This window comes from Gopherus evgoodei, chromosome 6, assembly GCF_007399415.2.
Source record: "Gopherus evgoodei ecotype Sinaloan lineage chromosome 6, rGopEvg1_v1.p, whole genome shotgun sequence".
NCBI lineage: Eukaryota > Metazoa > Chordata > Testudines > Testudinidae > Gopherus > Gopherus evgoodei.
This window is the reverse complement of record NC_044327.1, coordinates 39,216,189-39,288,277: the sequence shown is the minus strand read 5'-3', so window position 1 is coordinate 39,288,277 and position 72,089 is coordinate 39,216,189. Positions and strand designations below refer to the sequence as shown.

At 42.8% G+C, this 72,089-nt stretch overlaps 1 protein-coding gene across 2 annotated transcripts; it reads left to right on the top strand.

Moving 5' to 3' along the window:
• The first annotated feature begins 18,955 nt into the window (after positions 1 to 18,955).
• GDA (guanine deaminase) lies at positions 18,956 to 70,628 on the top strand. 2 transcript variants are annotated; one of them, XM_030566136.1, is made up of 14 exons: positions 18,972 to 19,507; positions 33,786 to 33,874; positions 35,416 to 35,587; positions 37,912 to 37,999; positions 45,882 to 45,987; positions 48,941 to 48,968; positions 50,955 to 51,062; positions 57,677 to 57,784; positions 59,866 to 59,963; positions 62,792 to 62,859; positions 63,330 to 63,476; positions 67,727 to 67,845; positions 68,595 to 68,622; positions 69,409 to 70,628. In XM_030566136.1, the coding sequence occupies exons 1-14, from the start codon at positions 19,385 to 19,387 to the stop codon at positions 69,477 to 69,479; spliced, it is 1,353 nt and encodes a 450-aa protein (XP_030421996.1). In that variant the 5' UTR covers positions 18,972 to 19,384; the 3' UTR covers positions 69,480 to 70,628. The 2 variants fall into 2 exon arrangements, with proteins under 2 accessions (XP_030421997.1, XP_030421996.1); XM_030566137.1 differs by lacking the exon at positions 50,955 to 51,062 and having other exon boundaries at positions 18,956 to 19,507.
• The last annotated feature ends 1,461 nt before the right edge of the window (positions 70,629 to 72,089 follow it).

Here is a 72,089-nt window from a genome sequence, read left to right as displayed (position 1 = left end):
ACCACTATTTTCAAATGCACAACCTTAGGCCTTGGCTACACTTGCATGTTATAGCGCAATAAAGCCGCCAAGAGCACTCTACCTCACTCCCCGTCCACACTGGCAAGGCACGTTGAGTGTTCTGACTCCAGGACTGGAGCGCTCCTGGTACTCTACCTCCCCGAGAAGAATAACGTTTGTTGTACTCTCGTTGGAGCACCACGGCGCCCATGTGGACACCTAATGCACTCTGATTGGCTCTGATTGGCTTCCGGAGGTGTCCCACAATGTCTGTTCTAGCCACTCTGGTCATCACTTTTGAACTCTGATGCCCTGTCCTCAGGTGACCAAGCGTCAGACCCGCCCTTTAAATTCCCTGGGAATTTTGAAAATTCCCTTCCTGTTTGTTCAGCCAGGCGTGGAGTGCTCTCAGCGCATCTTTCCAGGTGACCACGCCTCTACGCGCCAGGCGATCCCCAGTATGGAGCAATGGCGAGGTGCTGGACCTCATCAGTGTTTGTGGGGGAGGAAGCTGTCCAGTCCCAGCTGCGCTCCGGCCATAGGAATTACGATACCTTCGGGCACATATCAAGGGCCATGATGGACAGGGGCCATGACTGGGATGCGGTGCAGTGTTGGGTTAAAGTGAAGCAGCTGCGGAATGCCTACTGCAAAGCCTGCGAGGCAAACAGCCGCTCTGGTGCTGCCCTCACGACCTGCAAATTCTGCAAAGAGCTGGACATGATACTTGGGGGCAATCCCATCTCCACTGCAATGACCACCATGGACATTTCTGAGCCCAGCACAGCAAAAGGGGGGTGGGGAGGAGGAGGAGAAAAGCGTGAGCGATGGTGCTGAGGTAGGGGGAGACACCCCGGAATCCCTAGATGCATGCAGCCAGGAGCTCTTCTCAAGGCAAGAGAAAGGCAGCCAGTTGCAGCGTCCGGTGTTTCGGGAAGGACAAACAACGGAGGAGGTTCCTGGTAAGCAGCTTTCTTTTTGGGAAGAAGTTTTTAGGTACAGGCTCTTAAGGCGAGGAGGATAAGGGCTGCATGCGTGCCTAGATACGGAATAGCGCGTTGATGTGGTCTATCACATCGCGGTAACCGGCATTGGTAATCTCCTCAAAAGTCTCAGCCAGAACGTGGGCAAAGCGCCTGCGCAGGTTTATTGGGAAATCTAGCGTGGTTCTTGTCCCAGTCAGGCTAACATGTCCGTGCCACTGTGCCGTGAGGGGCAGGGGGACCATTGCTGCAGACAGGCAAGCTGTGTATGGGCCAGGGCAGAAGCCGCATTGTAGGGGAAGACCCTCTCCTGCTTCCCTGGTCACCCTCAGCAGTGAGATATCTTCCAGGACGAACTCCTGTGGAAAATGTTGAGACAGTATTCAGTGTAAGTGCCCCCTGCAGCTGTTGGCTCTCCCCAAGGCACAGAAACCCAGAGGACAGTACAGCCATGGAACAATCTGTCCCCATGGACCCTGTGCTTACTCGCCATTTCTGGGGCTCCCGTGGGTTACGTGCGCTCGCTTTGGGACAGGCAAAGTATGGTTTTTGTGATTGCCCTCCTTAAGTGCAGGAGAATCATTGCTCTGTCTGGTGTGTACAATGCTGCCTCTGTTAAGTGTTGCATTTTACCTGTCTCGGTGCAACCTTGAGATCTCAGTCATCATTCTTATCACCAGCCAACAGACTGAGAAGACTCCAGAAGAGGCCGCATAAAAGCAAAGAAGACATGCTGCATGAAGTCATGCAGCAGTCTGTAAATGAGAATCGAAAGGCACAGAAGTAGAGGGAGAGCGAAAGGAGGATCCACCAGGAAAATGCGACGCACCAGCAGCAAAGCATGGAATGGCTGATTAGCATAATGGAGCACCAAGCGGACTCTATACAGGCGCTTGTCATCATGCAGGCGGAGCTCTACTGTGCTTGCACCCCCCCCTGCAGCCCTTGTCCCAAAAATTCTTCGCCTTGTGCCCCCTTGTCCCCTCCAACCCACTTTCCGCAACATCCGGGTTCTTACCTCCCCCAGCTGCCTCCTACACCCATAGCTTTACCACCCACCCACGAAAACTATGACCCTTATCCACTGCACTCAACCCCCCTCAACATGCCTTACAGCCATCCTGAAGTGCAGCACTTAGTGTACAGCACTCCAGTCAGGATTCGAGAGTATGAAATCAGGACATACTCAAGCCTATGAGTGAACCAGTCCCACCCCAACACCTTGCCCTTTTGGTATTTCTGTGATACTTTGGTTTTTTTTTCAATAAATAAATTTCTTTTTCAATAAATGGAGTTTTTTTTTACTTTGAATACATACTTCATTAGTGCATAAAGCAAAATATATCTTAGCCCAGAAAAGCAACAAGCATTGCAAGTCAGTGTACCAAACACAGCCACTGCACTTAACTCCCGTGCAGAGCACCAGACGTTAGTGGTGGCTTTCAGTCTCAAATTGCTCCCTCAAGGCATCCCTAATCCTTATAGCCCCACACTGGGCCCCTCTAATAGCCCTTCTCTCTGGTTGTGCAAATTCAGCCTACAGGTGTTGAACCTCTGAGGCCCTAGCCTGAGTGAAGCTTTCACTCTTCCCTTCACGAATATTACGGAGGGTACAGCACGCAGATATAACCGCGGGAATGCTGTCTTCGGCCAAGTCCAGCTTCCCATAAAGAGAGCGACAGCGGCCCTTCAAACGGCCAAAAGCACACTCCACAGTCATTCAGCACTGGTTCAGCCTGTAGTTGAAGCATTCCTGGCTGCTGTCCAGGCTCCCTGTGTAGAGTTTCATGAGCCATGGCATTAAAGGGTAAGTGGGGTCTCCAAGGATCACAATGGGCATTTTGACTTCCCCTACAGTGATCCTCTGATCTGGGAGAAAAGTCCTGGCTTGCAGCTTCTTGAACAGGCCAGTGTTCCAAAAGATGCTTGCGTCATGCATCCTTCCGGGCCAGCCTGCGTTAATATCAATGAAACAAGGGGTATTTCTCCATGGTTCTCCACAAGCACCTGGAGAACCATGGAGAAATACCCCTTTCAGTTAATGTACTTGGAGGCTAGGTGGGCTGGTGCCAGAATAGGAATATGCGTCCCATCTATCGCCCCTCTGCAGTTAGGGAAACCCATTTGTTCAAAGCCAGCTGCAATGTCATGCATGTTACCTGGAGTCATGGTTCTTCTGTGATTAATTGCCCTGCAAACTTGCATCAACACAATTCCAGCCGTCGACTTCCCCACTCCAAACTGAATAGCAATGATCGGTAGCTGTCTGGAGTTGCCAGCTTCCAGACTGCAATAGCCACCCACTTCTCCACCGGCAGGGCAGCTCTCAATCTCGTGTCCTTGCGCCATAGGGTGGGGGCAAGCTAAGCACACAGTCCCATGAAAGTGGCTTTTCTCATCCGAAAGTTCTGCAGCCACTGCTCGTCATCCCAGACTTGCAGAATGATGTGATCCACCCTCAGTGCTTGTTTCCCGAGTCCAAAAGCGGTGTTCCACAGTGGAGAGCACGTCCATGAATGAGACAAGCAATTTCGTGTTGTATGCGTTACACGACTCATTATCATCGTCGGACTCCTCACTGTCACTTTGGATCTTAAGCAGTAACTCGATTGCCTAATGAAATGTGCTGGTGAGACTTGTCAGCATGTTCCGCAGCAGTTTGGGCTCCATTCTCGCAGACCGAAAGGGAAGACAAAGCACCCTCTGCACAGAAACCGTTGAAAGATGGTGCCAAACGTGGACAGAAACACAGGGATTGCTGGGATGTGAAGCGATGCATCACAGGGCATTGGGACATGATTCAGAATGCCATGCACCCCACGCCCCCTTCCCACAAGCCACAGTACCAGAATGGGAATAGGTGCTCCGTGAGATAGCTGCCCATAATGCACCGCTCCAAATGCCACTTTAAGTGCCGTGAATGTGGCCACACCAGTGCGCTTGCAGCTGTCAGTGTGGACAGACTGGAGTGCTTTCCCTGGTGCACTCTGTGAAGGCTGGTTTAACCCAAAGTGCTCTACATCTGCAAGTGTAGCCATGCCCTTAGTTACATCCAAAGGAGATATGTTGCTAACAGATATAGTTGTACAGTAAAAGTATATACAGTAATGTATTTATCACTCCAAGTCAGTATTTAAACTGGTACATCTGAATGTGATTTAAAGGAATTGGATGTCTGCAGTGTGGGTGGATGTACGTGGGCAGTGAATGGAAGTTTGTTATGGAGGTGAAGAGTCTGTGAATGCTTGTGGGTGCTGAGGCACGTGAATAGAAGTTCCTGTGAATATTAAGATAGCTTTAAACTGGTGATTTCCTTGATTTGTATCAATTATGCTGATTGGAAATGCAGCTGATAAACCTTAACTCTAAGTTAATTAAGTTTTTGTAAGGGAATAGAAATACAAGTTCACTCTTCAATAAATAAATCCTCTATACAAAATTATTCCATCATAAAGCCATCCATCATAATACATCACAACCTGGCACCATCTCCTCCTCCAGAAATCTCTGCAGCATACAAATAAAGAGATCTTGATCATCAAAATGTGTTACACTTCTGCTTTACACCCAGTTCCTCACCATCAGTGTGGCTGTGTGCATAAAGCATTTCTGATCTTTGCAGGCTACCAGCTGTATGAACAGATTCAGGTGAATCTGCCAGCTGTGTATAGATAGATGCCAGTCTGGTTTCCTGGGCAGTCCAGTCTGCACTGAAAACCTCACTTGTTGTTTTACATATGTTAAGCTGAATGCAGGAGGCATACATGAGAATCACTACCTTCATCACAAAACATTTATTGTGACTCAGAGTTCATCTTGCTTTAGGTCTCCCAAGTGTAAACTCTACTCATGTTCTACAGGTGAATGTACAATTGAATCTGCACATGTCTAGCAGTGTTTAATCATGAAGAGGTTTCATTAGGCATGGCCAAAGAGGCATACCAGGTCACCCAGAATCACAATGTGGACAGAAACACCACTGAGGTCATTGCTGTTCAGTGAGAATAGAATTCCCCCTTTAAAAGTCCAGAAGTTTCAGAAATTCTCACACCATGCACTTTTCCTGGCCATCTTACATACATGTCAGTGAACACTCCATGATGATCCACTAAGCCCTAGATAAACCCTTTCTGTGTAATATACTCCATACAGGGTATGTTGGTGAGAGGCACCATAGTGGGCACTTGGGCTTGATCAGTGGCTCACTTGACACCTTGTTCATATGCCACTACACCACACCATGCATTGTCCTCAAAACCTCTGTCACAACACAACAGTACTTACTGCAGATCTCCCAACCTCAAAATGTGACTAACAGGCTGTTAACTACTGGAGACAGCCAGCTCCCTTTGGGACATCTGCCATTCTCTTTTTCAGTCTGGTGGTGCCGTTTTGGGGCCAGCTAGCCAGAGCTACAAAAAACTCTGCATCTTCACCATGAATGGCTGCTCTTTCCAGATCTCAAGTACAGCTTGGTCCCACCAGTCTATAGTTGTGGTCTGAACCCAAAAGCAGCCCTCCAACCAACGAACATCATCTTTGAGTACATGCAGCTATCTACTTGGGAGGTGCAAGACAGTTGCAAATAGCTCTGTGAGATGCTCGCCTTGGTCTCTGGCTCTCCACAGGCACACCAGCTTCCACCGTCTGACTGCAGCTGCCTGCTTGTCCGAAGTTCCTGCAAAAACCTTTCCTGACGAGCAAGGAACAAACGCTGAGCATTCGCCCTGGCCTCCATTTTGAGAAAAGGACCAGGAAATGGTGCCAGCTTCAGGGGACTTATGGGCATTTCCTCTCTTCTTTCTCAATTCCCCTCTCCAAAATTACCTCAGAAGGTCTTCCCGCTACTTCAGGGAGCTGGGAATTGGGGAGAGATATTCAGAGGGCAGTTTAACAGCACCAGTGTAAAATGTGGGTCTCAGGGCAAAAATGCAATGGTCCTAAGCCTAAAGCAGCATGGGGATATGCTGCACTGTTGGTATTTACACTAGTGCTATCCCAGTGGTTCCGCATAGATGTGGCCATGGTGCAACAGCTTTAAGTATTGTTCATATGCTGTTCACTGCAACCCAAGCAATTATATTCATTATGAAGCATTCCCAGAGAACTCATGCAGGTGCAATGCTGGCTGTGCAAGTGACTGGGAAACAAGAGCTACATTCATTTTATTTGTATAAGATAATTCCTCTGTACATCCTTTGTATCTGATCCAAAACACACAAAGTACAGCACTTTCACACAGGGAGACTGTGAATGAGTGTGACATGCTTGAGAGTCGAGTTCTCAAACAGAATAAGCCAATTTCCTGCTTCTTCTGCCTTTCTGTTAGAGCTTAGTATTTAGAGCTCACAACCTACATATCAAAGAGCCTATGAGTCATGTCAATAACCGCAGCAAAGAATCCTGTGGCACCTTATAGACTAACAGACGTTTTGGAGCATGAGCTTTCGTGGGTGAATACCCACTTCCTCAGATGCATGTAATGGAAATTTCCAGGGGCAGGTATATATATGCTAGCAAGCAAGCTAGAAATAACGAGGTCAATTCAATCAGGGAGGATGAGGCCCTGTTCTAGCAGTTGAGGTGTGAAAACCAAGAGAGGAGAAACTGGTTCTGTAATTGGCAAGCCATTCACAGTCTTTGTTCAGTCCTGAGCTGATGGTGTCAAATTTGCAGATGAACTGAAGCTCAGCAGTTTCTCTTTGAAGTCTGGTCCTGAAGTTTTTTTGCTGCAGGATGGCCACCTTAAGGTCTGCTACAGTGTGGCCAGGGAGGTTGAAGTGTTCTCCTACAGGTTTTTGTATATTGCCATTCCTAATGTCTGATTTGTGTCCATTTATCCTTAACCTACCGACCGCTATGCCTACCTTCATGCCTCCAGCTTCCATCCCGGGCACATCACACGATCCATTGTCTACAGCCAAGCACTGAGGTACAACCGCATCTGCTCTAACCCCTCAGACAGAGACCAACACCTACAAAATCTCCACCAAGCATTCTCAAAACTACAATACCCGCACGAGGAAATAAGGAAACAGATCAACAGAGCCAGACGTGTACCCAGAAGCCTCCTACTGCAAGACAAACCCAAGAAAGAAACCAACAGGACTCCACTGGCCATCACATACAGCCCCCAGCTAAAACCCCTCCAACGCATCATCAAGGTTCTACAACCCATCCTGGACAATGATCCCACACTTTCACAGGCCTTGGGTGGCAGGCCAGTCCTTGCCCACAGACAACCTGCCAACCTGAAACATATTCTCACCAGTAACTGCACACCGCACCATAATAACTCTAGCTCAGGAACCAATCCATGCAACAAACCTCGATGCCAACTCTGCCCACATATCTACACCAGCGACACCATCACAGGACCTAACCAGATCAGCCACACCATCACTACATGCATCTGAGGAAGTGGGTATTCACCCACGAAAGCTCATGCTCCAAAACGTCTGTTAGTCTATAAGGTGCCACAGGATTCTTTGCTGCTTTTACAGATCCAGACTAACACGGCTACCCCTCTGATACATGTCAATAACCATGAGTCACAGAAACAACCTTCCTTAACAACTCTGTTCTGTAATTTTTTTAACCCAATACAGATGGCATGATTGAAGTAACATTTATGTATTAGCATGAGCTCACCGAGCTGGTGCAAGTGGGTGTTCTGAAGCAACAAGCACCACTGTTGTTCTCCACAAATACCGAAGGGAGTGGTGAGAGTAAAGGAATGAAGAGGTCTCATTTCCCCACCATTTTTAAAAACCGGGATTTCCACTGGTACGGTGAAATGAAATGTTTAAACAGGAGAAAGAAAAAAAAGCACCTCACTTCCACAGTGATGCCCAATGCCCAAACAAAATCCATTTGATACCAAGATGTAGTGGGGCAGATTCACTGTTGGGCAGCACAAAGGAAGCAGAGTCTGACGGCAACCTCCTGGCTGGGAACTCCCCTGCCATGCGGGAGTCCCCAGTGGCCTCAGAGCCAGCACCTGTGCCACTGTCCTTGCAGCTCTGAATGGGGGGGGGGGCATGTTGAGGGTGTGGTTAGAGTGCAATGTGCTCCAGCAATCCCCAGTTGATAGACAGTCTTTTGGGGATCATTGACACTTGGTGTAAGTGAAAGTAGCCCCATGGCTGTTCTAATCTGTGCCCGGGGTCTGGAAGTGAATCAGAAAGCCATATTCAGATCCCTGACAGTAAGCCCTTTGCCCCACAGCTGGACCCAGGAGATGCTGGATGCAGCAGAGACTCTGGCCCAACGTATGGCCCTAGTGGTTAGAGCAGGCGTTGCCCATCCTGGTGCACTATATAGCATACACCTCTGGCTGCCCCTTTCCCAGGTGTTATCAAAGTGCATACGTGATACAGAAATCATTCTCCCTCCTGAGGTCCAGTCTCCATTCCATGCAGATGGCCAGATTATCCAGGAAATATGGGATCTCAAATACTGCCAGATTAGTTACCCTGATACTGCCATTCCCAGTGAATTGGATAGTGAGGTGATGGGTATGGTACAAAAGCCTAGATGGAGATAGACAGAGACACATAAGTAGTAGCACGGCACACTTCACCTCCACTTTCTTGCCACAGCTGCTCACTGCAGTCTTATCTTTTAAAGCTTCACTTCTTCTGCTCCTAAATCTCCCTCCTTTCCTTTCTACTTTCTAATCAACAAAGGGTTTTTATAATGGAGAATTTCTGGTATAACATTTCTGGCAAAATCTAATTTGTATCTAAGTTTTCAAAACTTCTGTCATCTGTTAATGTTGTTATAAATGAATCAATAGTCATACAAATAGTGGCAAAAAAATAAATAGGACCACCCCAGCAACAGTGAGCTGAACCCAAATGTTCTCACCTTTTAAAATAACTGTTCGCACTGCTCTAGCTGGGTGTGTGAAGGGAACAGCATAGACATGCCTTTTAGTCAGAGCACTGTAAGCCCCTTGAGCAGGGTGTGTTTTAGCTTAAAGCAGGAACCATTGATGACATCTCTAAATGTCATTATTCTAGTAAACTGAGAAGTATAGCTCCTCTAAAGGTGAAGTTCAGCATTCTTAGCAAGGTTTTAAGAGCATCAGAGCAAGACATTATATGAGCCATAACATCCCTAAATGCTGCAATGCCACTTTTCTGAAATATCAAACAACTTTGGAAGCAAACCTAAAGCAGAATCCAACACAATCTGCAGAAAAGCTGTAATATAAATAGATGCTAGACAAAAATAGAACTGAAATAACACATGAAAGAAAGCAGTTAGTTACCTCTCTAACTGAAAAACAAAGATGAAGGAAAAAACAACAAAGCAGTCACCACACAAGGAACCAGTGTCCTTGGCAGTACAGGACAATACTCAGCTGCAAAGACCACTGCTCCAATGCCACCAGTCTGACAGCTTCCTAGCTAACTATGCATTTGTAGTGCACCTGCCAAAATGGTGTCTGGGCACCTTCGCTGGTGGTGTTTCCAGCAAAGTAAACAGAGATACTTAGCCTCTGGCACTGACTTTGGAACCTGCCTTCCCTTTCAGTAATGTCCATCAGCCTACTCTCCTGCAAGCTTCAACAGCAGCACCTACCATACGTTAGTCTCACATGACTATCACTTTGAGCTCTACAGACAGAAAGCACTATATAAAAGTGCAAAGTATTAGTGTTATTATTTTTATCTCAGCAAAGAATCCTGTGGCACCTTATAGACTAACAGACGTTTTGGAGCATGAGCTTTCGTGGGTGAATACCCACATCTGACGAAGTGGGTATTCACCCATGAAAACTCATGCTCCAAAACGTGTGTTAGTCTATAAGGTGCCAAAGGATTCTTTGCTGCTTTTACAGATCCAGACTAACACGGCTACCCCTCTGATATTTTTATCTCAGTAGATAAGGAATGGCCTCCACGTACCTTGGAAATAGTTTAATAATCTACAGTGTGTTCCGACGCCGCATAGATCTATGGTACCCAATGATGCTTCACAGGACTATCACTGCCTGAGCATCAACAAGCAAAATGAAAATAGCAACACTAGGAAAAACAAACAAATGACAAACAAGTTGCTAGTAACTAGAAATAAGAAAAAGGACACGGGAAAGACCTAGGTCCACCAGTGCCCACCCTTTTGCAATTACAAGAAATCCACCATGTTTTTGATATACCCTCATGATGCTGTCAGATGATGCATGACCAATATTCTAGATTAGCATTACTCAACCAGTGGGTTGCTTACCCTGGGAGGGGTGGGGAGTCAGGAAAAGCAATCAGGAAGGTCATGAGGTATTAACAATCTAAAGTGAAAAATATGTGGTTCTCCCCTACTCTCCATGTATCTTTACCTTTACAGGTCAAGTTTGCCCTGTCAACCTCTCAAAACACACACACAAATTCTATAGTCTTATAATCGACACATTTTTTATTCTTACCTTTACTGCAAATGTTAGGGGGTCATGAAAATTTTCGACTTTGAGTAAGGTGCTGCCAACCTGAAAAGGTTGAGAAACACTGCTCCAGATGAGAAAACAAGCCTGCTGCCAGTAAGGCATAGGAAAAATTCCTTCTTGTCTCCAGATCTGGTCATCAGTTCAACCATGTATATGACAACAAGATTCACTATAGCTAACTATTTGTTCCTGTTTATATATCCAGCAAAATATAATTAATTAATAGGCAAAAATCTGCTCTCTCTATTGCTTATACTGCATGTAAGTTTTATAAGTGCATGGGAACATGTACCTTGCAGCCCCTGCTTGATCCTGGTCTTCCTCATCCACAACAAGCCTCTGTGACAAAGTCACACAACAACTGTTCTACACTACTGCTTCTAATGTGGGTAGAGGTGGAGGGTTAAATAAGGTCACTGATTCACCTGAGGTATCTGGCAGGATTGAAAAGTGTGTGTACCAACGGCCTCAATGCTGAGGTCATACCCTCACTGTTTTACTTGATGTACATGATATGCTTTACTCATCATCTGTGTAGTTGACACCAGCGAGCTTTGTGAGAAATTCTTTGGCACAGTCACTCAATCCATCAGTGAAGGCTCACTCAGGTCCACGATCAACTTATGAACCAGTAAACACTTTATTAACTAGAACCAGAGTGACAGGTCAATTCCATAGCTCAACTGGAACAAAACTCTTTGTGCCTGAATCTGGACTCTTCTATCACCGGGATGCACTGAGGTGCTGGCCCCACACCCTTGATTTTAAAGTAGTAATGCATAACACCACATCTCTCTCTCATATTAAAACAAAACAGTTCCCTCCTTCACCCCATTTCCAATAAGTGACAGTATATCAACAATCAGCATCTCTGGCATCACACTTGATCCATGAAAGTCTTAATAGTTGTGGGTCAGAAGTTACTAGCACTTAATCAACTGGATTTCAGCCTTTACAGATGATGCAATATAAAGTATTTATAAGTGCACAATGGCTATAACCAATACCCTCTTCAGGTGAATTTATGTCTGTGATATTTGATGTGGTTGACATGCCCTCTGGTGAGAGGGTTACAGTATGATAACAGGATGTTTTGTGATGCTTCATGACACTACTCAGGTGGCTATTTGGATACAATTGGCAGCAGGGGCGGCTCAAGGCACCAGCGCTCCAAGTGCATGCCTGGGGCAGCAAGCCACGGGGGGCGCTCTGCTGGTCACCGCTAGGGCATCAGGCAGGGTGCCTTCGGCGGCTTGCCTGTGGAGGGTCCACTGGTCCTGTGGCTTCGTGCCTGCGGGAGCTCCGCTGAAGCCACAGGACCAGCGGACCCTCCGTGCTTGGGGCAGCAAAATGTCTAGAGCCGCCCCTGGTTGGCAGGCTGTGTTTCTCTTACTGGTAATGTATGCCTCGCTCATAAGTGCCTTCTAATGTGTCTTTAACTTCCACTTGTAGATGTGTCAATGTACTATGACCATGGCTGTAGACTCATGACTCTCTATGTTCCACACTGCCAGCTCTATTCTTTAATTCACACTGGATCCCCATGACAGAAAACAGGCAGTAGCCTGGCCATTTGGTCATAGTCTCTTACACTTTTTTCCCCTGTAACAGTCTTAGTTTTGCGTGAACTCTTTGCAGTGTTCTGGATTGTAGCATCATATATCAGAAACTATTTCAGCATTTTGTCCATCAATACCTCTTGCTGGAAAGTGCTCCGAGACAGTCACATTTCTAATCTCTTCCTTGCCTGATATAATTATTTTGTGAAACACTGATTTAAATAATTCTCTCGGCCCTTACTTTAGATTGTGCTTACCCTGGGCTGGAATGGCTGAGCTGCATACCCCACATTACACATTTCTATGCTTGCAAAAGGAACAGTGGCACCTAATAGTTTTCCAGCTGTGGCATGCCTTTCAAACAAGGCCTTTCATATTGTAATCACAGTATAGGCTGATTTGTATGGTAAACAAAGGACTTCTGGATACTTGGAGAAATAATCTATTAGAAGTAGACACCGTTGAAATATTTACCATTATCCATGTCTCCATGTCTAGTTGGCTGCCAGTATGAAGCGGCGTGCCCCAAGGGTCGGTCCTGGGGCCGGTTTTGTTCAATATCTTCATTAATGATCTGGAGGATGGCGTGGACTGCACCCTCAGCAAGCTTGCAGATGACACTGAATTGGGAGGAGTGGTAGATACGCTGGAGGGTAGGGACAGAATATAGGGACCTAGACAAATTAGAGGATTGGGCCAAAAGAAATCTGATGAGGTTCAACAAGGACAAGTGCAGAGTCCTGCACTTAGGATGGAAGAATCCTATGCACTACTACAGACTAGGGACCGGGTGGCTAGGCAGCAGTTCTGCAGAAAAGGACCTAGGGGTTACAGTGGATGAGAAGCTGGATATGAGTCAACAGTGTGCCCTTGTTGCCAAGAAGGCTAATGGCATTTTGGGCTGAATAAGTAGGAGCATTGCCAGCAAATGGAAGGCAGTGATCATTCCCCTCTATTCGGCATTGGTGAGGCCCTGTCTGGAGCACTGTGTCCAATTTTGGACCCCCCACTACAGAAAGGATGTGGACAAATTGGAGAAAGTCCAGCGGAGGGCAACAAAAATGATTAGGGAGCTGGAGCACATGACTTATGAGGAGAGACTGAGGGAACTCGGATTGTTTAGTCTGCAGAAGAGAAGAACGAGGGAGGATTTGATAGCTGCTTTCAACTACCTGAAAGGGGGTTCCAAAGAGGATGGCTCTAGACTGTTCTCAGTGGTGGCAGATGAGAGAACAAGGCACAATGGTCTCAAGTTGCAGTGGGGGAGGTTTAGGTTGGATATTAGGAATAACTATTTCACTAGGAGGGTGGTGAAGCACTGGAATGGGTTACCTAGAAAGGCAGTGGAATCTCCATCCTTAGAGGTTTTTAAGGTCCGGCTTGACAAAGCCCTGGCTGGGATGATTTAGTTGGGGATTGGTCCTACTTTGAGCAGGGGGTTGGACAAGATAACCTCCTGAGGTCTTTTCCAACTCTGGTATTCTACGATCCTGCGCAGAGCTGTCCCTTGGGTAGGGCGAGTTGGGGTGACCGCCCAGGCCCCGCGCTTTGGGCGGCCTGGCACTTTGACCAAATCATGACTGTCCCAATATTTAGCCCTTTGTCCCGTGTCCCGACCGACATATGATCAGGACGCCATTTGTCCCAATATTCAGGTGAGAAGGCAGGCGGGAAAGTGAGGCGGGCAGACGGTGAAGAAGAGAGTGGCAGTCAGGCAGGGTGCGGGGGGACACACTAGACAGACAGTGAGAAGACTAGCGGGCAGGTGGGTGAGGAGGCCAGTGGCAGGTGGGAGGGGGGTGAGCGGTGGGTAAGGAGGTAAGCAGCAGGCAGGTGCACCAGGCGAATGGCAAGGAAACCAGTGGGGAGGCTGATGTGTCCCAGACCCCGCACCTCCTAGGGACAGCCCTGATCCTGTGCCAAGGTAGCTTAGGTGCCAGTGAGGTCATAATGGATCTTTGTTCTTATTGTTGTGCAACCTTTGTTGCTGACACATTTTGCATCTTTCTATATATTGTTCTATGTTGAATCAATAAATGGTATGCGACTCATTTTTTTGTTCTCTGAATGCCCTAATAATATTTGTCATTTATTTACTGCCTTCATCTTCCAAGCAGCACAAGAGCATTAGCTAGATCAATGACATTTTGTAACTTGCTAACTTTATTGGCCTAGCTGCATAATTATCAAAGCAAATCTTGTGTATGTTTTGTAACCAAGCAAATATAAAAAGATAACTTGTATAAAGGAATAATAATTAACAATTTTTCCTTGAAACCTGTACTCTGTAGAATTCCTTTGAACCTTCCAGCCTCATTGAAGTGGTTGAGCAAATGCCATAGAACTTGTAGTACATTTTATCTAAATTGGAGAAAAAGACTCCCCAACTTCTCAGCTTTTCCAAAGTAGGGTAGGACTTACTACTGCTTAGGTCACTGAGCAGTTACTGTTCTGATCTACAGAGCAGCTCTCAAACATAGAATGCAACTAATTAAATCCATGTGTTGTACAATAAAGGGAGCAAATTGCACTAAGTGAAATGAGAGATTGAAAAGTAGAAGCAATAGACAGGATCTATGGCCACCTTCTAATGCTGCTGCAATCTCTCCCGCCGTTCCTAGAACTATTTTGACTGCATCTCCTATTGTTGCTCAGCATCAGAACTCAAATTCTAGCCCCACTGTTAAAATCTAGCAGAAGGATGAAGAAGGTTTAAAAAAATAAGAGCAAGAGAGACTGAAATGCTACGGAAGAATGACTGAGGCACTGAGATTTTATATAGCAGAAGGCCAAATAAAATAAAATAAAGTAGCATAATGTGAATATGTGACAACACCAAAAGATTTTAAAGGCTAAGTAAATTATGTGACCAGGTTTTCTGGAAAGCAATCAAAACAAACAAAACCTTCCCCCAGTGAATGGTTTGCAATGAGAAGTAAAAAAGGACTGCCTTCACTCTGGCTTATACATGAATTAAACCAAAAAAAGGTTTGAGCAACAAAAGTTGACATTGCTGAAGCAAACAGAAATACTTGCCAGCTAGCAATTTTCTACTTCCCCTGAGGAGGCCCAAGTTCCTAACTCAGAGGAACCCAAGTACTTGTCAGGACAGCATTCTGAGGCCTTGGCTACACTGGTGCTTTACAGCGCTGCAACTTTCTCGCTCAGGGGTGTTAAAAAAACACCCCCCTAAGCACTGCAAGATACAGCGCTGCAAAGTGCCAGTGTAAACAGTGCCGCAGTGCTGGGAGCGTGGCTCCCAGCGCTGCAAGCTAATCCCCATGAGAACGTGGAGTAAGTGCAGCGCTGGGAGAGCTCTCTCCCAGCTCTGGCGCTGCGACCACACTCACACTTCAAAGCTCTGCCACGGCAGCGCTTTGAAGTTTCGAGTGTAGCCATACCCTTATAGTGTTACTGGGGGATCTAACTTGATTCATCCCAGCTGGCCCATCCCTGGTACTCTGACAACACAAGCATTTAGCAGCCGTGATCATTCCTTTACTTATAAAATAAAAAAGGAGAAAAGGTAGTACACCTCTATCCCAGTATAACGCTGTCCTCGGGAGCCAAAAAATCTTACTACATTATAGGTGAAACCACGTTATATCGAACTTGCTTTGATCCACCGGAGTTTGCAGCCCCGCCCCACCCCCAGAGCGCTGCTTTACCGCGTTATATCTGAATTCATGTTATATCGGGTCACGTTATATTGGGATAGAGGTGTATGTTAACCTCTGCCAACCCCAACAAGGAGTCTATGCACTCCGTCACACTAGGTAAAGAGATACAATCTAGTTACATGTTGCAACCTAACTTTTAAGTGCCCTGAAAAATCACAGGAACAACACTGTGATCTACAAAGCCAAGTTAGACTATAGAATGCACAGGAAGAGGCGCCTAGGAATGCAATCCACAAAAGTCAGCAGGCTAGGTGCGGAGCCACCTAAGCTATGCCAACAACCGGGGGAGGGGCGGTGTGCTAAGCCTCACCCTTCTCTCACAGACAGGGACCTATCTCTGCTTAGCAATCCAGGAACAGTCAGATGGTTTAGGTGCCTAAGCCATTTCTTGCAGGAACAAGGTATGTGCCTGCCTCACTCCATACAAAATGAGGTGATTAGGGTACCCACTTTATAACTTTTAGCTCAGTGGTTAGAGCACTCACTTGGGATGTGCAATTGCAACTTCTCCCTCTGCTAGAGGAGGAGAAAGTATTTGTACAGGGGTCAGGAGAGTGCTCTAATCACTAAATACTGGGACATTCTGATGTGGGGTCCTCCTCAGTGTCTCCTGCTGAAGTTCCACTGTGGATAAATAATGAAAGAGTGACTGGAGCAAGAATATTTGACCCAAGTCTTCCACGTGGGTACCCCAATCACTGGACTTTCTCTTTCTCTAGCCCAATGACTATTAAGTGAAACAGTTATTGGGTCACAAAGCAAAAAAAAAAAAAAAAAAAAAAAAAAAAAAAGACTCTATAGTCCGGAGCACCTATGTGCTCCCACAAAACAGAAATTCTATGATTTGATCAGCTCTAGTATAACATTCTTGACTTTTCTTGCAATGAGGTTTTGCTATTCCCTATGGCCTGTGCTTTCAACATTCTCACTAAATTAAACACACATTTGTATCCTTCCTTACTTAAATCTTTCCTTTGACTTAAATCAGAGGAGGTCCAGGCCCAGAACATGCGGTGCCTTTTGTTGGTAACAAATCTCTGAGAGTACACACTTTTCAGCAAGATGCACTCAAGGAGTTCTTAAAGTGTTGCTCTCACCACTCCCACAACTTTGCAAAAATGTAAAGCCCTACAATAAAGAACCCCAGATATCTATTTTTATTATTATTTATAAAAAGTCCAACTTGTTAGTTGATTTTGAAATCAAATTTCAGACTTTTTATGTCTACTCTAGATTCTTGTTAGAGGGCAGAGTCTCTAGGGGTTCCTAGCAATCACAGCTGGGACAAGAAGAAGGAACCAGCGCAAACATCTGTTAATAGAGTATAATGGAATAAAATTCCCCTGAGTAATTATCCTGTCTACCTCCGTTGGATGTGTCTTTCCCTTTCCTTAAGGCCCTATTTCTCACCTTCTCCATGTCCCACATTCTTTTTCTCAAGGTGCTTTTCATCTTTCACGCCCTATGATGTTCTCCCTCACTTTTCTCTCTTCCCATAAACCCTCTCTACTTGGTCTAGACTCGACTGCTTTTTTCTTACAGTTCAGGCTGCCTGTTGGCATCTCTGTCTCTGGTCTTATATCCTGCGCAATGAGGGATTCACACACATGTACAGCATAGGAGAGGGATGGGCAAACTACAGCCTGCTGGATCCGGCTCGTGAGACGTTTTAAGCCTGCCTGCGAGCCGCTTCATGGAGCTTGGCCCCGCTCTGGTGTGGGTGCTGGGTCAGGGGCTGCACCACATGGCTCACCTCGTCCCTGGCACTCTGGCCGGGATGCAGGGTTGGGGCCGCAACACGCAGCTTGGTCCCGCTCCGGCCAGGGCGGAGGGTTGGGGCCACACCATGTGGCTCCCAGAAGCTGCGGCATGGCCCCACTCCGGCTCCAATGGGAGTTGCAAGGGCAGTGCTTCTGGATGGAGCAACGTGCAGATCTGCTTGGCCATGCCTCCACATAGGAGCCGGAGATGGGAGATGCCACTACTTCCAGGAGTCGCTTGAGGTAAGCACCGCTTGGAGCCTGCACCCTTGAGCCTTTCCCCATGCCCTAATCCCCTGCCCCAGCCCTGATCCCCCTCCCGCCCTCCGAACCGCTCAGTTCCAGCCCACAGCACCCTCCTACACCCCAAACTCCTCATCCCCATCCCCATCCCAGAGCCCTCACCCCCTCTCACTCCTTCCCCTACCCCAAACCCCAATTTTGTGAGCATTCATGGCCTCCATACAATTTGTATTCCCCAATGTGGCCCTCAGGCCAAAAAGTTTGCCCACTTTAAACAGATATATCTCTTGAAACTTTGCAACTCCTTTTTAAAAATTAAAGCAATTTATTAAGGACAAAAAACCACTGTGTAACCAAGTTAACAAGGCCTATGACTGGCTATCATCTTGTACTTTGTGAATAGTATGTTTTTAAAAACTGAATTATCTGTGACATAATATAAGTACAATGATGTGATCTTTTTCTATAGATCCAAAGCTAATTTTTCGTACATTGAAGGAAAAAGGAGGAAAAACACAACACTTTTCAGAATTAAAATAGCCATGTGCTTTCTTTCTTATCTGCTGGTGTCAGGTCACCATTGTACACGAGCACATTGGAGAAGTGCCAAACCAGAAGTGGTTTGCCATGGTTTCATTTCAGCAATAGCTTGTGGGCTGAGTTTTCATGCTGATAAAGCAAAAGCGGGGTTGATTTACAAATTCAGAGCCTATTTTATTGGAACCCTTAAATCCATACTTTTGGGTTCCTGGTGGCTTAGAAACATCTTTGTCTCTCTCACCTCACCCTTGCCTGCACTCTGCCTTAAAGGTATCTTAGCCACCAAGGATCTAGTCCACAGAAGGAGGGATTCATGGGGAGTCCAGAAGTTGGGATCATTTCAAGTTTTTCTTTTTAAATTATGAAAAATTCACATTGTGTGGGTACTTTGGAAAGAAATGAGTGTCTAGGAGGGGAGAGAGATTGTAGCCTGGCAAACTGGGGTAGCAAACTGGGGTAGTAGGGTGAGCAAACATCCTGATATTATTGGGACCATCCCAATATTAGGGGTTCTGTCTTACATAGGGAACTATCCTTCCCCTCACCTCTCGCCAAGAGTCCTGATTTTTCACACCTGGTATCTGGTCACCCTAGATAGGAGAGGGCAGTCCCATTTTATTTGCAGCCTAAGGATATCAGGCTTTGGGCTCCAGATCTATCCCCTCCCCTTTCTTTTTCGGTTGTTTTTGTTTTAAGACATGTAGCCAATGCAGTTTGCACAAGTGTTTTTCGCTGAGCGCTGACGGCTGACACCAGGGGGGCGTGTGTTTGGGGACATGTTTGCAACCCAGCGGGTGGATCATTGCCAGGTCCCGCTCCTCCTAATCGCAAAATATGCTGCTCCCAGCCCAGGGGCTCGGCAAGTAAGCAGACTTTTTCTGCAGGCAGGAGCTCGGAAACCTGTAGCGTCTCAGGCTGCCTCGGCAGCAACGGGGAGGAGGAAGAGCCTTCTAGCGCCAGTAACCACTCCCCAAAGGGACAGTCATTAGGGGGTGGAGAGCCAGCGCTAGGTGCGGGGGAAGCTGCTATTGGTACGCATGGAATGAGCAGCAGCCCCCCGAGTGCAGGAGGCAGCCAGGCTGAGCGAGCGGCGGCCCGGAGCAGCAGCATCCCGGTCCTGCCCGAACCACTTCCCTTCCCGCGGCAACTCTGAGCGCCTCCGGGCACCGCCATGGGCTCCCCACAGAAGCCGCCCCTCGCTCACCTCTTCAAAGGGACCTTCGTGCACGCCAGCCGCTCCTCGCCCATGGACGTGCTGCACGGCCACCTGCTGGGCGTGGGCGACGACGGGAGAGTGAGTGGGAGGCGCGGCGGGGGTGTGAAGGGCGTGGTGGCGGCGGCGTGCGGGGGCTGGAACACCGGGGCACGTGTGGAAAGGGGGGGCCTGGAATACTGGGGTGCGGGACAAGGGCGTTTGTGTGTTCTGTTGGGGTGTCGGGCGGGGGCAGAGGGGTTAGGTAATACCGAGGTGTGTAGGGCGGGGTAGTGCACAGTGTAGGAGAGGAGGCATGTCATCCTGGGGCGCCTCGGTGGGGGTGTGCATAAGAGTGGGAGGAGGACACAGTGTTGGGGGTTTGCATGTGGTACCGTGTGGGGGTGAGATGGGTTTTCTGTAACGTTGCATATGTGTGTTCTGGTGGGGCTACGTACATGCCTGCCGCATGCAAGGTTAACAGGTGTGTGGTTACTGTGGGCGCACGCATGCTGTGTTTTTGAGTGACTTTCTTTGCGACCTTACAGTGAGGTTTTTAGCGGAGGAGGGCATGAAGCAGGGTGGCCTGGCGCGCTGTCAAAAAAGCAAACAAATGAAGTGGAATAATTTTTGGCATATCTTTACGTTAGGAAGATTTGAAATGCTGTAGTATATTCATTTCCAGCTATATAGACGTCTCCCAACGTATTCATTTGCTCTCACTTGTGGCTTGAAATTATTATTTGATTTCTTGAGTCACTGTTCTGCAAAGGGGAGGGGGAGGGGGAAAAGGTGTTTTAGACTCATTTTTGCTGCAAAACTTTAGGAAGAGGTTGAAAATGTTTAAGGAAACAAGGTAAATGGGGGAAGCAATAGAAGCAAATATTTTATGATCGGTAGGAGTTAGCCAGAGGTAACTGGTAATTCAAAGAGTTAGCTTCATAGACAGGATAAACCACTTGGCATCTTTGGAGGAACCTGCCTGTGATGTATAGATTACTTTGTTTTCACTGTTTTCAAAACAGCAGTTGATTTGGACCATAAATGTTTCCTCCAGTTTTTAATTTTGATTTTCCATTCTCACTAAAAATAAAATTCAGATGATGTCTTTTTAAATTATGTCCATAAGAATAGCACAATTCTTTGTGTAGTAATGGGTTTCAGAGTAGCAGCTGTGTTGGTCTGTATCCGCAAAAAGAATAGGAGTACTTGTGGCACCTTAAAGACATTTTCTCTTGTCAGAAGCAAAAATGTACAGAGTAATAACTGACTGATTATGCAGAACTTTGAAAATAGAATGTACTCTATAAAATAAGAATTATTAATATAACTCATGGATTACTGATTCAATGATGTGAGCCAATTAAAAAAAATGGAAAAATTACTTTTATTATTTGTGCAAGAACAAATATAATGGGGCAGCTGTGTTATTACCCTAACAATACTAAATGTAGGCCTCAATCCTACAGTGTGCTCTGCACAGGTAGATCCTTGAGCTTTATGGAATCCCACTGACTTCAATGGAGCTTCATGTGTAAAGAAATTATAGAAAGATCATATTTCATCACCATGTCTTCTTTTTGTTATAAGGAGGAATACAGCAATTGATGTCTGGCCTGCATGAAATTTGACAGACATGACTAGCAGACTGAACTTTGGAGCCCTTAAAAACACTCTTTCCTCCTGCTCCCCCCGCCCCTATCCTCACCATGGCCTAAAGTTTGCACTTTGATCTGATTGGGTTTCCATCAAATGCAGATTTGATTGCAGGATTAGGACCCAACTTCCTCTTTCAGGGGCCATTGTGGGGAGCCTTCTTATGGCTCATTAAGGCTTGGTGTAAAACCCACTGAAGTCAATGGAAAGACTCATTAACTTCAAAGGGCTCTGGCTAAAAAGTTAAACTTCTATACATCTGAGTGGCTGCCAACTAAAGACAATATAGTTGAGTGAGTGGTTAAAGAGTTTTCTCAATATATTTCAAAGTTAGTGAGTTCAGTACTTTAAACTTCTACTGTTATATTTTATTATTTCAGTGTCTGCTGAATCACTGTATTTTCCCCACACATAGTGCCTGATTCTGTAGTTTTAATTCATGCAGAGCTCCTGTTAGAATCAGTGAGAATTTGATTGTGTAAAGACTGCAAGATTAGAAACTTGATTAGTCTTATCATTCAAATATATTCGGAAAATATTTCAGTACTTTTGTTGAATTAAAATAGAAGAGTCTAAAATGGAATAGTTCAGACTCACAGAGCACATCAGGAGCTGTGTGCAGGAATCTCACAGAGGTCACTGCAGGAAGGAGTGATCCCTGGGGAGAGATGAGAAGGAGAAGCCGGAAGTCATGTGACCCATGGAAAGCGGAAGAGTCTCCCATGTAGAAGTGGAGGCGTGGAAGGCAGTAGAAAGATGATGGGGAGAAGGTTACAAAGGGGTGGTGAGAGAGGGGCTTAGGTTGAGCCAGGTGGAAGCAGGAGGAGAGGCATGAGTGTAGCTGGGTAGAGTCTTAGAGGGGAGGAGAAGTCTGACCCAGATGCAGGAGGACGACAGTGGAGACTCTGAAGAAGTGAGTGATATGAACAGAACAGCAGAGGAGAGAGGTGATTTTAGCAGCAGCACTTTGGTTGAGCCAAGTGGAGCATGTCTCAGCTGGGCCAGAGAGGAGGCAGTCGCAGGAGTCAAGGGGAGAGATGACTTAAGAAGGGAGTAGAATTTAGTTAGTGGGTGAGGAAGGGATGGAAGAACAGAGTATTCAATGGCAGTTTGGGTGTGGGCATCATGCTGGGCAGGTCCAGGACAGAGAGGCAGAGAAGGAGGGGAGCAAGGCCATAGGAATTGATGGTAATGAATCTTATTTTTCTTTGCATCCAGTTGGCCTGGGTGGGGTGGGAAGGGGAATTCCCTGAGGCCTGTAAAGCTCTTTGAGATCTTCAGCTGGGTGGTGCTCTAGGAGGGCAGGGCATTTTGCTTCTGGAATAGATAGTATGTTCCTGCCCCTCCCACTCCTAACTGCAACAGACAATTCTAGTGGCTGCTAAGCAATCACAAACTTTAGCCTGAAGGGTTGTGGCACGGCCCATGCAATCAGTCCCAAAATTTCCAGGGATGTTCAAGGCACCAATGGACAGAACCCTAATGATTTTGGTGAAAATCAGAAAACCATAAAAGATTGATTTCCACTGGTGAGAGAGGAAAATCAGGCCCACAGAGTGCCCCTTTTGTGCTGAGCAAAGGCCTACACATATGGCTGGCAGCTGCTTAAGATGTTGCTCTTCCTCGCTGGGTGTACAGCTCAGCCTCCAGGAGCAGTGAAGTGTGCAACCCTCTAGAATGACAATTTGCATGCCCTTTGCATCAGTGGGGGACACACCTAGCTTTGGCAGTGACATTGCACACTCAGAGGGTGGTGGCTGGGTAGTTTGGGTCATAGCCAGGGTCCTAATCTTCCTACATTCATTCAGTGCCAAGAAGTCAATGTTAGGGGAGGAGACAGTACATCTTTTTTAGCCATGTCATTGCTGAAAACACTTCTCCCCCTGGAGGTATTAGCCTATCTGTCTCTGCACTATTCAAGGGTAATGCTTCAGCTACTGCCATGTAGGCACCGTAGCTCATTCCATCCTTGCACACTTCTAAGAGCCATAACTAAGCCTCAGAGCTGAGAGATCAGGCACACAAAAAGCACTCAAGCTCTGGAAACTCCACCACTAAGGGTGCTCCAGCAACATTAACTCATTTGTATTACATACTCTTACTATTAAGAACTTTTAAAATACACAAAGTAATACATTAAGGTTTATAGTTAAGACTACTGACTTTAGCATAGCTAGAGCAACCTTAATTTGTAATTTCTTAACCTTTGAATGTTTAGACTGACAACCTTCATATTTCAGTAAACATTCTTTTGCATTTAAGTTCCTATGATCTATTAAAAATAATAAAAAGTGGAACATAATTGACTTATGCAGTTTAGACATTTCTGCCTTCACCAGACAATCTTGTGGGTGCCGTTTTCTGCTATTTGTCTTGCATAGCACACAAACTCTCCTGGTTTGACCATCTCATCTTATCAGTTTGTTGAGCCAGCAAACATTTTTCTAACCAGTTGCTCATTTAACAAGCTAGGCAAAGATGGGTAGTATGTTGCTCTTTAAGTGGGCAGCTAACAGTTTAATGGAATGTATTACTGTGCATGCTCAGTTGTACATTTTCAAATGTGTATTGCAATTAAACAGGATGGGGTGGGGTTTTATGATGGTTTTATTAGCGTGAATTTAGAATGACTGTTTTGCAGTAGTTATACAAATCATCTAAAACAACTGCCAAAAAATCCAGTTCTTTCTTACCATACCATCATATATTCTGTTTATTCCATATTTTACAGAGGTTTTAGAGTTGTTTTTTTAATGGTCCTAAGTTTTTCATCTCCCTGCCCTCAGAGACTTTAGAGGATCATGATGATCCCTGCTGACCTTAGTCTGATCTGCACATTGCAGGCCACAGAACCTAGTCCATCTACTCCTGTAATAGACTCCTAACCTCTGGCTGAGTTAATGAAGTCCTCAAATCCTGGTTTAAAGACTTCAAGTTACAGAGAATCTACCATTTATATGAGTTTAAACCTGCAAGTGACCCATGCTGCAGAGGAATGCAAAAAACTCCGAGTCTCTGCCAATCTGATCCATGGAAAATTCCTTTCTGATCCCAATTATGGTGATCAGTGGGACCTTGATTTTTCTCACTATCATTAGTATAATTGTACAGACCGTGGAAAGCAAGAAAAATTGTCACTTAAAATTTGATATTAAAAATAGTTTTTATATTTTGCTCTAAAATAATTTTTTCCAATGTTGTAATTTTAAAATCTGATAATCTCGTAATCTGATAGAGAGAAGCACGAGAAAGAATGGAGTCTCAAGATCAAATACTAGCCCTGATGTTTTGCGAGATAATAGAATTTATGTATTCACTGGACCAGGACTGAGTATTATCCATATTGAGCCTTGGGTCAGTGAAATTTTGTGGAAAAATTCACATTTGGAAAAAAGAAGGAAACAATTTTATAGGCTTTTAACAAAATAAAACAAAAACATAGTTGTCTGTTTTGTTTTTTAAAAGCCTCCTGGGAAAGATAGATTAACAAGCAAAGTGCCAGTGACATATTTAAAGGTACAAGTTCAATAGAGGAATTCATGGTGATAAGATAAGGCATAAAGTTTTAGTGGGCATGAGTTTGGGATAGCTGCATTGCTCAGAAAGATGGGTTACTCACTAGTAACCATTGTTGTTCAAGTCAATTTAGTGTGTGCATACTTGTGGATGTGGCTTACACTCACAAAGTGTGGAAAGATAATTTTTTTAAAAAGTGCCTTCTGTAATCTCTCTTCCTCTATTTCCTTTCTCCACATCATTATATTTTTATTAAAATTTCAACTATTCATATTTCCCATTAATACACATTATAGAAATTCTAACCATTTTTCTACAGCTGAAAGAGAAGAAGGCCCAAATCGGCTTTGCACTGAGGTTAATGAGAGTTTAGGCATTAAAATTCAAGAGATGCTGTATTACGCCCAGAAAGAGAATATCCAAACAAACCCATACTTACATTTATAATATATAAATTCAAGATGGGAGAAGTCCAGCCATATGAAGATGGGATAATGACATTTGGTGCAAAGTGCATCTGCCAAGATGAAGCTTATTTAGTCTGGTTGATGTAAAATAAATTCTGTAAATATCACCATAAATTGATAGTAAATTTAAACCAAACCATTAGATGTGAACTTGCCTTGTTGTATAATCTGTGATCTTTTGCTGTTGACCTTTTTCCCCATCCACCCTCTTCTGTATGTTATAATGGTTTGTCCCTTTCTGTCTAAAGTTAGGCTCCGATCTTGCAAGAGACTTACACACGTGTTTAACTTTAAGCATGTAAATTATCCTAATTGATTTCTATGGGTTCAAATCGTTGCAGGATTGGGACCTCAGATTTGCAACCTCATCAGGGAAGTGCCAAGCCTGGTTTCGGTTGCTATATAAATAATAAATGACAATACTAATGACCATACTGAAATGCGTTGGAATGTTGACTGCAAACCTTCAGACTAGTTATGAGCTGAAATAAATCATGTTTAAATTCACCTCTCATTGGTGACATAGACTCATAGACTCTAGGACTGGAAGGGACCTCGAGAGGTCATCGAGTCCAGTCCCTTGCCCTCATGGCAGGACCAAATACTGTCTAGACCATCCCTAATAGACATTTATCTAACCTACTCTTAAATATCTCCAGAGATAGAGATTCCACAACTTCCCTAGGCAATCTATTCCAGTGTTTAACTACCCTGACAGTTAGGAACTTTTTCCTAATGTCCAACCTAAATCTCCCTTGCTGCAGTTTAAGCCCCATTGCTTCTGTTCGATCATTGGAGGCTAAGGTGAACAAGTTTTTCTCCCTCCTCCTGATGACACCCTTTTAGATACCTGAAAACTGCTATCATGTCCCCTCTCAGTCTTCTCTTTCCAAACTAAACAAACCCAATTGTTTCAGCCTTCCTTCATAGGTCATGTTCTCAAGACCTTTAATCATTCTTGTTGCTCTTCTCTGGGACCCTCTCCAATTTCTCCACATCTTTCTTGAAATGCGGTGCCCAGAACTGGACACAATACTCCAGTTGAGGCCTAACCAGCGCAGAGTAAAGCAGAAGAATGACTTCTCGTGTCTTGTTTACAACACACCTGTTAATGCATCCCAGAATCACGTTTGCTTTTTTTGCAACAGCATCACACTGTTGACTCATATTAGCTTGTGGTCCACTATGACCCCTAGATCTCTTTCTGCCATACTCCTTCCTAGACAGTCTCTTCCCATTCTGTATGTGTGAAACTGATTGTTCCTCCTAAGTGGAGCACTTTGCATTTATCTTTATTGAACTTCATCCTGTTTACTTCAGACCATTTCTCCAATCTGTCCAGATCGTTTTGAATTTCGACCCTGTCCTCCAAAGCAGTTGCAATCCCTCCCAGTTTGGTATCGTCTGCAAACTTAATAAGCGTACTTGCTATGCCAACATCTAAATCGTTGATGAAGATATTGAACAGAGGCCAGTCCCAAAACAGACCCCTGCGGAACCCCACTTGTTATACCTTTTCAGCAGGATTGGGAGCCATTAATAACTACTCTCTGAGTACGGTTATCCAGCCAGTTATGCACTCACCTTATAGTAGCCTCATCTAAATTGTACTTTCCTAGTTTATCTATAAGAATATCATGCGAGACCGTATCAAATGCCTTACTAAAGTCTAGGTATATCACATCCACTGCTTCTCCCTTATCCACGAGGCTCGTTATCCTATCAAAGAATGCTATCAGATTAGTTTGACATGATTTGTTCTTTACAAATCCATGCTGGCTATTCCCTATCATCTTACCACTTTCCAAGTGTTTGCAGATGATTTCTTTAATTACTTGCTCCATTATCTTCCCTGGCACAGAAGTTAAACTAAGTGGTCTGTAGTTTCCTGGGTTGTTTTTATTTCCCTTTTTATAGATGGGCACTATATTTGCCCCCTTCCAGTCTTCTGGAATCTCCCCCCGTCTCCCATGATTTCCCAAAGATAATAGCTAGAGGCTCAGATACCTCCTCTATTAACTCCTGAGTATTCTAGGGTGCATTTCATCAGGCCCTGGTGACTTGCAGGCATCTAACTTTTCTAAGTGATTTTTACTTGCTCTTTTTTTATTTTATCTTCTAAACCTACCCTCTTCCCGTAAGCATTCACTATATTAGACATTCCTTCAGACTTCTCAGTGAAGACCGAAACAAAGAAGTCATTAAGCATCTCTGCCATTTCCAAGTCTCCCGTTACTGTTTCCCCCTCCTCACTGAGCAGTGGGCCTACCCTGTCCTTGGTCTTCCTCTTGCTTCTAATGTATTGATAAAAGTCTTCTTGTTCCCTTTATTCCCATAGCTAGTCTGAGTTCATTTTGTGCCATTGCCTTTCTAATCTTGTCTCTGCATTCCTGTGTTATTTGCCTATATTCGTCCTTTGTAATCTGACCTAGTTCCATTTTTTATATGATGCCTTTTTATTTTGTAGGTCACGCAGATCTCGTGGTTAAGCCAAGGTGGTCTTTTGCCACATTTTCTATCTTTCCTAACCATCCGAATAGCTGCTTTTGGGCCCTTAATAGTGTCCCTTGAAAAACTGCCAACTCTCCTCAGTGTTTTTTCCCCTCAGTCTTGATTCCCATGGGACCTTACCCTATCAGGCTCTCTGAGCTTACCAAAATCCGCCTTCCTGAAATCCATTGTCTCTATTTTGCTGTACTCCCTTCCACCCTTCCTTAGAATTGCAAACTCTATGATTTCATGATCACTTCACCCAAGCTTCCTTCTACTTTCAAATTCTCAACGAGTTCCTCCCTATTTGTTAAAATCAAGTCTAGAACAGCTTCCTCCCAGTAGCTTTTTCAACTTTCTGAAAAAGTTGTCTGCAATGCAGTCCAGGAACTTATTGAATAGTCTGTGCCCCGCGGTGTTATTTTCCCAACATATATCTGGATAGTTGAAGTCCCCCATCACCACCAAATCTTGGGCTTGGATGATTTTGTTTGTTGTTTGAAAAAGCCTCATCCACCTCTTCCACCTGATTAGGTGGCCTGTAGTAGGCTCCCAGCACGGACATCACCTGTGTTTTTTTACCCCTTTAGCCTAACCCAGAGACTCTCAACACTTCCATCTCCTATGTCCATCTCCACCTCAGTCCAAGTATGTACATTTTTAATATATAAGGCAACACCTCCTCTCTTTTTCCCCTCTCTATCCTTCCTGAGCAAACTATACCCATCCACACCAACATTCCAGTCATGTGTATTATCCCACCAAGTTTCAGTAATGCCAACAATGTCATAGTTGTATTTATTTATTAGCACTTCCAGTTCTTCCTGCTTATTACCCATGCTTCTTACATTTGTATATAGGCATCTAAGATACTGGTTTGATCTTACCTCCCAGCTTTGCCCTGACCCTCCTTTCTCTCTGCCATTATAGCCCATGCTCCTTCCTGTTTCCGACCCATCTCCTAGGTCTTGTTCCCCACTTACCTGTGGGGTTTGCTCACCTGTCCCCGTCGAACCTAGTTTAAAGCCCTCCTTACTAGGTTAGCCAGTCTGTGTGTAAATAAGGCCTTTCCCCTCCTCGAAAGGTGAACGCCATCTCTGCCTAGCAGTCCTTCCTCGAATAGCATCCCGTGGTCGAGGAAGCCAAAGCCCTCCTGGCGACACCATCCTCGCAGCCAGGCATTCACCTCCACGATGCATCTGTCTCTGCCCGGGCCCCTACCTTCAACAGGAAGAATCAAAGAGAATACCACCTGCACTCCAAACTCCTTAACCCGTACTCCCAGAGCCCTGTAGTCACTCTTGATCTGCTCAGTGTCACACCTCGCAGTATCATTTGTGCCCACATGGATGAGTAGCATGGGGTAGTAGTCAGAAGGCCAGATAATCCTTGACAATGCCTCTGTAACATCTCGGATACAGGCCCCTGGCAGGCAGCATACCTCCCAGGATGAACGGTCAGGGCGACAGATAGGTGTCTCCGTCCCCCTCAGCAGAGAGTCTCCAACCACCACTACCCTACGTTTCTTATTATCAGTAGTGGCAGCAGACCTCCCAGCCTTAGGGGTATGAGGCTTCCCCTCCTTAACTGTTGGGGGTAATTTCTTCTCTCCTGTATCAAGAAGAGCATAACGGTTATCTATTACCACAGCAGGAGGGTTCACAACAGGGGTGGAGCACTGCCTGCTGCCAGAAGTAACCAGCTGCCAGTGTCCACCCTGAGCCATCTCCTCCTCCACTGGTGTGTCAGTAGTCCTGTGAACTGGGACAGCTACATCAGCTGTCTCCACATGGATACTGTCCAGGAATTGCTCATGGATACGGATGTTCCTCAGCCTAGCCACCTCCTCCTGTAGCTCTCCCACCTGCTGCCTGAGAGATTCCACCAGTAGGCACCTTTCACATTGGATGCCACCCCCAGCCTGGATATCAGTAAGTGGAAATTGCAAGTTACATAGCTTATTTAGAAAGGTTTATTCTCTAAGGAGGAAAAAAGTACATAAATGACTTACCATCTGTATTAATCAGTGAAGAGTCAGTTACTACTGTACTTCAGTATAATCAACTGGAAGATTAGGCATGTTTCTATTCTGATTTGTATTTACATATGAAGTAGTAGGTAGTGAAAAAGGTAGGAGAGTGCGATTTCAACTTATTGCTCCCATAAAATAAGAGTCTCACTTATAAACAAACCTGTAAAGCAATTTTCTCTTAGTTTCCCACACTGCAAAAGTTGGGTCCCAAATGCTTTAGGCTACCAAGAATTATGGGTGAGTAATTGATGTGGAGAACTTCAGTTCTATTTTGAATGATACAGAATTGTATTTAGTCACTCCACGTTTTTAATAACTTGAGAAAGACAAAAGGTACTCACAAGTACTGGCAGTCTCTTCTCGGTATCGATCAGAAGTACCATTGGTATCTAGGTTAATCTGAAAATTTCATTTCTTTCTATTACAGTGCCTTAGATTGAAACTGGGCACCAGTTCCCATTTAGTATTCTGTCATTGGTACAACCAATCCATATGGGAGAACTAGTTCCAGATTGCATAACTGTACTTGGGTGGGAAAAGGGATTTTATCCGATTCCTTTGAAAATAACATAGTTTGAATTAATTTCCATGGTGCATTCACCGATTTGAACTGTAGGAAGTAATTAAAAAATTCTTTTGCATCATAAAGTCCCTGGTTGATCTCCAGTTCTTTCTCAGACACAGAGGCCCTGATTTTTCAGTGTAATTGTTTGCACCAGTCCAAGAAGAGTGCAGTACATTACCATTTTAATATGGTAGCATTTTGCATCACATGCAATGACTGCAGAGTAATGAAAAATAGGACCCAGCAACCATTATTAATTAGATGTCAGTTGTTATACACAGGCACATAAAACTCAAAAGCAAAGATATTTGATGGCTGTGTAGGTCACACCTTGTGGGGAACCCACATTTGTGTGAACAACATGAGTCCACGTTTATGAATGTTCATTGACCTAGGTAGATTTTCAGGGGGAAAATCTAGAACCCACCTTTACTCTGCTTTAATTTCATTCATAGTTCTAGACTAACCTTTCACACAGCCCTATGTTATTGCCTAATTATCCTGGCTTTAGGGACTGTATATTTCTGCTAGGATGAATTCTACATGACTGATTACAGTAAGGCTTTCTGTTGTTCCAGAACTGAATCATTTCAAAACATCTTGAGTAATGGTTTGCTATGAATAAAATACCCACTCCTGTTCCATGGCAACAAGTCTGTTTCCAGCATTTGCCATCTGGTAGTTCATGTTTGTCTTTCTCTTACTTTGTTCAGCAGCTAGCATTAGTCATTCCTCATCCATTTTTATTTCAGCATCTCTGTGACATTTTCGTTATTGCTCATCATAAATTTCAGTAGATCTGGACTATAAAACATCTGCAGGTGTTCAACTGATTGAATTGACTGAACACACCAAACATGCTTTCAAAAAGAGAGAGAGATGTTGCCTTATCTGAAGTGTCAATGGATTATTACACTTTTGTGATTGTTGTTAAATATTTATTTTATTGTAGTGTCCTAAGGTTCCAGAGGAACTTAGTGAAAAATCTGCAATCACACACTATTCAAAAATATGCAGGATTCTGAAAAAAATAAATCAGCTTTTTCAGTTAAAATCTTAGTTATTGTTTAAAAATTCTTAGATTTTTCTTCAGAGAGACCCTTATTTATATCTTTTCATTAAATAAAACTAACTTATAATAACCATGTGTCCAGGTACCTAGCTGGTCCATATTAAACCATGGGTGGGTTTTTTTCTGTTTTGTTGTCCTTGTCCTCGCTTTCCCTGCGCCGTCTTATTGTGTGTTACATCGGTTGTTAAATCTTGTCTAAGGACTGATCAATGTACAGTTTTTGTACCACTATAACTATATAAGTTTAGAAATTAGAATAGTTAATATTGTACAGCCCCCTGGCGTTAAGCAATTATGCCAGTATAAAGTTGCTTTAGCATTATATCTTATTCCCTTATATTTATGTTAAGGGTCAAAAGAATTGCCTATGTTACCGGATACTGTAAATGTGAGTTCCAGTAAGGCCACCATAGAGCTGCCTGTTCTTTTGTATGGCATTTGAAAAGCAATGGGCTGGGATTATAGTTGTATTTTAAGATTTGAAAGCCATTCTAATGCTTCTGGGGTAGCTAGGTGAATCCCCTTTGTACCACTGCTGTAAGTGTGGATTAGGCAGTTGTTTGTGATGTGTTGCATGGTTTGTATTTCACCACAGTTACAATTTGGTGGTTCTTGGATTTTGTATTTGTGGAGGAAATATCCACACCTTCCATGCATTGTCTGAATGCAGTTGAGTGCAGGCCCCTTCCTACAGGGAAGGCAGAATCAACGAGAATGGTGAGGAGCTGCTGTACCATACTGGTGTGCAGTACTCCACTGGTGACAAAACAAGGGCTTGTATTGACATTCGAAGTGTGCATGCTGTTGACAACAGGGGGCGCTATTACCCCTGAAATGGATCTTTACTGGCTCCCGGAGGAGCAGATTACTGTCATACCATTGAAAAAGGTCCAATTAGCTTCAATACACAGCATTTTACTGAGAAGGAATTATACAAGCGGTAAAGGGTTATATTAAGCACACAACTCCTATGTTGGACATTAAGAGCTAGACATTAAGAGCTATACATTCCTCTTAATGAGTCTCTCTTTCACAAACACACGGAAACAGGCCCTGTGCTAGCCTCATGCAGTTCCTGCTTGGCAAACAGAGAAGGTGGTTACCAATTTCATAGATGGTTTCTTCCTTCCTGGTCTGTTCTTCTCAGCCCTCTGGTCTGTCTCAAATTCCCTTGAGGCAAGGCCTTGGTTGCCTTGAGACCCCTGTGGTTCTCAGTCCTACCTGAGCCCATGGAACAGAGTTTTGGCTACTCTGTCTGGCAGCATTGCTTCTTCAACCGTCAATTAAGGAATCCCAACCACCGTAATTTACTTTGCTTGATTCTTATACTCTTTTTCCTCAAAGGAGTCACATGTCTTAAAAACATACCCAGTAGGCGTATTGTTACTAATTTTACCTAATTAGTGTTTTAGAAAGGGCTGGCGAGGCTGGTACCAAACGAAGATCACCCCACGTTTACACACGTATCAAACATTCACTCTGATTCTTTGCGTGGTGTCCTTGCAATAAGGTCACTACAACCAGGTCAACCTGTGCTCCATGCTGGAACTTTATGCATGTGATATTTACTTTTGCATGGGCCCATATTTGCTGTTCTATATTGATCGTACACGCAGACTTTGCTAGTTCTTTATCAAATATGCTTCTGCCTAAAGGGAACCTGCTCTCAGGATCCTCTGCAACCATTCACCCATGTTTAAGTCATGCCAAGTTATGCTCACACCATTCATTCAGTATGGCCACACCAGTTTAGCACCGTCCCACACAGGCATCACATCCCCAGGATGTGTCAGCAAGCTTCTGAATGATGTTAACCCTTCTTTTTGGTGGTGTCAGGCTATTGGCAGTAGCTCGGCATCCAGTCAAGGGTAACTCCAAGGTACCATGGATTGTAGTCATGCAATAAAGGCAGACCACAAAAGTCCACTTTCAGTAGCACCTTGGCCTCGTGGTTGTTCAAGTGGAAGGCAGAGATGAGGGTTTTCAAAGGGTTGCAGTTGCCAAGCTTTGAAATATGTCTCAAGCATCTGGAAGTGAATTTTTCGTAACTGTCTCTGCGGTCTTCAGAGAGGATGCTTGTGTTGCTAGCACAAAATCATCTGCATAGATGAATTTACAGGATGATGTGACTGCAGTGTTGTTGATATAGAGACTGAACAGTGCAGGCATTAAAACGGATCCATAGAGCTGTAATCTGAGAAACCCACTACTACTAGTAGAATTGTTGTACACCAGCTGTTATGAAGCGTGAAGGTGGATGCTGAAACTATGCCAATCACATAGTGATGGACTTGTTATAGAGTGTAGATAGTGCCTGGATTCACTTCTCATAAGAAGTTGCAGGTACAGGATGGGTTGGTTTGCTTAGTGGACCATGAGTAAGCATTTCAAAGGCATTTCAAAGTCAGACAAATCAGATAGAACAGATGTTTTAATTCAAGCCCGTTTCTGCTGTAAAGAAATATGCACTTAAAACCAGATGTTGTAAAATGATTACTGTTTTGTCATCATGTGATGTTAATGTTGTGTATATATTTAAATACAATATTAAAACATTTAACTATTTTGTTTTTCTCCTTTAGATTGTGTTTTTGGAGCAAGCAGATCAGCAGGAGCAACTAGCAAAGAAGTGGGGCTTCAAAGCATCTGATATAAGAGAGCTTAGTAATCAGTAGGTATTGTATTTAAGTTCATTTAGTCATTTTGGTTTCACTTTGTTCCGTGGATGGCTGAAGTATTACATATGTATTTGCACTTATTACATATGTATTTGCACTCCCTTCCATCCTTTGTGGTTTTGCCTATGCAAAGCATTTTGGATTGGGCCCTAAATGTGGGCAGTGAATATGCTTTTGTCATTCCTTGAGCTGGGAGTTTAGCAATGAGTGAATTGTGGTAGCTGATTCATAACTCTCAGATTGTAAAGCCATATTTAGGCTTGACAGATAACCTATTCTTTTTGCATACCTGTAAACAATATTCTCTATCTTTTTTAGTAGTGTACATTTACATTCTGTTGTCCATTTTGTTGGCAGCAGGCTGTGCCAGTGGATCCTGGTGGAAAACTCCACAGCAGAGTTAATAAGTCGGGGTAGCTCTTCACTTTAAAATTCTGGCTCAGCTGTCAGTTAGCATGATGTCTGTTTGCGTTAGCTTCCTGTCTGATAAGACTGAGGTATAGATTTCAAAATATGACACATTTGTACATTTCACACTATTGAACAGTTGAGCAAATAACACACACAAACAAAATTCTGCCAATATTCATCCAAATTCAAAAATGAATTTTGATTCAACCATACTTGCAATTCTTGCGTTTGTGCTTTGTGAACATTCAAATTGTCAGTATTTATTATCAAAATAGTAATGAAAAACAAATTTGAAACAAAAATGCTTGAATATTTGGCAAATGTGAATTTTGAGTTGTATACTTAATTGTAATATTCAAAATACATGCTGTGTAGGTTAGTTACATAAGTCACCCAATCAGGGCAGAAACTGTAGCATGTGACTTACGGAACAAATTAACACAGAGCAAATTTCAAAAGTTTGAATATAAAATGTTCCTAATTAACAATACACAAAATTCATATAGGAAAATTCATGAAGAAATTTGTGAATATTTTTGAACAAATAAGTCAGACTTTCATGGTTTGTTTATGATATTTCATAATCAGAAAAAAGTGAAATTCAGCAAATACATTATGATGGATGATTCACTCAACTCCATTGCCAAATGCATTTTTTTTTAAAAGAGGTTTCATCACATTTGGAAGAAATGTTTATAGCCATATAAATTCGTTTCCAAGAAAATAACTTCAGAGTATGAGAATAAGAGTTTTGTGATACTACCAGAGGGGGAAATTATCATTTTCTACTATTTTAAAAATATTTGACATCATGTTTACTTTTAATTCCTGATGGAGCCCATGTTCCAGAGCTTCTGGTGCTGGAAGTCCACTCAGGGATAGTTGTGGTGACACAGGGCAGCATCCTAGAGTGCCTGATGCTGCACACAGTAAAAGGATGTACTTCCTTAGTAGAAGTCTGTACTTTGGATGCTGAAGATCTGGGGTTCAAACCCCGCAGACCACTCATGCTGGGGGCCATCACACAAGCATGTTGTACAAAACAAAATCATAAGTTATTCTTTAAGAGCAATTATTTAAAAATCCAAACTACTATGATTTTTTTGTTTTGTTTTTAAAACAGTGAATTCTTCATGCCAGGAATGGTTGATACACATATCCATGCACCTCAGTATGCATTTGCTGGAACAAGAGTAGATCTACCTCTTTTGGAGTGGTTAAACACATATACGTTCCCAACAGAAGCCAAATACAAAGATAATGATTTTGCTGAAGAAGTATACACCAGAGTTGTAGTAAGTACAGCAAATGTCTTCTGCGTACTATTGTAGTTCATTAATATGCACTTTACCTTATATCAGCTTTCAGAAGCTGACAGTACAACAAAAAATAAGAGACTATATTAAAATTTATATTATGAAAAATAGGAACTAAACAAATTGGGAATATTGTCATTGTTCAAGATTGTAAACCAAGATGTCTAATTCTGATGTCTAGGAGTGTGATTAGGTCTGTGTGAACCCAGCGAAGTTCAAGGTATTCTTAGCTTCTCTTTTTTAGGGTTTTAGTGGTTTGCAAAGCTGGTTCAAATTTAGCAATTTAGTACAATTATAACAACTATGATGTAGTTCCACTGAAATTGTAATATGAATGAAAAAGTAACTTATTGCACAAGCCTGTTACTTGAAAATACCAGCTTTATGGACTTTGTCAATATGTGTTTCTCAGTGAAATAGCATTTAATCTACAATGCATTGCCTTTATTACAGAATGTATTTTACATTAAATGTGAGCTTTGCTAAAAATTAAGATACTTATGTGATGGGGACCAATATAAGAATCTAGATAGCCCTTTATATAATATGCGTCACCAAGATAGTTCCTACTTCAACGGTTGTGAAAAGTCTATAAAAATATGAAATAGTTGGGAAATTCTCAGTTAAGACTGTCTAAGTATAAATTCAAAATTATCCATAATGAATATATGTCTTTTTGCCTAGTTTCTTACATCAGAACTCATTTCATCACATGATAGTCAGCAATTAACATATTTCACCTGTCCTAGGCTCCAGGCACCTTTGCCAAAATTTAAAAATGCAATCAATACAAGTAAAGCCAGAGACTGCTACACCACAACCTCAAGCCAAAGAAGACTATCAACATCTACTTCAGGGAGATTATACCTAGATACAGTTTCTCTATGATCTTACCCAAACATGAAAGATTAGATAGTGTATTGGTTTCTTGAGTAGAGGCCTCACAGCAGCTTCCTTCAGAGATGCCTACTCCCTAAGCAGATGTTGATAGTCTCCTTGCAGTGCACCATTGAGGGAGGACATGAGTCCAAAGGACACATTGTGGGATGAAGGGAACTATTACAGTTTTGAACTAATAAGTACAGTAACTCCTCTCTTAACGTTGTAGTTATGTTCCTGAAAAATGTGACTTTAAGTGAAACAATGTTAAACAAAAATCCAGTTTCCCTGTAAATGGGAAGAGTAGGGGGTTAGATTCCAGGGAATTTTTTTTCCACCAGACAAAAGACTATACACACACACACACACACACATATACACAGTATAAGTTTTAACCAAACAAGTTAATACTGTACACAGCAATGATGATTGTGAATCTTGGCTGAGGTGATGGAGTCAGAGGGTGGGATATTTCCCAGGGAATGCCTTAGTGCTGAATGATGAACTAGCACTCGGCTGAGCCCTCAAGGGTTAACACGTTGTTAATGTAGCCTCACACTCTACAAGGCAGCATGAATGGAGGGAGGGGAGACAGCATGGCAAACAAGAGACAGAGACACACACCCTGTGCATGAGAGAGAGAGAGAGAGAGAGATGCGCATTACCCCTTTAAGTACGCTAACCCAACTCTAAGTACGTTGCCTTTTTAAGTAGATCAGCAAATTGAGACAACAGCTGCTGCTTCCGTCCTGAGCCCAGTCATGTAACACTCTCCTGCTCTGTGGAGATGGGGTAAGCGAGGGGCAGGAGCAAGGGGGAGGGGGACATCTTGACATTAGCCCCCCTCATCCCCCCTCCCCCGGCACAGCAAGTAGGAGGCTCATGGGAACAGCTCCAAGGCAGACGGCAGGAGCAGCACATGGCAGTGAGGGCAGGGACAGTTGAACTGCTGGCAACGCCTGCTGGGCAGTTGTCACACAGGGAACATAGGGGAACGGGGAGCTGATGGGGGGGCTGCCGTTCCGCCCTGGTTCCAAGCCCCCACCAACCAGCTGCAACGGGCTGCTTTCTGCGAGCGGTGAACAAAGCAGGCGGCTGCCAAACAATGTTATAAGGGATCACTGCGCAACTTTAATCGAGCATGTTCCCTAATTGATCAGCAACGTAACAACGAAACAACTTTAACTGAGATGACTAAGTGAGGAGTTACTGTATATCAGCCCATATCAGCCATAGTTTCCCTATTAAATACATTAAAAATCTGCTATAAAATTAGTATTTTTTCACTCCTCACTTCTCTTTCAGTCCCAGTCAGTGCAAAATTCTGTAGAGCCATCTTGCAGATTAAAACCACTGATTGCATGTTCTGTCATTTTGGCAATGTGACACTTTTCATACAGCTCAAAACTGAATTCTTTTTATAGAGAAGAACGCTAAAGAATGGCACGACTACAGCATGCTACTTTGCAACAATTCACAGAGCTGCTTCTTTGCTACTTGCTGAAATTATAGGTAAGAACATAAGAGTGAGTTTTAAGAGATTTCAGCTGAAATAATAGTTTGTTTAAATCAATGGAGCTGTGCTGATTTACACCAGTTGAGAATCTGTCCCTCTATTTATTTTCTCCCTGAAATCCAACTGTCCTCGCTCAGTTATTCAGTCCTTCTCCCAGTGTTTCACTCCCATTTACCCTCTGCTCCATCAATTCCCACCACTGCCACCCCATGTCCCAATAAGCAATTGCAGCTCCCAAATCAACTAGTAGGTTACATCACTCATCTCTTTATGTGGCTCTGCTGCTCCTGCTCTGTTGCTGCTTGGGTACTAGAAGATCCTATGCCTAAATGGCAGGAGAAATAGTCAATATCTTCGCTCCCTACCCTACCCAGACATTGGGGTAGTGTCAGTGCCAAGATCTTCACTCACCCCTCAAGTCTGGAGAGAGGGAGCTGCACCAAAATCTTCTCTCCAATCCACAGGGAAAACAATGTTGTCAGCTCCCACTATGTTATTGCAAAGCTTGGGATAACTTGGAATCTTTATTAAATCCTCAGTTTCTGGAATCAAGTGAATTTTGTGAGAATCTCAGCTTTCATTTTAAAAAAGTAAGTTTCTGGCCCTTCTGCTTGTGGAGAAAACTTGAAGTGAATGAACCCTGAAGGCTAAGAAACCTGAAGACAAAAAAGAACCCAATATTTGTTTATTTAAGTCTCATTGGTTTAAAGCTAGTCAATATTTTTAACTCAATCTTGTGGGGGGTTTAGGCTGTACTCATTATTTTTGAATGGTTGAGGATTTTCCCCTCCCCTGCAAGTAGGCCTGGGGAAGGGGAGCTGAGGCAGGATCTTGATTCTTTCCCTTGGTTTAGCAGGGAGAGGGGTTTTGTTGGGATCTTTACTTCCTCCTCCACCAAGTGAGAATGGTCAGTTTTGTCTCTTGGTGAACTGGCCTGGGGAGTCCAGTGGAGATGCATGTCTCTTGGCTAAGGAGCTCCCATGCACAGGAGATACTGGTCAGTGCATATGTCTGCCACCAGGATGCCTAGTGTTGGGGAAACCTCGGCTGGGGCAAAGGAGAAGTATTTGCCTGACTGCAGTTATTGGAATAAAAGTTTACAGATTCCAATGGTCTGTGAATAAATATTTTACTTCCTTGTTTTTGTAATGTTTTCATATTTTTTCTATGAGGTGGCTTGTTGTGCAGAAACACATTTTCAGTGTATCCTCAAACTAACTTTTGAAGTTGCATCCATGCTTTTGCACACACAAACAAAATCTAAGCTGGTTTGCACTTGCAAATGTTACATGAATGTGTGAATCAAATGTAGAATTGATTCTCTGTGCTTTTAAGGCCCAGGACTGAAATGTCTTTGGGCAGACACTTTTGTATAGCACTTGCCCATACAATTGCCGCATTCCAAATGTTCAGCTGATGTGCAAATCCTCTGATGTTTTTAGTCTTCTGTTTTCATAAGGACCAAATTCGGCCTCAGTTCCAAATAAAAACAAATCAGAATAATGACTTATTTGAAATGAACACTTTAGACAGTATGATGGATTTGTTCTGATATAGTTTGCATGCAATAAATGTGGAATATACTCTTGGCTCTTTCCTCAACACCTAGGAACATGAAGCATGTGAACTTTTGTGACCATGACCAACGTGTTCCTAGTGGAATGACTGAAAGAGGCCATTACTATTAATTTTGCATATATCTCCTTTCCTAATTATATACACCTGTACCCCAATATAACGCGACCCAATATAACACGAATTTGGATACAACGCAGTAAAACAGTGCTTCAGGGGGATGGGGCTGCGCACCCCGGTGGATCAAAGCAAGTTCGCTATAAGCGGTTTCACCTATAACACAGTAAGATTTTTTGACTCCCGAGGACAGCGTTATATCGAGGTAGAGGTGTAGCAGAGATACCATGCAAATGGAGCAAAATAATGTGAGCCAACAAAATTTTAGTAACCAAGTGTGAAACCATATACGTTAAACTTTGCTGCATCAGGCCCTAACTGGCAAATCATCTGTACAAATGCCATGTTTATATGTGCATTTATGGTAATTGCTCATGCAAATATCAGCACACAATTATAGGCCCATTTTTGCATATGAATGTCCAACTTCCCTTTCTCATTGCTATTTTGCCTTGCTTAAAGGACTAATATAATTTTCCAGGAGCAATATGAAAGATAAGCCAGTGGAGTAACACAATCAACTCTTGTGGCCCACAATCTTATCTGATTATTCATTATTGTGTGTTATCTTACGTTTGAGTGCTCCTGGGCCATATGCCTATATATTATAAAGGGGCCATAGACGTCAACCCAGTTATGAATTTTCTCATTTTCATTTTTAATTGCAAATGCCTCACCGTATGTAACAAGCCCTGTGCCCGGTCATGGCTGACCTTTTCAGAGATGATTAAATACTTCCATGTTTGAGGATGCAGATTCTGCGTTTACTTTTATGTCACAGACAAACTATATATTAAATCAAATATAGGATTTGCATAGTATTACTCTGTGAAAACATAAGAGCTCAAAATGACAAAGATGTAGAAGGTCTGCTTGATCTCATTATTACATGATAAGCACAAACACTGTCTTCAGTGCTGTACAAGACACACAGAGACATGTCTTCTGCTCCCAAGGTTTACAATCTAAGGCCCTTATTCAGCAGAGAGCAGGCCATCCCTATTCAACACAGCAGTTAAGCACATGCTATATTTAGGCACAAGATTACCTTCCATTGACCTCAATGGGACTTAATCACAGACTAAACTTTAGGGAGCTGCTTAAGTGCTATGCAAAATAGAGATGGACTTAAGCACATTCTTAAATCCTTTCCTGAACTTGGGTCTAAATAGGCAAAGACTGAATGGGAACAGATCAGTGGGAGACCAAGATAATTTTGCTGACTTAGGCCTGATCTACACTAGACAATTAAGTTGATTTTACTGTGTCAGTCAGGGACAGGAAAAATCCACACCCCTGAATGGCATAGGTAAGCTGATCTAACCCCGAGTGTAGATGGCATGAGGTTGATGGAAGAATTTTGTCCGCTCACGTCTAGCAGCAGCATTCACGTCTACCAGCAGCATTCAGTAGACATAGGGTGACATTGAAAGAAGTCAAGAAATGATTTCTTTCCCTTTTCTTTCATGTGGGGGGGGGAGTAAATTGACGAGCTATTCCCTGAACCACGCCGGACAATGTGTTTGACCCTACAGGCATTGGGAGCTCAGCCAAGAATGCAAATACTTTTCGGAGACTGCTGGGGACTCTGGGATAGCTGGAGTCCTCAGTACCCCCTCCCTCCCTCCATGAGCGTCCATTTGAGTCTCTGGCTTCCCCTTACGCTTGTCACACAGCACTGTGTAGCCTGTAGATTTTTTTTTCAAATGCTTTGGCATTTCGTCTTCTGTAACGGAGCTTTGATAGAACAGATTTGTCTCCCCATACAGCAATCAGATTCAGTATCTCCCATACAGTCCATGCTGGAGCTCTTTTTGGATTTGGGACTGCATTGCCACCTGTGCTGATCAGAGCTCCATGCTGGGCAAACAGGAAATGAAAATCAAAATTTCGCGGGGCTTTTCCTGTTTACCTGGCCACTGCATCTGAGCTGATGTTGCTGTCCAGAGCGGTCACAGTGGTGCACTGTGGGATACCGCCCGGAGGCCAATACCATCGATTTGTGGCCACACTAACGCAAATCTGATATGGTAATACCAATTTTAGGCTACTCCTCTAATCGGGGAGGAGTACAGAAACCGATTTAAAGAGCCCTTTATATCGATATAAAGGGCCTCGTAGTGTGGATGGGTACAGCGTTAAATTGGTTTAACGCTGCTAAAATCGGTTTAAACGCGTAGTGTAGACCAGGCCTGAGTTACTGTTGTCTGAGGAAGTAAGGCTGTATATTTTTGTAGCAGCATAGACAGAAGAAGACCCTTGTAGTTAGACAGTGATCTTATATACATCTCTCCCATTAGCTAATAAATTCAGTGCCATAAGGGGACTATTGTTGCTGTGTAATTAGATGATTTTGCTTTAAGATTCATTTTACTTAAGTAGGAAGAAAAGTACGTTCAGTGATAAACTGCATCCTTAGCAAACAAGTCTTCCACAGATATTCTGCAGAATATGCATGTCTCCTGGTTTCTGCTGTCAGAATTCTGTCCAGCAGTGGTGGCTTTTGACAGTTTTTCATTCTTTTGATTTTTTTGACAAACAACACATTTTTCAGAATTTATGGAGAGTCTTTGATCTATGGCTTTTAAGGCATGTGTATCCCTTGTGTCTTCATATACTATAATTTCTTTGTAGAGGTAGAATTCCCAAGGTATATTGTTAGCATTACCACCACCACCACTGCTAAATTAGATACAAATTAGATTTATATGAATCAAACTATACCATAGAATTTCTATGGTTAGAAATCCCAAGCTTGAATAATAGGAATATAGTAGAAGAGGTATAGTGCAGATCAGGATAGTGATGGTGAAATGCTCTGGGAGATTAGAGTGGCTATAAAAATAGAAAACTCAATAATAAGGGAGATTTCAACTGTCTGTACTGGGACCAGTGCCGCTCAACATATTCATAAATGATCTGGAAAAAGAGGTAAGGAGTGAGGTGGCAAAATTTGCAGGTGATACAAAATTACTCAAGATACTTAAATCCAAAGCAGACTACAAAGGGATCTCACTACACTGGGTGACTGGGCAACAAAATGGCAGATGAAATTAAGTGTTGATAAATGCAAAGTAATGCACATTGGAAAACATAATCACAACTATACATACATAATTGGATCAAAATTAACTGTTGGCACTGAAGAAAGATCTTGAAATCATTATGGATAGTTCTCTGAAAACATCTGCTCAATGTGCAGTAACAGTCAAAAAAGCTAACATTAGGAACTATTAGGGAAGAGATAGATAATAAGACAGAAAATATCATAATGCCGCTATATAAATCCATGTTATGCCCACACCTTAAATACTGTGTGCAGTTCTGGTCAGCCTATCTCAAAAAATATATATTAGAAATTGAAAAATTACAAAGAAGGGCAACAAAAATGATTAGGGGTATGGAACAGCTTTTGTATGAGGAGAGATGAAAAAGACTGGGACTGTTCAGCTTGGGAAAGAGATGACTAAGAGGGGATATGATAGAGGTCTACAAAATCACGAATGATTTTGAGAAAGTGAATAAGGAAGCATTATTTTTCCTTTCACATAACGCAGGAACCAGGGATCACCTAATGAAATTAAAAGGTTTAAAACAAACAAAAGGAAATACTTCTTCACACAATGCACAGTCAACCTGTGGAGCTCATTGCTAGAGGATGTTCATAGATTACTAGGGTTGGAAGGGACCTCATTAGATCATCTAGTCCAACCCCCTGCTCAAAGCAGGGCCAATCCCCAAATCGCCCCCTCAAGGATTGAACTCACAACCCTGGATTTAGCAGGCCAATGCTCAAACCACTGAGCTATCCCTCCCCTATTGTGAAGGCCAAAACTATAACTGTATTCAAAAAAATTTAGATAAGTAATTCAGGATATGATACATCAGCAGCTATTAGCCATGATGGTCAGAGATGCAACTCCATGCTCTCAGCGTTCCTAAGCCTTTGACTGCCAGATACTGGGACTGGATGACACGGTATGTGGATCACTTGATAATTGCTCCATTCTGTTTATTCCCTCTAAAGTGTCTGATATTTGACTCTGTTGAAAGACAGGATACTGGGTAGATGGACCATTAGTTTGACCCAGTATGGCCATGCTTATGTTTTTATGTCAGTATCAAAATGCCCATTTTTGATTAGTGAGCACTTTGATGGAAGCTGTGTATTGTCATCTCTAATACTAATACTGAACTGTGCATAAATGTCATTGAACTAAAAAGCTAATTTTTTTTAGAATATTTCAAAGGCTAGTCCTGAATGCACAGGCAATTACAATTTAAAACCTTCTACCAGGCAGACTAGATGCTACATTGTATGTACAAAAGCTTACAAATGGAAGCATTGCATTAGTAATTCACATACATCTATATCTACCCACTATACAGTACAAAGTATGGGCGTGCAATCTACTGCTATGGGTACAAAACCTTCAGTATGAGACTGATCTGGTCAGAAAATATCAATTGAAAATATAAAAAACTATTATAATCACTGTGAGGTACTTTGACAATTAAGAATATACGATGTGAAAACATTTCATGCTAGTACAGCGGTTCTCAACCTGCAGGCTGCATGTGGCCCATTTAGCACACAGCTGTGACCCAACTCAGCTGTGTGCTACAGGCTGGCCCACATGGTGAGGTCTGGGTTCCCAGCTGCCCGGTGCAGTGGGGTTTGGGCTGCCCTGCTGCCCAGCATGGTATGGTTGGGGTCCAGTCGGTGCTGCCGGCCTGACCTGCGTAGTGGGGGTCCAAGGCCAAGGCTGCTGGCTGGTGGGGTTGGGGGTCCAGGGCTCCCGGTGGCCCCACAAGGTTGGGCGGGTGCCTGGCCCCGCCAGCTCTGGGGCAGCCGCCTGGCCCTGAAAGCCCTGGGGCAGCTGCATAGCAGGGGTCTGGGACAGCTGGCCGGCCCCACGTGGTGGGGTCCAGGATCCATATGTGGACCACAATGATAAATAAGTTGAGAACCACTGTGCTAGTATATTGCATATTGCAGATGCTAAACAACTTCATTATTTCTGACAAAAAACCCAATGCTTGCCCATGCAAAAAAAACACAAAAAGATCTTTTAATGTATTTTTATTTGGTAGCTTTGACCTATAATTTTAGCACCTTAATCTGCTGTTTAAATTAAACAGAAAAACTGTAGTAGTAGTCATGCTGCAGTGTTTCTGGAACTGTGCAAAAAATGACACACTCTCATTCTGGGTACCTTTGCTTCACCTCACCTACAGGCCTACAGCACCACTGGACAGTTCCACATTATACCTCTTCTAAATGTACATAAACTAAGCTTTGAAATGATATGTAATATGGATGGGGGGTACATTAACCTCCAATAATACGGGCTTCTGGAGAATTGCCACATGCCTATGAAGACAGGAACAGTGTATTCACTAATGACTAGATTCTGCCCAGCTCTTTTGGAGGTGTGCTGCAGTGGTTGTGCACTACTGGTGTGGTCCATGGAAGATCCAAGCAGAATTGCAATCCCTCTCCAATACCTAATGGATGCACAGTGCCCCAAAAGCAGTGCTTAATTTTCGCCAGGGCTGAGCCCTGGCACCATTAGGCTTGGCAGTTCCTAGCCCTGGCACCTCTGGGCTTGCTGTACCAGTTATTAATGTAAAAAAGTTGGTTGAGCCCCAGCACCTAATTGCGTGAGCCCCAGCATCTCTTTCATTACAACTTAAGCACTGCACTGCATAAAAGGGAGAGGAAGGTGGGCTCTGACTTCCAACCCACCCATGCAGTCAGATGGCGTACAGGAAGGAGCAGGCTGCATGCCACAAAAGGATGTGGTAGCATGCATGCTCCCCTTGTGGTTGGGGAATTCTGGGAGGCAGTCTGCCTGCCAGTGCTCTTCCTTCAGCAGTTTTGCACTCTGGACTATGTGTAACTGGCATGATCTAGCCCTTATTTGTAATGTTTTCATTAGCGAGTACTAGGAGGATGTTCAGAGTGTCCATTTCAATCTCTGTTGCTCATTACGCTCTCAAAATATTTTCCTTTTGGGCTAAAAAGTCTCAGTCTAAAGATGAAGAAAAGAACATTGCCCTGTTCACTCTTAAATGAAATTATCTGGGCCAGAATTTGTTCCTCTGGTTTTAAGTGCAGGTCTTGCTAGCAGTTTGTTTGGAAAACAACTGATTTTGAGTTTTATTCTGTTATACATTTCACAGATAAATTTGGTCAGCGAGCATTTGTTGGAAAAGTTTGCATGGATATCAATGAAATTGTTCCCGAATACAAGGAAACCACTGATGAATCTGTCAAGGAGACAGAAAGGTAAAATGATTATACTGATAGTACTATATTTTCCACTTTTATTAAAAATACAATTTCTAAAGGACAGGAAGGCTAGTTATGGATTAAGCCTAAAACTTCAAGGTGTAGGAAGTAACTTTTATTCATCCTTTAAAAAAAAAAAAAGTCTGATTCTCCTCTCATGTCCCACTAATGCAACAAAATCTGCGTCAGTGGAATTTCTCCTAATTTACAACAGTGTAAATGAGAGAAGAATCTGGTCCATACAATGTACGTGTATGAATTTGTGAGTCCCCATGCTTCTTTTAATGACTCCGCTGAAAAGGCTGAGGTTTAACCTAAAGGACCTGATACAACAATGAATTAGATTGGGCACCAGATTGGTGTATGGATGCATGCTGATGTGGGAGCCATTTTGTGAATATATAGGTCACTACCCTTGCAAGTACTTGAGCACATGTGTAATTTTACTCATATGAGTAGTCACACAAATGCTTAAGTGTTTGCAGGATCTGGACCATATTGGGAATACAGGATTATGTAACATATGGCAATCTAAATATTGTATGGAGTGAGTTTGGAATTCCCACATTACTTATGTAGGTTATTTCAAGTGAATGCTAGTAAAATCTTTTTACCACTACAAACTATCATGGATTTTTTAAATGGCATATATTTAAAGAAGAGGTATTTAAAAAAAATAGGTTTAAAGATTGTTATTAGTGTTGTACTAATGTTTTTTTCCCTTGGCTGTTCACCCACGTTTCCTTAGTACCAACTCCAGCAGTATAGGCATTAGAGCAATGGTTCTCAACTTATTTATCATTATGAGCTACTTATGCAGCCCACACTGTGTTACTTGGGCCACAAGGGCTGAATGGTAGGTCAGCAGCAGCCTGGCCCCTGATCGCCGCTGTGTAGGGCTGGGGGGCTGCCCACCCCAGATCCCAGACCCCCACCACATGGAGCCGGTTTGCTGTCCCAGACCCCTGACCCCACGGCTGCCCTGGCCCCCCCAGGACCTTTAGTTCTGTTACTTGTTTAAAACATCAGAATGATCTAAAACAGCTTTCCTGTCATGTGTTTGAGATTCAGCATCATGGCTATAAATAAGAATGGATGCTCTATAATTTTGGAAAAGAGGAATTCCAATTCTCGTGGATAAGAGAGCTGTGTCCAGCCTGGAAGGTTTGCTTATGTGTGACCTGGACTTCAGCAATGAAGTGGGAGAATTTCTTCCTTTCTGTTTAAAAAAAAATAAAAAAAAAATTTGGCAGCATGTTCAACTTAATTTTTTAAAATATGGTCACTCTTTGAAAACTGCTCAGATGTTTAGACTATTAGAGGTAAACTCGTGAGCATAGTTAGGTTAGGAAGTCAAAAGAATGAAATAAATGTGGTTTATCATATAGTCCCATAATTTATCACATAGATTCCAACAAATTACAGCGAACAGTTTATATCATATATATGGAGGCGATACATAATATCTTGCATTTATCTTGTACCAAAAGTGTGGAGAGAAAGTGGTAACCGGGCAGGACTGGGAGGAAAGTAGGTGGGAAAGTCTGAAGTCTAGATAAAAAACCCTGTATTTAAAGCTGAAACTACTGTAGATGAAACTGATTGGTTTCAGTTTTCAGTGTAAACCCCTGAACTGTCCAAGATTTGCAAGAAACTCTGTCGCCAGTTGTGATGGAGTAGGGGCTGTCTGCATGGGGGATGGAAGAGCAGGGGAGGACTTTAGGGGATGGACAATACCTGAGCCTGTAACCTGAGCTAGGCAAGCGGGGTGGGAGGTCAACACTTTTGCCCAGGAAGCTAGACAAAGGAAGGGGCCAGCTGGAGGGAGTTAGTTTTCAGTTTCCGTTTTGGGCTGGGTGGTGGGAATTCAGGGAATCCTAAGCTGGGATCCAAGCACCCTGAAACCCCAGGACTCGATTGAGGGGTCGTGACTGTGCCTACAAGCTCTGCTGTAACCTGCATTCCTGTTGTCCAATAAACCTTCTGTTTTACTGGCTGGCTGAGAGTCACTGTGGGTCCCAAGAAGAGGGGTGCAGGGCTGGACTCCCCCACACTCTGTGACACCAGTGAACCTCTAGACACCAAGGACCTTTCCTGCCCCCACGCTGCCACCCACTGTTGGGCCCCTCAGATCCTCTCACCTACAGGAACATTAAAATCTTGTCTCCCTGCATCACAGGCCCTCAGAATACTCCCACATTCCAAAATTTGGGGACATGGTATGATTTGGGGGCCAGCTTTAGCTCATCTCTAATGTCCTGACCTCATTTTAAAAAAATAGATATTTGTAGAACCACTTGTGCTCTACTCTTTTGTTTTGAATGGAACAAACAAGTCCACACTGTGTTTTCAAATGTGTGAAAATTGCATAGTCCTATAAACCTACATATATGCTCCCTGGAAAATAAAAGGATACCCCTCTGGGCACTTTAAGTGAATGAAGGATAGAGAATCTATCAGTTTAAATCTCAATACATGTATCTACTGTAAATGAAGCATGAAATATTGCAATGTTCTAAAAATAGGATTTTAAATAATAGAATACATTCTATGCTCTGATTTAAATTCATGTGCAGCCAAAATTAAGATGTCTTTCTTTTTTTAAAAGGGCTGCTATAGCATATAATCATGCTTTCTGTTGATTTAGTGTAACATGTATTTGATTTCCACTGAGAACACAGAGTAATTACCACATGTCTGGGGTTAATTACTACAAGTGATAAAACTTCTGCATATTTAGGGCCAGATTCTCAGCTGGTAAAAATTGGCTTAGTTCCACTGACTTCAGTAGATCTATGCTGATTTACACTAGCTCAGAAACTGGCTCTTACAGTTTTCAAACTTTCTACATAAAACCGATTCACATGTAAACCACTTAATAAAGCACTAAGGTAAATATTTTTCCTAGATTTCTTAATTTATAATACTGGTTACTTTTTTCCCCCTTCAGGTTTGTTAAAGAACTACTGGAAAAGAAAGTAAGTAGAGTAGCTTTTTTAATCAGCAGCGTAACTCACATTCTATACTATCATGTACTTTTTTTTCCTATTTACTGTATGAAATAACTAAAATTCATTTCATTCATTTGTTTATATTCACTTTTGCATTCCCTCTTTTTCTATGAAAATAAAATGAAGATTTGGAAGAAAACAATCCAGTTTGAATTAATAAAATTGTTAACCCTAGTGACAAATAAGCAAAGATAGGTTTAACGACCTATTAAATCCTGAATCTGTACAAACTTGTTTGGGAGCTGTGGGTTTGAGTTGGCAAATGTCAGTGTGACGCAATACATTCAATATTGTTTGGTCAGAGCACTGCAGAATATTATACTTTGAAAAATGACTTATTTTCTTTAAAACTGCTCAGCTTCCTACAAAGAACAATACTATGGTCATAGGAAGAAATAAGCTAATAAATCATTTCACTGTTTATAAACCATGCTATGAGGAGAAATTTTTGTTTAACTCAGAAAAAATAGTTGCCTTTTAAGATAATGGCAGTATGGTGCCACAACTTTATACTGCAGTTAATAATCCTTTTCCACATGCGTTTTTTGGATCAGCACATTTGGTCACGTGTGTGAAGAAGATTCTAAAGAAAATCTGCAGATATATTTTATGGCACTGTTACTGTAGTCAAGGAATGTTATGACTTTTCCTTGTTAAATTTCTTTTTTCAGTGGTTTCATTTATATGACACTTGTTGCCAAAATTTCAAGCTTGATGCCTAAAGTTAGGCATCTAAATCCATATTTACTTACCTAAATAAGTAACCTGATTTTCAAACTGCAGCTGGAAGCTGAGTTGAAAAGACTGCAGGCCAAAACATCTGGCACTCTTCTCTAGTGGTGTCACATGCACAATGACAGGCTGGCATGCTGCATGTGAGGGCCATCAGGGAGACCAGTAGTTGCCTAGCACTTGCCTGTCGGACCCCTGTGAATGTTATGCTATTTTCTATTCTGTTGTCAATCTTCAACCCAAAATGCCATGCTTAAATGTAATGGCTAATTCTACTTTGTTGAGTATAGTTATCTTAGAGGCCTAGAGTTTAAGGCCAGAAGGGATCAGCAGATCATATTATAATCTGACCTCCTGTATACTATAAGTCACAAATGCCTTCCTTACTTAATATGTCTGGTCATCTCACTAATCTTCCTGTCTATGGAAGCCAGGAGCCAGATTGTAGCCAATGCACCTGCATAGAGTGGAGAAACTGGAACAAGAGGAAGGCACAGGAAGTCCAGTGCATCCTGGAACTACCTGCAGCCTGCATCAATCCCTACTTCAAGCTGCGTCTTAAGTCCTGTCTACACAGTGATAAAAAACCTGTGGCACCAAGTCCAAGAGCCTGGGTCAGCTGACTTGCACTCGTGAGACTTAAGCTGCATGTCTAGAAATAGCGGTGTAGACATTCAGGTTCAGGCTGGAGCCCAGGCTCTGAGACCTTATGACCTGAGCCCAAACATCTGCACTACTATTTTATAGCTCCACAGCCCAAGCTTCATGAGCTTGAGTGGCTGTGCGCCTGGTATTTTATTGCATTGTAGACATACACTTAGTGGCATAATCTGGATCATAGAAATCAGAGATGGGAAAAACTTATTAATTACCCCTTACTGGCCAATGCATGGCTGCGTTTTGACAATGAACGTGAATATATTCTTCCAGTCCAGTTAAAATTTCAGTGATTTCAGGGAAGGTTGCTTATGGAAAAATCTTTATAGTCTACTAAAATGACTTATTGAAAAAAACTTTGATTCTCTATTCCTGTGACAATGGTTGTAATAAAAATCTGAAAATTGCTATATAAAGATTCATTCATATGAGCAATGGATACAGTAGAAAAAGAAAACAAGACCACTCCTTTATCATCATATGAGCTGGAGGATCAGTACATTCTTGGCCCTGATGCACGGATTCTTATTTGCAATCTCAAGTATGCATTTTGAATATTTTCAGTATCAAAAGGTACAACCCATAGTGATGCCTCGTTTTGGACCTTCCTGCACTGAGAAGTTGCTAAGTAGACTTGGTGACTTTGCGAAGGCTCATGATATCCATGTGCAGGTAGGATTTGTGAGCTCTCTAAATACCGTTTTTCACTGGGAGAAAACACACAGGGCAGGAAATATTCATGAGAAATCAGTTTCAAAAGCTTCACTGTTTATCTGATATTACCTGTCATAGTTCAGGGCAACTACACGTGTATTCCCCCTCATGACCCAGCAAGGACACTCACACTAGACTCCCAGATCCTCATCTCACTTGTCTCAGGTGGATAGATGTGTCTCTGACTGGGGTTTTACCAGGCTGTGCAGCTCCCTGCCTACTCTGTGAATTTCCCAGCAAGTCAGATTGCCTAACCAGGCCTGCTTTGATTTCTCCTCCAAGTCTATATGCAGTGTAATTGCCCACAGTTAGAAGTTACCAATCATCCTTTCTAAGTAAGCACATTATTCTTAAGGTAAAAGCATTGCAAGGAAAACATATTAAAACAATAAATGAACCTGATAAGCTTACTGAAGATCACCCCCCTTCTCCAACAGGGTCTGGCCAGTGGTCAGTCCTTCAAATCCCACCAAGGAGTTTTCATCTGTTAGCTCAGAATGAGCACAGCTATAAATGTGTGAGTCATTCCTTTATACAGTTTGGGCCTTTCAGCTTGGGACCCTGGGAACAGATAATCAGCAGACAGTCTCTCTCTCTTCAGGGCATAGCTTCACAGGGCTGGGATTTTGCATAACCAGAGGCAGGGGTGGGGATTTGCATTAACTTCCCCCTTGATATTTCCCAGGAAATCCACTTCACATGCATTTTCCCAAAAGCTCATTCTTGTCTGCCACATTGTTCAGTGTAGTCCATTGATCCATGGAGAACTATAACAAACAGCTCCTCATTTCTCCTGCACAAAGCAGATCTCAGCACAGAAAAGAATGAGCCTTTATATTCAAAGCATCTTAATTTAATATTGTTAAAAGAGAAGTGCATCTTACTGTGTCATTAAGTAACTGCAATTTAGAATTAAAGTGCTTTTTAAAGCTTACAGCTGTGTTAAAGCTGGGAGACACTTTTTGGTTACATAGTCTTAATTACATACTACACTAAAACTACTTTTGGGTTATTTAACATTACAAGAAGGGATATTTGTAAATATTGGAAATGTATGTTCCAGAGATAGAACAGAGTGGACGAGATTCTCAGCCACACCAGAGGAGTACACAGTAGATCAGAGGAAGTGGGGGCAATGGTGTCATTTGTGCTGCCCTGAATCTGGGTCTAGTCTGTGTTGGTCTGGCACCTCTCCCCTTATCCCACTGGTCCAAAGTGCTGCTTTAACATTTGTCAACCACCAGTGACCTCGAGGGCTATCGTAGCATCTGGGATTGCTGTGCTGGGCAGTGGTGCAAGTAGAAATAATTTCTTGCCGGTACTGCACTCATGGGAGGGACACAAGTGGGGGCACGTGACCTCTCCACATGACCCTCCATGTGAGTCCTCCCAGCCCAGGGCCCCCACAGTCTCCTGACCCCCACTTACCTGCCTAAAATTTTACAACTACAGTTGTAAAATGATGCTTTGGGCCGCTGGTGCCACCTGTACTTCCAGGTGTCACTCAGGATCCAGCAGCACCTCAAATTGAAAACTTTTTAATTGAAAGGATAGGAAGGACAATCACTTCCCTCCTTTCCCTTAACACACTGTCAGTGCCTCCCTTATGTCCAAATTAAGCTTCTGCCAGCTTGCCTTTATCTAAGTATTGCTTTTCGCCGGGCAGTAGGAAAGCAAAACTAACTAGTGGAAATGCAGCTGCTTTACCTTTCCAGAGGGAAGCTGAGAGTCGAGTCTAGCTGCTGGGATTGTGAATTTAGCTAGCTGAAAGGAGCTGGCATGGCAAACCTAGGGATGGCTCTGGTTAAAGGAATTAAGCACAAAATGATTGCAAAGTTCTAGGATCAGGTTTGTAGCAGTGATGGAATAAACTGGCTGAAGTCAAGTCTCTGGTTGCTTCCAAATCATTGGAAGGACCTCAGTCCCTTGGTTAGAATGCCCCCCATTAGTATATTTCATAGTCCAGAGGCTGGAGCAGGAAAGAGGCCAGAACAGGAAAGAGGCAAAAATGGAGATGTTTCCAGGTTCTTTTAACTTCTGCCAAGTAAAGGGAAATTTGTTCTCACTGTGAAAGATGGTGTTTGGATTCACATGGGCAAGTTACATGTCCATCACCCCCATCCATATTGTAGTTAGAACATTCACAGGAAAAGTCCATTAAGTGTAGACAGTTGTTTTCCAGGGTCCATTGTGAGCTAACTGTTCCTTAATTGGCCATTCAACTTGACTTGTCCCTTCATGTACTGGCTAAATACCTTGTGGGCCTTCCCCCCAGGAGCAAATGTAGTAAACAGCATAGAAATAGCATAATCATAAGTACCAGCTATTTCACTGTCATAAACAGATAGCTAAGGGTTAATGTCTCTTTCACCTGAAACACCTGACCAGAGAACCAATCAGGAAACCGGATTTTTTCAACTTTGGGTGGAGGGAAGTGGGTGTCTGAGTCTTTTGTCTGTCTGCCTGCTCCTCTGAGCTTTGGAGAAGTACTCTCTACTTTCTAGTCTTCTGTTTCTAAGTGTAAGGACAAAGAGATCAGATAGTAAGTTCTATGGTTTCTTTTCTTTGGTATTTGCATGAATATAAGTGCTGGAATGCTTTGATTTGTATTCTTTTTGAATAAGGCTGTTTATTCAATATTCTTTTAAGCAATTGACCCTGTGTTGTATCATCTTAATACAGAGAGAACATTTTGTATTTTTTCTTTCTTTTTTATATAAAGTTTTCTTTTAAGACCTGTTGGAGTTTTCCTTTACTTCAGGGAAATTAAGTCTGTACTCACCAGGGAATTGGTGGGAGGAAGAAATCAAGGGGAGAGCTGTGTGTTGGATTGCTAGCCTGATTTGGCATTTCCTCTGGGTGAAGAGGAAAGTGCTTTTGTTCCAGGATTGGGAACGGAGAGGGGGAATCACTCTGCGTAGTTTCACAGAGCTTGTGTCTGGGTATCTCTCCAGGAGCATCTGGAGGGGGGAAGGGAAAAAGGATTATTTCCCTTTGTTGTGAGACTCAAGGGATTTGGGTCTTGGGTCCCCAGGGAAGGTTTTTCAGTGGGACCAGAGTGCCCCAAAACACTCTAATTTTTTGGGTGGTGGCAGCAGTACCAGGTCCAAGCTGGTAACTAAGCTTGGAGGTTTTCATGCTAACCCCCATATTTTGGACGCTAAGGTCCAGAATCTGGGAATAAGGTTATAACATGGTGTAGCAGCGGCGGGATATAGACAGAATCCAGAAGCCAGTAGGAATATTATATTTTTCTTTTCTCTGCTAAGGGCTTTTTAGCAGAGAGAAACAGTTGGTTTTAAAAGGGAACCAGAGAGAATTTTTTTTTTTTCTGCTCTCTAGCAGTTTGTGGTTTGCATATTAAGCGAGAAGACTGTTAAGGGTCTTTTGTCATGCAATAGCCCTCCCATTAGGAGGCAAGTACCAGCACTTATATGCATGCAGATAAAGTGGTTTTTCTGGTTTCCCTTAATTGAACATTAGCTAGAGAGAGAAAAGGAAAAAAGCACTGTTGCTAGGCAGACTTCAGGAGGCAACAGAGAGCCTGCAGTTCAGAAGATAAACATCGGAGGGCACTCCAACACAAGAAAACAGGAACCATGACTTCTAAGGCAAGGATTGACGCCGGAGAACAAATCAAAGACGCTGAACACAGGCGACAGATGGAGATGAAAGAAAAGGAAGAAAGCCTCAAACTGGCAGCCTTCCAAAGAGAACAGGCAGCCCAAGAGGCAGCACACAAAAGAAACCATAGAACTTACTATCTGATCTCTTTGTCCTTACACTTAGAAACAGAAGACTAGAAAGTAGAGAGTACTTCTCCAAAGCTCAGAGGAGCAGGCAGACAGACAAAAGACTCAGACACCCACTTCCCTCCACCCAAAGTTGAAAAAATCCGGTTTCCTGATTGGTTCTCTGGTCAGGTGTTTCAGGTGAAAGAGACATTAACCCTTAGCTATCTGTTTATGACATTCACTTACATGACTTTCCCAAAAGAGATTCTGGGAAATAAATAAATCACCCCACATACCTGAGACCCTATGTGCCAGCACCATTCCCTGCTGAGTTTTGGTATCTGTTATGTAACAGCAGAGATGGAGCCAGTGACGTGATTCTGTTTAGCCTAAAAGGAAGAGGTTAATTTTTAGCTATTCAGGTGTGACTGCGCCTTTGAGTCTAGTCATTGAGGGCATACTGGCACACATTCAGGTTAATGCTTAAACACACTGAGGTCAGCTGTAAAATGCAACTGATTTTCCATCTGTTGGATCTTTGTTCAAATCTCACTCTATTTCCACTATAAAAGAGGATATTATGCGTCATAAACAAAGAATAAAGCATACATTTTTTTCAGCCCCAAATTAGTTTTATTTTTGACAAAGGAAAACAGCAAAAAGAAAATCTTCATGGGAGAACAAAGTCTGTATATGTCTCCTGGTTTATGGGCACCGAGCAACTCTGGGAACAAAACAGGCAACAAGCTCTGCAGATGTGAAAAATTCCTAAAAATTGAAAAATACAATACACACAAAACATAAAACCATCACCTCTACCACACACAAGAATCCAGAAAAGGGAAGGAGCAGAGAGGGAAGGAAGATATGAATGGAGAAAAGAAGAAGAGGAAATGTAAAGAGGAAAGATTTATAGGAGAATCTTTCTTGATCTTTGAGTTCTCTCTTTCAGCCAGGTATAGTGCATTGTTTCTAGACAATGACTTGTATGCAATAATAATTCCCCCAGTGTTTCAGCCCTATATTTGGTCTAACATAGCTCCAAATATTACAAGGGGAAATTTATTTATTTCACTACTGGTTAGCTGAGTTTTCTTGTTGCATAATTAGATTGAACTCCCTTGTATATTATTCTAGACAGAGACTTACATCTTTTCCCTATTTTATTGTTTGGTATTAGATTCATCTTGTAATGCCAGGTTCATGATCAGACATTTTTCCAGATCATGAAGGTCACATCTGGAAACAATAGCAGCATGGGTGTCACATGTGGAATAGAAAACAATAAATCCCAAGGGCATGTAGCCAGATATGGAGGGACAGAGGCTGCTCAGCCTGCAAAACCACAAGACCTGCTGCCCAAAAGTGCATCTTTCATTTATTCACTCAACCAGGCCACTTAGGTCCTTTAGTTCTGTGCCCATACAGATTTCAGTCAGCTTCTTCATAGCACCATTTGTGGGTGGAGGACACTAAATCACCAACTCCTGTGCCTTTGACTGGGAACTGGCCAAAGTAAAACAGCAATATATATACTAACAAACTTAAACAAAGTATTGGTTTAAGTTTGTTAGCATATGTAGTGTGCTGATAAGAATAAATGCCCTAGCTGTGTTCTGCTCCTTTCCCTGCTGCTGTAGGGAAAGTGCCTAGCCATCGTTCTATGATTGTTTCCATGCTGTCTGGAGAAGCTCATGACCATGAGTGCCAACTTCAGTGCAGACCGTCAAAAATAGGACAGAAATCCCAAATGGTTGCATGTTCTAAACTTGGATTTCATCCACCCAGTAACTAGAGTAAACTCAGGCACTATACAGCCTTAACGTGGGGTCGCAGGTCGTACCCTTGGGCATTCCAATCTCTCTTGCCACTCAGGCCATCTTGTCTCTGTGACAGATGGTCACTTTTTACACCAAAGACAACAAAATATTCAGGTTACTCCCAGTCCCAGAAGACCAGTTGCTTAGCCCAGGTCAATTTTGCACCTTAGATCTCACACCAATAACAATGCTTGTAGCTCATCCTCTAATGAACTAACTAAAGATTTATTAAATAAGGAAAGAAATGAGAGTTATTTACAAGGTTAAAATAGGAAACAAACACACACAAATAAGTACCAGTCTTAGATTTAGAAAAGGTAATATGAGCTTCTATAATGAGCAGCTCTATATGTTCTTTAAGGCAGACCCATGCCAAACAGCATGGGGATCTCTTGCTTATGTTTAGGAATCTTTGCTCCTCAGACTCCAGATAGCATAAAGATCCAGTTTCTCCTTATCAAGGATTTTCATCCCCTTTTCCCCAGAGTCCAAATTGAAAGAACAAGTGTTGGCCCCGATTCCTCTTCACATGAGTGGGGAGAGCAAATAAAGTATTTGGCATTGTGATGTCTTACAGTGTCTCATTTGGTTTCAAAGGCCCTCTTGTCTGCATGACCAGCACTTTACACTAACTAATGCTTCTTTCCTGTTCGGTGAGTTACACAATTACAGATGTTTACAATGCAAAGCATGTACTACAGAGGTTATGAGTGAGATCAATACATGCAGCACCCTGCACTATTCATAAGACCTAGACCCCAAACACATTCTTACAACTGTAATGTTTATCTTAACAATGCTAACACCAGACTGGTAAGCCAGGCTGGTTTCCAGCTATCTATTTGTCAGTGTTTACTGAGGCTTGGGGCTTTGGCATGAACTGACACCTAGTCTGCCCGCATCACAGTTGCAAGTCTAGTTAACTGTTAGGTCACCCAGAGTATTTGTATGGTCAGTTTTTATTGTTTAAATCTAAATAAAAAAGCAAATACTGATTACTGTTTTTTTCCCCTTACAGAGTCATATAAGCGAGAATGATGGAGAAATCAAACTTGTGGAGCAAATGTTTCCCGACTATAAAAATTATACTGATTTATATGATAAAACCAAGCTACTTACAAGCAAGGTAGCATTAAGGAACACACTGTTATATAAGTTTGAGATTTATCAATATGGATAATATACTGGTGAATTTTATTCACTGCCCTCAGGCTTGAACAAGTTATATTGCTGTACATCCAAGGAGATGCAATGAAATCTGAGAGAAGATAATGTATATATAATTTACTATAAGAATAGTTACTGATAACAGACAATGAAAGCTTTAAATATTCAGGTGTACCAGAGTTCTGCTCAGCACTCTTTAGGAGAGTACAAAGGTAAAGACAATTTGTGCTCCCAGTCTGGTTTGTAATGGCCCCCTAGAGAAGTTGGGTGGGGAAAGGACAAGAGCAAATAATTTAGAACTGACTAAGCAGCATCTGGGGATTTCCCCAGAGAAATCTCCAGCTACCCTGCTATTGTAGTTTTCCTACCCTTTTCTGCTGCCTGAGGATTCGGCCTATTGACTTGTGTATGATCCACTTCATTTTAAAATTTTATGAATTGCACATTTTAATTTTTTTTAGCAGTCCCACCCACACTTTTTTTTTCCACTGAGTAGTAGACATGCAATTTCAAGATATTTCAAATGAAGTTTACAAATTCCTCATATGTTGCATGAAAACTTGTTTATATACGTGTGTTTGAACTAGTGGCAACATAAATCTCCAGTTTTTCCACACATATCTTAGGTGCGTGATGTTTTCCAAACCATATTTTAAGGGTGCAGTGTTAACTTCTGCTTTATCAGTGAATACAGTTTGTGTTTTGTGTTACTGAGTTTGAATTTCGGGAGTCCTGAGCCAGATGGCCCTTGTGCAAATTAGGGCTTCAAGGGAACAGCTGTAACTTATTTGTCAGCAGAAGACTGGGCCTAGCAGAGTTCCACTCTGCCATAGCCACTCTCACTCCTACACCAGGTGTTGAGGGGGCATCTGGCATATTTATGTGGCGCAAGGTAGACTCTGCAGAATAGAGAATCCAGCCCATGACTCCAATGAGACTACCCAGGTGGAATTATTCAAGTGTTTAAAGTCAAGAATATGCTTAAAGTTTTCTGTTGAGTTGAAGCCCACATAAATGTTGAGTACTCATCATGCAAAATATCACGGTCCAAAACTTTTACTGTATTTCTAGATGCTGACACCTTTACAGGCTAGGTGGCATACCTCAGTCATAAAGTAGTGTGTGATAGACAAGTACTTCATCAACACACTTCTACTGTGATCCAAAATGCTGCAAACCCTTTACCAAAATTAGAAAAGCAATTCTAATTTTTTGGGCACTCTAACATACTGTGCTCTAAAACAGTGAAATGGACAGTGTAGCCCTTTGACTCCTCCAGGAAATCTGATCATTCTAAAGTTGATGGCAAATACTTAAAAAAAAAATAACAGATTTATTTGGGGAAAGGGAAAGATACTTGTTATATTTTGAAATGTCAGCCTGTTGGTTGGAGAGTTTATGTCCCTGTTAAATAACAAAGCATACATGTATAGGATCTTATATATATTGTATGTTAAGAAATTGTGTTTTGTTAAATCCGCATTGTAGGAGGCTAAAAAAGAAAAAATAACTAATTTCCACACCAAACTTTAATTTAAAAACATTCCAGAGCTGATATACTTGTGCAAAACATAAGACAGGACTGCAGGAAACAAGTTGCTAGAAAATAGCCCAGAATCTCTGTAGTATTTAGTGCTGTCCTCAGTGTACCCCAGAATATTCCCTATCTCAGGACCTGTGAGGGGTGCAGCATAATGGTGATTAAATCAGACCTACACTGCTCATGCTCCTGGCGAATTCTTGCCCAGTGGCTTGTGGCTCCTGTGTGACAGCTATAGAGCCAGCGCAAGAATCAGCTCCACTATTTTTCCCCTAAAGCAAGGAGAGAAAGCCAAGGGAAGTGATTAATCATTTAAAGCCTAATTCAAAGCTCACTGATGTTAATGGGAGTTTTCACTGACTTCAATAGGTCTTGGATCAGGTCCTTAATACACATTTCACCTCTGACAATGGGAAATGGCATTGTGGATAATAAAAACAAAATAATATTAAAGTCACAGGCAAAAAAAGTAATTTCTGTGTTATGTTGTTTCTCTCTAGACTGTGATGGCCCATGGCTGTCATCTCTCTGATGAAGAGCTGAAACTTTTTAGTCTTCGAGGAGCTGCAATTGCCCATTGCCCCAATTCAAACTTTTCGTAAGTAAAGAAATAGCTAATGGGATACAATAGGCAGGGCTGTGGTTCAGTGCTGTCAATTCTACCTGCAGTGACTAAATGTCATGATTTATAGGACCATGGGCAACCAGGGATAGTCGATTATTTTTGGTCAAGGTATAGTCAAGGCCCAGATTCCCAATAAAATAATAAAACACCAATAATCATGATAAGATTTTGGGGTCCATTCAAAAGCATCTGGCAGTCCAGATTTGGCTCGCGGTCCACCTACTGACTACCCCTGCACTAGAGTGAGGAATACTTGCTCATGTTCCATTGCTGCAGGATGTGGAACAGGAACTGCTTTGTGCTGACAGAGCTCTTTGGTCATACATTGACCTGCAAGAACTGGGATATCTCCCCTTTTAGTACATTGCCCTTGTTGAAGCACATGACAGATTTAGTAGGAAACCCTCACTCTCACCTCTGGTTTACAGGAAATTCTCATCTATTGTTCCCTCACTCTCTCCACATATTCCTTGTAGGACTGAATGGCACCCAGCTGACATGGCCAAGCAGTTTGAGGAAGGTACAAGGGAAGAATGTTGCATATTGAGGGGCTGTCTAGATTAGTGAGGTTTGTGTTATGTAGAGTTGATCAACATTTTCCCAGTGGAACATTTTTCATTTGAAAAATGCAGTTTTGCCAAAATTGAAGCTTCCTGAAATGTGTTGATTTTGCTTAAATTTTATTTTAAACAACAAAACAAAGCATTCTGACGATGTTCTCATTGGAATGGAATGTTATGTCTCATTTCAAAACCACCTTTTGTTTCAAAATTTGTTTATTATAATATAAAAATATCAACATTTGAACTAAACATTTGATGCCAAAACAAAAATACTTACAGGAAATTGCTCAGTTTTCTGGATTGTTCTCTTATTTGGACAGAAAACAGACAGATTTCGGTATCATGGAATTGCCCATGAAACAGAAATTCCAGTTCTTGCACAGCTAGTTCCATGGTTGTTTACATTAGGGTTTGCACAGGTGTGACTTACCCTGGGAACGCTGTTAGTGCATGTTGCCAAGATAAGTCACACAGGGGCAAGCCCTATTTTGCTCTAGTGCAGTGGGTTTACATGAGAGCGTTGCATAATTTCTCTAGAACTAGACAAGCCCTGCAAGCCTCAATTAATTGGCTCCATAAGGAATCCCAGATTTGTTTCAACTGCTCTCCTGAAACAGATTTTATCATATAATGGGATTTTGTTTTTATTTTTCATATTTATAAATCAACCATCTTGACTTTCTACATCAACATATCACATTATATATGAAAGAAGGCCAAGTTATTAAAAATGGAAGCCTCAAGCTAAGCTCTTAGTCTTTATTTAGGCACTTAAATAAGTAACATGATTTTCAAAAGCACTCAGCCGCTCCTATAGACTTCAGTGTATTTACATGGGTATAAGCAAGATCAAACTCAGGCCCTAAACCAGTCCTATTTTATTGGTATTATTTTCATGCCAAAGGCTAGACTGTCCTCTAGCTCCTGCCCTCTTGTGTAATGTAACCATCATCCCTTCATAGGGTCTCTGGAAAGTTGTCACGAGTCTCAGCCCCAAAACAGTCCCTGGTGACAGGCCAAATGTTCAAGCAATTGTTTCAGTGTGCCTGACGCCCTGTAATCCCTCATCAACCACCTTCCAACTGCCATGGAACCTTCCCTAACTGCTCAGTTGAATCATTTATGGCATTAAGTTACACATGGCCAGTTCGTAATTTACATTTCTTCATCTCTGCTTTTGATTTTTGGCCTTCTTTGCCATCTTCCTTTCTGAATATATTAAGACCCTGATTTTCAGTAAGTGAGGCACTCAGTGAATACAAGACTACAAAAGTGGCATACTGAGTTTTTATTTTATCCTTTTAATGATAAAGGTTTTATGATTCAGGTTTATGAACACAAATTTTTTATTTCTATTGCATAGGCATCATCCACTATATCGGGGTGAGCAAACTTTTTGGCCCAAGAGCCACATTGGAGTTGCAAAACTGGATGGAGGGCTGGGTAGGGAAGGCTGTGCCTCCCCAAGCAGCCTGGCCCCCACCCCCTATCTGCCCCCTCCTACTTCCTGTCCCCTGACTGCCCCCCTCAGAACCCCAACCCATCCACCCTGCCCCACTCCTTGCCCCCCTCTCAGGACCCCCTGCCCCTAAACACCCGCTCCTGGGACTCCATCCCTAATCAACCCCCCTGCTTTCATTCTCATGACTGCCCTGACCCCATCCACACCCCCACCCCGACAGGCCCTCTGGGACCCCTCACCTATCCAACTGCCCCTGTTCCCCATCCCGACTGCCCACCCTCAAACCTCTGCCCCATTCAACCGCCCTCTGCTCCCTGTCTCCTGAGGGCCCCCACCCTTTATACAACCCTCTGGCCCCGGCCCACTTATCACACCAAGCAGAGCAGCATGTCTGGCTGCTGCGCCAGCCTGCCACTCTGCTCAGCAGGAGTGCGCAGCTCCACCGCTCAGAGCACTGCCCCCGCAGCAGCGTGGCTCTGCAGGGGAGGGGGCAAGGGCTAGCCTTCCCAGCAGGGAGCTCAGGGGCTGGGCAGGACTAGGTCCCGTGGGCCAGATATGGCCCGTGGGCTATAATTTTCCCACCTCTGCGCTACATACATTTTGGGAAGTGTTTTGTATACTGAAGAGCCATTACCATGGACCTGTTTTAGGGCCCTCTTCTTCTGTCGTCACTAAGGCAACCCATCCCTGTCCCCCACACTGCTTGATTGCAGCAGGAATGAGCCTTTAGTCTTTTTCTGTGTTTGTCATGGAGGATCTGTTTCTTTCCAATCCAGGTTGTGCAGTGGCATTTTAAACGTACAAAATGTTCTGAAGCACAATGTGAAGCTTGGTCTTGGCACAGGTTAGTAATTTACTGTGGAATCACTTATTGGAGAGCCTATTTAGTGCACAAATGGCTAGCCACAGATTCACGTTAAAGCACTAACATTCTCTCAACCAGTGGGCCTGATTTTCCATTACTTTGCATCTAGAATGGGTCAAAAAAATTTAGAGAAAATGTTTTTAAAGTGAATGAAGTTCCACTAGTCAAAAAAGAACTGAAGTGGGGTCTGGAATTATTTTCTAGACTGTAGGAAAATAATCTATATTATTCTGCATGTGATCTGTAGTACCCTTATAGAGATGCTCATGCACATATAAAAACCTTCTTTAGGAATTAGGCAATAAATTCATTGAAGACTGGGCATAATGATGAACGTTTCCCTATTTATCTCGTCTGCCATTAAAGAATATTAAATTAAAAAAGTCATACAATTTCCACCCAGATCATTATCCCCAAAAGCTATTTTTAAAGATTTTTATCTATTGTAGATGTTGCTGGTGGGTATTCAGCTTCTATGCTTGATGCTATCAGGAGAGCGATGTCTGCATCTAATACCCTTCTACTCAATAAAGTGAACAATGCAGCCTTAACTCTTAAAGAGGCTTTCAGACTAGCAACTCTTGGAGGGAGTCAAGGTAAAGAAACATTTTTTTCCTCTAGAATGTGTGTGTGATGCTTTGATTACAGCTTTGCAGTGTACTGTCCTCCGTCCTTAAAATAGGGCCAGATTTTAGGATCCCTGCTCCATTGTAAAACTTTTGGCAACAATATGGAGTTATTTGACAATGGCCTTGCTTTCAGTTTGGTTGGTTTTTGTGGCTAACTTTTACAATCATATCTGTTGTGCAGAGAAAGATAAGATTTTCTGCAGTGGTATGAACCATATGATGTCAGAAGGGCATTCATGTTGACATAGCCAGTTTGAGAAGTTGAATCTTGTTAATTTCTAGGTACTTTTTCCATTTTTTAAAAAATCCTCAGACATTTCTTTCATTTGCGAATGATGGATTTCTAAATATTGCAGTAACTTAAAATGCTTTGTATTCTCAGCAGCCAACACTTCAAAACACTGTGCAATTGCTGTAAAACCACGTGTCTTATATTTGTCATCACATTCATGTATTTTCTTTCTTCTTTTGAGTCCTGCCACCAGGGCCATCCTAACCCATATGCAAAGTACACAGCTGCATAGGGTACCAGGAAATTTGGGGCACCACATGTCTTGGTGCCCTGCACAGCTGAGTGCTCTCCAGCCTGTGCCCCACCTCTTCTCTACCCCCATCCCTGCTCTGCCTCAGCCCCATCCCCACTCTACCCTGTCCCCAAAGCCCCCAACCCTGCTCTGCCCCAGCCCAGTCTCTTCCCGCCCCTGCTCCACTCCAGCCCCACCCCCACTCCTCTGAGAACTGCTGCAGGGCCGGGATTGCATTCACCAGCAGCAGAAAGTGCAGTGGCCTGGCCCCAGCTGCGCCACCAGTGAGTGCTGGGGGGTGGTTCCCCTCTGTCCCCCAAGCCAGCCCTGCCCCCCCATGAGGGGGCTGCATGGGGACCCAGAATAGGCAGGTATGGCCCTGCCTGCCAGAATTTTTCACAAAACAGTCCTTCTTGCCAAACCACTTTTCAGCCAGACCTGAGCGCCAAGAAAGTATAAACAACATATGCAACATGTTTTTTGAGAGACTCCGTGTCTTTAACCTATAGCAATATAGCCAGCACATCCAGTGTTCCAGTTAATGTTATATTTTGAATGAATACTTACACTTCATATTTTCTGTAATAAGGTTTTTAATATAGTTTATACTGTTCAGTGGAAAGCAAACCCAAGCATGGGTACAGATTTAATACTGTTTAACTAGCAGAGGCATTGTCCTCAGTCACATCTTGCATGAGTCTACATTTGCAATGAGGTTCTCGGGTTCCAGCAATATGGTGTCTTTAAAGAGACACATCATTATAGGGCTTGTGTCATATATTGATTTTTTAAATTATTTTAATTTTATTGAATCTCCTTTTTCTAAATTAGTTATTTACACATTCCCCTATCTCCCTTAGACCTCTGCAGTTTAGGAAACTGGATTATATAGATTTCTTTTTGTTGACATGTGCTACTCTCTTTTATTAGCTATGACTGCTGAGACTACTGATCTTTTAGCACCCTCTTGTGTTTAACATAGAAACTGCATGAAGCACTCTAGAGAAAAATCTCACTATACCCTTTCAGGTGAACTAGGGATATGTCTACGACTGCAAAGAAAAGCCCACGTCTGGCCCATGCCATCTGACTTGGGCTGCAGGGCTGTTTCATTGCAGTGTAGACTTCTGGGCTCCACTTGCAGCTGGAGCTCTGGAACCCTCCCATTTTGCAGTATCCTAGAAGCCTGGTCATCTACAGTGCAGTTAAACAGCCCGGCAGCCAAAGCCCTGTGAGCCTGAGTTGGCTGGCCTGGGCCAGCTGCAGTTGCTGGTAGTGGTCTAGACATAGCTTTATGGAACATGATTTTGAATGAAATTAAACACTAAAAGGTAACTTTTTATCATTTCTGATTTTTTTTAAAACACATCTCTAGAATGATGTGAAATGTGTGTAGCTCTCAAAACAAGAGAGCAGATTCTGTGCTGATATTATGCCCTATGCAATTCCAGTGCCTTCTAAGACAATTTTGGGGTATTTGGAAAGTTTATTTCACATTACAAATTATTCATATAAACTTAAATTATCCTAGATCATTTCAAAGGAAACTAAAATAACAAAAGCCCTGATTTTTAGAAGTGCTGAGCAAATCCCATTAACTTCAGTGTGGACTGTGGATGTTTAGCACCTCTGAAAAATCAGACCCAAAAGGCTGTCATTTTATATTACTGTACGAGGCTCAAAATAATAAAGAAGAAAGAAAAGAGGGTGGGAGGAGAATGATCCTGCTAACAAATAAAAGAAGCCTTACAGCCCTCTGTTTGGCCTTCATTTCATGCTCTGCTGCCCAAGCAGAAGAAACAGTTCTGCAGACAACATACAGCTTTAAAGACTCTGGAGTTCTTTTCAGCAAGAGTTCATGTCCAGTACCTTCTTGTGAGATTTACCCAATTGAATGAATTGGCAGAATACTAGATCAGTTGAAGATGGACCAGAAAAGTATAAACTGGTTGCAGACTCAGTAACGTCCTAACAGAATTTTTGCTGTGTTTTAGTTGATAACAAATGATTTTATAAAGAGCACTTTCATCCAGAGATCCCAAAGCAGTCTGCACATATGTCCGCCTTAATTACAATCTATGTAGACACCCGTCATTGAAACTAAAGGGCCTAATCCAGTGCCCATTAAATAGGGTGACCAGACAGCAAGTGTGAAAAATCGGGACAGAGGGTGGGAGTAATAGGAGCCTATATCAGATAAAGCCCCAAATATCGAGACTGTCCCTGTAAAATCAGGACATGTGGTCACCCCACCATTAAAATCAATTTGAGTCTTTCCATTGACTTCATTAGACATTGAATCAGGCTGTAAGTGAACAATGTTTTATCTGATTGGCCATATAGGACAATAAGTCTGCAGGCAAAAAGTAAAAATTACATAACTGGAATTTGCCCAGGAGTTGTCTTGGAGCCTAAGCCATCTCCTCTATCCTGCAAATGGCTCTGCACAGGCAAATGCTTGAAATCTGTGGGGCTGTATGCAGGCACTGCCCATGCAGATCTAGGTGCAGGGAGGCCACACTGTGTTCAGGGTTGCCATAGCTAAACTATTCACACCACATGTTCAAATCCTGGCAGGGGTCAGTTTAGCTCTGCAATCTCATGCTAAAGAATTAGAGCTTCACTCCTTCTGTGAGGTACTCAGCACTTTCAGCTGCCATTAAGGGCACTCAGCGCCATGCATGAGTTGACTATGTGAGGATCTGTTAGAACAGAACTTGAAAAAAAAAAAATCAAGATAGAGTGAACCTTCTGAAGCATGATGTTGTGCAAGCCTCTAGGAGCCAGGACAGTTTTTGGGCGGGTTGCAAAGCTAGTCTGAGTACACAAACCAATTTTTATTTATAGTTTAAGCCCATTATATTGCAAATGTCATTCAATTTTTTAAAAAAACATTTGCTCCTATGGTGCTTGAGTGGGTTCATATTGTGTAAAATGATGTTGCAAAACAATTCCTCTGTGTGGACATTAGACATTCCATGACATTTTTAATAAAAAGTTAGGGATGTGCTCCGTTGTCCTGGGTCAAAATTTTCTCTAACCATAATGTTCTGGGTGCTTATTGGTTGTTGCACCTTCCAGAATAATAATACATATCTGCATTATGATCATAATAAATACTTTCTAGTCTATATAATCCTCTGTCAGGGAAGCTCAGCTTCAGAGGACTTTATAGACATTAATGAACTAACACTCCCATTGTGAAGTATACAAGTATTATGTCCATGTTATCCCCATAAGTGGCTGCATTTCAGTATAAGTATGTAGTTTTAAAGTGCTTTTGGATTTTTCAGGATGAAAAGACTTTTGGAAATGTAAGAGATTGCTCATCCTAGGTGTTTGAAATTAGAATAATCAATCACTTTATGACACAGTGGAACCTAGACATAGGATGATGTTAAAAAGGTAAAACAAAGACATTTAATGAAAATTTAAAAAGATGCTATAAATTTCAGTCTCACTTCCCTTATCATTTTTCTCTAATACCAACAATTTTTTTTTAATGAAAAAAAGTCTCAAGAATTCAGAGGTTACGTTATTTCACTATTTTAAAAGTGTGCTTTTTGTCATAGCAATCTAAACATCTGCAGATTTCTGTCTGGACATAGATCTCCAACAAGTTGCCAGACTCTTGTACAAAGTGGAATGTGCAGCAAACCAGAGGCTCGTTTATTAACTAATTTTGTTTCACAGTCCTAGGACTAGATGATGTGATTGGAAACTTTGAAGTTGGCAAAGAATTTGATGCACTGCTGATCAACCCCAAGGCTTCAGACAGTCCTTTTGACTTGTTTGCTGGAGATACTTTTGAGGTAATCAAAGCACTAAGTTATTGAAATGCTTCAGAAAGTTACTGAAAAGAGCAAGCTGCAGATCCAGGAGGGAGATGGGGTCCTGTAGCATTCAGGGGCTAAAGCAGCAGGAGTCCTTCCAGGAGTACCTAACTGACAGCCAGGTACTACACCCTACAGTATATCAGCCACACTACTCAGTGACAACATGGGTGAGGGTTAGCCCCATTAGTCCCTAATGACCAGTTGCTCCTGAATGTTGACATTATCCCATTACCTCTGGTAAAAACAATAGGCAGATTAATCCCTAGGACTGTTCCACTGTAATCTAGTATCATGAATTTGAACCTGTTGATGCCAGTGACATAAAACTTGTTTTTTAATCTAGCATAATCTTTTAGCTGGGTTTGTTCAGTAAAGAAAAAAGAACAAAGATTTTATTGGGCAAATTAAACAAGGTTATTAGGTGATCAGTGCAAAGACAAAAGAGTGGGTAGAGGGAAATGTTATGAATTGAACAATATGCCTGTTGAAGTGTTATTTAACTTATAGTGCCACATTTTTCTGATATTGGCTCTAATAAGAGATATAGCCTCTTTAGATAAAACATACATAGTTATTAGCAAATAGATACATCAAATTTTGATTTTACAGTTAAAAAGCATGTGTTATGTGAATTTGTTTTTGCAGTCTTCTTTTAGTTTCATACAGATGTGTTTTGGGAGGAGAGGAACTGCTTTCTGAAATTTGTGCTTTTTCCATATTTTCAGGATATTATCCAGAAGTTCCTGTATCTAGGTACGTCCCAGCCTTCACTATACAGAAAAATTCTCTTTATCTCATACTTATCTAGATAATCTTCTGACATAATATGGAGATCGATTGCCTTTCCTTGTTGTTTTTTTAAAATCACAGATGTTTAAATAAGAATTGAGAAGTACAGCATTTTTGCTATGTTATGTGGTTACACAACATATGTTTTACATAAAATCCTGTGATCTGCTAGGCTAAGATTAACCCAACCAATTAGCAGGTTTTTAACCATGACTATTTGTGTCTATACTGGAAGCTGAGTGGTGTTTAACAGTGCATTAATGCTAACACAAATCACATTTTTAAACACAAATCACTTGCCCAGTCTCTACAAAGCGTAATGCCCTTTCATGTAGTATGCCTTTGTTCTCAGCAAGAAAGATGGGAAGTCACTTCTCATGAAAACATACATACTCTTTACTTGCGATTGGCTGGACTAGGGGATGGCCTATACTCAATTTTGGCATCAATTTAATGGAATTGTTTGAATAACCAAATTTTTTAATTAGTGCAAAAACTGAGTGTAAACCAGACTTTAGATCTACAGGACTAGCACTGCCAGTTTCATCCTTTTAAAATTTAGAGGAGGGGAGGGAAATCTTCCTAATAGAAGGCAAATGCCACATGAACCCTTTCTCAGTTCAAGGGGGGCTGTGTGCTGCAGTCTTTGGATGTGATCAGTTCCACACCTGATGCCGAGTATTATGTCATTTACACTAGATGCATAAGATGTAAGATTTATGCAAAAATCTTTTGGCTTTATTGTTTCAGGTGATGATCGGAATATTAATGAAGTATATGTGGCAGGCAAGCAAGTGGTTCCTTTTTCAAGTTCAGTATAACTTCATTTCCGTTCTGCAAAACATTCTATGGATCATTCTGCATCTAAGTGTGAAGGGATTGGTTAAATGCAGTGCCTCATTGTCAAGAGTGACACCTCAGTTTCTTTGTTTAATGCTATGACTTTGAAAAATGATTACGAGCCTTGTTAGATTACAATTTACCTTACCAAGATGATCACATTTATGTAAGAAAAAAGGCTTTTACGTCCATCTTTACAAGTCACATCCATGAGCAGTGGGGGTGGGGGGGGTGGGCAGAAGAGAAAGCAGGGGCAGCTAGATTAAAGCCAGTGCAGTATACCTACTCTACCAGAGGTTTCAGATAAAAACCATGCAGCTGTCTGGAGCTCATGGATTGCCAGAGCCAAATGGAATTCAAACCTTGCATGTTTTTAGTTCTGTTCTAAGCCTAGAACCTCTGGGCCTGATTCTCTTCACACACAGCAATTTATACCAGTTAACTGAATTGACTTCAGTGGGATTACTCCTGATTTAAACTGGTGACAGATCAGACTCAGGCCCAATGATTTTTGCAATCAGAAATTTTCTTTTGGTAAAGAAAATACATATTTTTTAAGACCAGAAAGGGAAAGTTCTCCCACCCCAACAGTCATAACTTCCAAATTATCAAGAAGTTGTGTATAAAAAGCTTTTCCTTTTTTATGAGAGTGGCTAAAAACAGACGATCCATAAATATTCACTTTGTGTTCACAATATTTGTAATTCCTGTAGAATATAGTTTTGAACGGAGATGGATTTAATAGCAAAACCAGAGCAGTCTAAATGTATAGGATTTACTTGTTCCTGCAAGTGCTTGTCAGGAACCATTATTTGTGTTTGAGCACAGAGGCAGGTGCAATCCCAGTCTAGTTCGCTTCCAGTTTAATACTGCCCTTTAATCTTTGAAAAGGTCTGAGAGATTAAACTCTTCCCTTGAAGAGCACATTTCCCTATGTTTTAGCTCTGCCATTTTGCCTCTGGGGTTAGGCAGTTGGTTTACCTCCTGCTGGCCTAATCCCTCTTTTTCATGATTGCTCTGGAACACAATGGAAGTGCCCTTGAATGTAAATACCCTCAGGCCTTGTCTACACTACAAAGTTGCAGCGCTGGTGAGGGGGTTACAGCGCTGCAACTTAGGATGTGTACACACCTGCAGGGCATTACCAGCGCTGCAACTCCCTGTTTGCAGCGCTGGCCGTACACCCGGTCGTGCCTCGGGTGTAGAGGATCCAGCGCTGGATCACCAGCGCTGGTCATCAGGTGTAGACACTCACCAGCGTTTTTGTTGACCTCCGTGGAATAAGCAGGTATCCCAGCATACCTGAGGAAGCCTCTCTGGTAATTAAGCAAACTCCACTGCCCTCCAAGCAGGTCTCCTTCCCCGCGGTGTGCTCTGGCGTTCCCCGACCCCCCCTCCAAGCAGGTCTCCTTCCCCGCGGTGTGCTCTGGCATTCCCCGACCCCCCCTCCAAGCAGGTCTCCTTCCCCGCGGTGTGCTCTGGCGTTCCCCGACCCCCCCCTCCAAGCAGGTCTCCTTCCCCGCGGTGTGCTCTGGCGTTCCCCGACCCCCCCCCCAAGCAGGTATCTAGCTCCGCGGTGTGCTCTGGCGTTCCCCGACCCCCCCTCCAAACAGGTCTCCTTCCCCACGGTGTGCTCTGGCGTTCCCCAACCCCCCCCTCCAAGCAGGTCTCCTTCCCCGCGGTGTGCTCTGGCGTTCCCCGACCCCCCCTCCAAACAGGTCTCCTTCCCCACGGTGTGCTCTGGCGTTCCCCAACCCCCCCCTCCAAGCAGGTCTCCTTCCCCGCGGTGTGCTCTGGCGTTCCCCGACCCCCCCCCTCCAAGCAGGTCTCCTTCCCCGTGGTGTGCAACAGCACTGCAGCATGGCCACATCTAACACCACTTGCAGCACTGGTTGCTATAAGTGTGGCCACTCTGCAGCGCTGGCCCTATACAGCTGTACTAATACAGCTCTAACAACCAGCGCTGCAAAATTGTCAGAGACCTTTCCTCTAGGCCAGTTCTACAATAGGAAATTAGGTCAGTATAACTATATGTTGTTCAGGGGTGTGAAAAATTCACACCCCTGAGTGAGAACCTAACCCCAGGCATAGACTGCGCTAGGTCGACTGGAGAATTCTCTTGTGGATGTAGCTACTACTTCTCAGGGAGGTGAAGTACCTATGCAGATAGATGGGCAACCTGTGGCCCGTGAGCCACATGCAGCCTGTCAGGGTAATCCACTGGCGGGCCACCAGACCGTTTGTTTACATTTGCATGGCCGCCTGCAGCTCCCACTGGCCGCGGCTCACCATTCGTGGCCAATGGGAGCTGTGGTAAGCAGCAGCCTGCAGGCCACAGATTGCCCACCACAGCTCCAAAGGATCCCTAAAAATCTGCAAGCCAAAACACAGCAGAACAATTATAGCCAAATATAGCAGCCAAAACATAGCAGAACAATTTGGGGAAGAGTCACTGAGGATCTCATTGTGGAATTTTACTCCTACCCATGGTTTTCTATGAAATTCTGCCAACCCCCCGCACTCCTTTATTTAGGCAATTTTGTGCAAAGACAAGTCAAAGCACAAAACCCCCACAAAAATATACCACAAAC

Bases quoted from the DNA above. Each gene is read 5' to 3' on its own strand.
- GDA (XM_030566136.1), top strand. From the start codon at position 19,385: ATGGGCTCCCCACAGAAGCCGCCCCTCGCTCACCTCTTCAAAGGGACC. The intron at 19,508-33,785 runs GTGAGTGGGAGG...TTTCTCCTTTAG, and splicing joins GCGTGGGCGACGACGGGAGA to ATTGTGTTTTTGGAGCAAGC. The intron at 38,000-45,881 runs GTAAGAACATAA...TACATTTCACAG, and splicing joins GCTACTTGCTGAAATTATAG to ATAAATTTGGTCAGCGAGCA.